The 72,089-nt window shown below is 46.8% G+C and overlaps 1 protein-coding gene across 2 annotated transcripts; it reads right to left on the reverse strand.

Moving 5' to 3' along the window:
* Window positions 1–28,315: 28,315 nt before the first annotated feature.
* LOC138663842 (zinc finger protein 605-like) lies at window positions 28,316–47,921 on the reverse strand. 2 transcript variants are annotated; one of them, XM_069750194.1, is made up of 8 exons: window positions 47,851–47,918; window positions 45,571–45,859; window positions 43,909–44,058; window positions 43,600–43,779; window positions 43,402–43,525; window positions 43,227–43,318; window positions 42,511–42,601; window positions 29,107–30,925 (listed from the first exon to the last, which is right to left on the reverse strand). In XM_069750194.1, the coding sequence occupies exons 2-8, from the start codon at window positions 45,586–45,588 to the stop codon at window positions 29,157–29,159; spliced, it is 2,424 nt and encodes an 807-aa protein (XP_069606295.1). In that variant the 5' UTR covers window positions 45,589–45,859; window positions 47,851–47,918; the 3' UTR covers window positions 29,107–29,156. The 2 variants fall into 2 exon arrangements, with proteins under 2 accessions (XP_069606296.1, XP_069606295.1); XM_069750195.1 differs by lacking the exon at window positions 45,571–45,859 and having other exon boundaries at window positions 28,316–30,925; window positions 47,851–47,921.
* Between the last annotated feature and the right edge of the window lie 24,168 nt (window positions 47,922–72,089).

Raw genomic sequence — 72,089 nt, forward strand, 5'->3', positions numbered from 1 at the left:
CCTACGTCCTTGGCATCTAAGTGCACCATCATTAGCACCTCTACTACCCTGTCCCTTGCGTCAAGCATTACCAATTTTCTAATTGCTAGGTCTCTAGAAACCAATTTTATTTTTGATTTAAAAATAAAAAAATTGTTCACCTGCAGCAGTCAACGTGTTTTTTTTAAGTTTAATATCATTATAATGTAACACAAAGCACGTAAAAATCTATGGATTACAAATTCAATCCAGAAAACGCTTATTTGGAGTGTTATATACCACTGAAATGCAGCACAAAGCAAGTAATATTCTGTGAATAACACTATAGTCTATTTTTTCACCCCCCAATAAAAGAATGTGGTTAACTGTTAGGTGTCGAGTTCCCGCTCAGCGGAGACGTCGGTCCCAGCATCTGGCTCAGCCTGATACTGTGCGAATGGTTACTGCTGCCTTTCCAGGCTCTGCCTCTGTAGCCAGCACTGGTCAGCAGCGAGCAGGCTTTTCTGGGACTAAGGCTGGTTTCACATTTGCGTTTTTTGCCGCTGCGTTTGTACCGCATATAAACGCATGCGTCGTGTTTTCCTATATTTAACATTAAAAACGTTCGATGCTTGCGTCTTGACGCGGAAATGCAACATGTAGTAATTTCTATAGGCGTCTATTTGCCACCAGGAAACGCATGCGTTCGATTGCGCAAGGTTTACGTAAAAAAAAGCATTGCTGTCTATGTAAACGCATGCGTTTTTTAGCACATGCTTTTGGATGCGTTTTTGAACGCATGCGTTTCAATTAAGATAACCATGTCTAGACACTGATAAGCCACCCCCTACCATCAAGGTGATAAAAGGGAGGGTGTGGACAGTTGCAGGTCACTTCTCACCAGACTCTGAAGAAGACGAGACACGGCCAGGCCACATCTTGGAGGACAAGACCCTGAACAATGTGAGTATATCCTAGACAATGCCTTTATTTTCTATTTTCTGTCTCTACATGTCCTAATTTCTGCCATTTCCTTCTTTCTACATGCATCAGAATGTCTTCTTCGGATTCTTCATCTGGTGAGGAGTTTCAGCCACGACAGTCCGAAGTGGAGCATGTCAGTGAGGTGAGTATTTGCCTCGTCAGATTGGTAAGTATTCACTGTCACATCGACACATGTGACAATTTGATTTTTCCTTTTTTTTTAGAGCTCTTCTACTGAGGCACAGACAGGCCAGGAGCAGCGGAGTCAAGGTCCTGTGGAAAGACGGCAGCGGGTACGTATACAAGGCTGACTGTCCTCTGTGTAATATTCTTGAATCTTCCTTTCTTTCCACTCGTATTTCTAAACTTTTTCCTTCTGGAATCCTTTTGTATCTTGACTTTCCTATTCATGCCATTTCTCAGCATCTTTTTTCTTTCTTTTCCTTATGTAATTGAGCAAACTTTAATGACTTTCTTTAATTTTTAGGTTTCACAACGGGACGATAACCTGATAGACAATGACCTATTTATCACCCTGGTCCAGGAGCGAGTCCCGTTGTGGGACACCCGGGATCCACTGCACTCGAACAACACCATGATCCGACGGTTATGGAATGAAGTGGCCCAAGCGATGTGGGATGGCTGGGACAACGCCCCGCCACGGGTCCGAAGTGCATTTGGTAAGTATTGCACTGCAGTGTAAAGCAGCAGAGATCTTGGCCGTGCTCACTCGACTGTGTGTGATGAAAGAAACTCTCCGGAGTTTCTCTCATCACAGTTGTCTGAGCATGGCAAAAAGTCCATTTTCTGACTATAATGGGGTTTTTTAAACAGTGGACAAAGTAAAAACACGTTGGCGTTGGATGAAGGACCGCTTCAACAAGGACCTGCATCAAGAAAGTCGTGTTCCCTGTGGTTCAGGAGCAAGGATCCGAACGTACAAATACCATCGCGTTCAGGCATTTTTAAGACCGGTCCTTGCCCAGAGAACGTAAGTATTTATCACATGCTTTAGATTGTATTGTATTGCCATAGTCTGTATTTTTAAATTCCACAGGATTTTGCATCTGGTAAATTTTTGAAAATAATTTTATTTTTCCTTTTTTCACAGCACATACAGCACGACTGTCGGCCCAGGTTCTGGAGCGGTCCTTCATCCGACAGCCACGGACCCGTCCCAGCCATCCAGCAGCGCAGCAGCAAGTGGGCCTTCCACACTAACTGGAGACCAGGGAGCTGGTCCATCAGGTCTTCCCCTTTTGCAGTCCTCTTCCACTGCCCCCTTTTTTTTGTGCTCATCCCGGCAGCGGTAGAGGGCTTCGGACAGGTCACTCATGCCCGAGTTTTTGCACTTGAGCTCGGTTTTACACGAAGCAATCAAGGCTTTAGGTGACCGAATGGATGTTTCACATAACCTCTTGAATGCACGTATCCAGGAGGTCACCAAAAGCCTTGATCAAGTGAAAGCCGACCTCCAGAAGCCAGCTCATAATTTTTTTAACCAAATTGAGCAGGGCATGTCGGAACACCTTACTCCTGATCTCCAGCTGAGTGTCATGCAGGCCTGCAATGCTGCTTACGTGCAGGCTATGCAGCAGAGTCGATATTTCCAGCAGACAGTGGCGGCATATCCAACTGTGCCTTCACTGTCACGATTAACATCAATGCCGACCTCTGCTGCATACCATTGCACGGCCACCTCAATTCCTTCCACAGGCGGACTCCACTACAGTGCCTGCACCATGACGAGTGCAGTTGGACATCCCACCGCCACCACCGTGACAACCGCTGCTCCTGCTTGGACCTCCTCCACTGACACCATGATGCAGCAGGACCCTGGCATGGCTTTCCGTACCACCCCTACCACGATGCAGCAGGACCCTGGCATGGCTTTCCGTACCTCCCCCACCACGATGCAGCAGGACCCTGGCATGACTTTCCGTACCGCCCCCACCATGATGCAGCAGAACCCTGGCATAGCTTTCCGTACCACCCCCACCACGATGCAGCAGGACCCTGGCATGGCCATCCGCTCGACAAGCGCTATGGACTCTGGCATGGCTGCACGCTCTACGAGCACTATGGACTCTGACACAGTGCAGCCGGACCCTGACAGTTCACCCGCCACCACGCCACGGCATATGAGCCCACAAAGACATCCCCCAACCAGGGAAACCCCCCCAAAAAAACAGAAAAAAAACAGAGGACTCTTAGCATTCCTCCCCCTTCACCTACCAATGTGTCTGTAATGTCAGTTTTGTCTCACCCTTCCAGTGCATCTCAAGCCTCTCATGTGTCAAGCCCCATCCCCGAACTTCCAGACCCTTCTAGTTTCATTGCCCCTTCTCCTGCCTCCTCTGCGTCGTCCACGGTTAGCCAGGCCTCAGTTCTTCACACCCCCCGTTTACATCACTCTACCCCAAGGCGGCGCAGTAAAAAATAATTTTTTGAGTTGTTAACAAAATAAAAAAAGTTTGATTTGCCACAATTATGTTTGGTTTATTGTGTCTATCGCCGCCGGAAACACACACCGTGCGCCAAGAAACGTCGCCACACCCTTACTTTTTGGGCCACATCATATCTCCAGTAGTTAAAAATAAAAAGACTGCAGCTTTGTGTGTCTTTAGTATACAGATATGAGGTGGGACAAAAAATATTACATGTATCTCCATCATCTCCTTTTGTCTATGCCTAGTGTGGCAGTCTGAAGAGAAAATAGTGGAAATACAGTGCAGTCCTCTACTGAACAGGTCAGGTGTCAAAAAACTCATTCGTTATGACACCTGACCTGTTGAGTAGAGAACTGCCTTGTATAACGACCATTTTCTCTTCTTTATACATAATCTATTACACACAAATTGAGGGGACAATGGTGGTCACACGCTACATATCTATGCTCACCTGCACAGGTGTCAGAAATAGTGAATTCATGAGCCTGTATATCTTTATCATGAATTCATTATTTCTAACACCTGACTTGATGACTATAGATAGCGTGACAGTGATTGTCTCTTCAGTTTGTGTCCAATGAATACATGAGAAGACAATCATGACGCAATGACGTCAACAAACTTACCAATAAAGCAACATGGCTGACATTACTAGCAGTATGTGGCCAGTGTTTTATATCAGTATTTGTAAACCAAAACAAGGAGTGGAACAATTAGAGGTAAATTATGATATTAACATAATAACTAGCACCTCTGCCTTTATCACCCACTCCTGGTTTTGGATTACAAAAACTGATATTTAATACAGATCAAATACTGCCAGTTTTAGGACAACCTTGGTTTGGAGAGGAAAAAGATAGGAGAGATGGTCAACACAACCAAAACTAAAGTTTATTAATGAGAAATATTATTATCATTGTAGAAAATTACTGGTACAGATATAATTACAACAGGACAGTTACACAACATTGTCCTGCCAAGACACACGTCCAATATCTGAATAAAAAAAGGCAGCAAATTGGTCCCGCATGTGACCAACGGCTGCAGTTGACCGCAGCGGGTGATGCTGGAAATTGGGCAGTGGGTGTGCAACTGGTTCATCCAGTTCAATGTTGGGTCGCTCCTTAGTCATTATGTAATTGTGAAGAACCACACAGGCTTTGACCACCTCGTCGACTGTTTCCACTTTTAGATTTATGGCTGATGCAAGAATGCGCCATTTAGCGACCAGAATGCCAAAGGTACACTCTACTGTTCTTCGGGCCCTGGTCAGTCTGTAGTTAAAGATCCTTCTAGTGTGGTTCAAGTCCCGACTGGAATATGGCTTCAGTAGGTTTCCACACATCTGGAAGGCCTCATCCCCAACCATAACAAATGGCATCGGTGGACCTTGAGTGTTGGGGAGAGGTTGTGGTGGTGGAAAATTGAAATTGTTGCCATACACACGGTGGCCCATATCAGAGTTCTTGAAACTCTGGGAATCGTTGCCACGGCCAAAAGCTCCAATGTCCACAGCGATGAAGCGACAGTTCGCATCGGCTATTGCCATGAGCACCACAGAAAAATATTTTTTGTAATTGAAGTACTCTGATCCTGTCCTGGCTGGTTTGATAATGCGAATGTGCTTTCCATCCACCGCTCCTTAACAGTTGGGGAAATCACACACATTCCAGAATTTTTCCGCAATTTCAAGCCACATGTCCAAGGTGGGTAGAGGTATAAACTCATCCCGGAGTACATTCCACAAAGCCCAGCAGGTGACTGCAACTATTCCGGACAGGGTGGATATTCCAAGCCGGTATTGGAAGTGGAGGGATGATAAACTCTCTCCGGTGGCCAGAAATCTGGAAGAAAAACAAACACAAAAAAACCCATTACAATCTATTCTTTTTATGGTGTGGTTACGATAAAAAAAGAAAAGGAAAATACACAAAAAATACATGTCAGAAAAACCTAAATTTGGACTGTCATTGGTTTAGATTTTGAACGTACCTTAATGTAACCAGCAGACGTTCCTCGGGTGGAATCGCTCTACGGAGCTGGGTGTCCTGTCGTTGTATGGCTCCTTGGACACGAGAAAGCAAATCCCGGAACGAGACTTGCGACATTCGTGTGTATTCCTGGAATTTCTCCGGGTTGGCATTAAGCTCGGCATAGAGCGTGTGATAGGTTCCACGGCTCTCACGTAGTTCAATAATGGGGTGCGTCCAAAAATGCCTACGTTGTCTCCTTCTCCATCTTTTGCGATTTCTGTCTTGCTCCCAAGCAAAAGCACAGGCAAGAAACAGCTTGAAACTGAAATCCAGGTTGAAATAAAAGCTCTCCATGCGAAGATCCATCATGACACAGGATACAGTAGCAAACTGTTAAAATTTCAGTAGCCCTAGGGTCTATATATAGAGATCCCATCATATACGCCCTCTGTAGTCCCATTGGCAGTGTCTGGTTATCTTGATTTTTCTCTTGTGAAATTTCTCATCATGTGCACCAAAAATGCAAACGCAGGAAAAAACGCATGTAAACGTGTACAAACGCGGCATTTTTTTAACCGCATGCGACAACGCATGCGTCTAAAAAACGCTGCATTTGTACGCGTTTATATGCGTTTTTTCCACCACTTGCGGATGCATTTTAAACTCTGCGGATTTAAACGCAAATGTGAAACCAGCCTAAGTCCTGCTTTTCACACACTGAGCATGCCCACGGGAGGACCTATCATTGGAGGTCGGGGGTCACATGCTCAGGTCCTGTAGCAGCTCCTATTTGTCCACCAGGAAGGTCCTGAAGAGCTGCAACTATAAAAGGTTCACAAGGCTCCACGGCCTTGCGCTAGTATCAATTGTATTTGGCTTATGCCAGTGGATACTATACCACTCTATACATATGTGGTGTAAAGCTGTTAGCTTTGGGGACTGTACACTCAGGCAGGCAGCTAGCGTCAGTGGGGGCATTTAGCCTTGGCTTAGCATCTTGTTCCTTCATGTGTGCGGTTAGCACAGAAGAGTTCCAGAGCAAGCACAACCCTAGTAAGGCCGACGTCACACTCAACATAGGCAAATACGGTCCATTTTTTAAGGCCATAATACGCAGAAATGTCCCAGAAATAGTGTTCCGTAGGTAATCCACTGACAAGGAGTGGTCACGTATTTTGCGCATGTAATGTTGCGTATGTGATCCGTATGTAATCCGTAATGCGTATTTTACACGCAACATCACAAAATGGACAATTAACGGTATTCTGGCCTGCAATTAATTTAAATCATTATCACCAATCCTATTTAAGCCCTCTACAACAGGTGGGACCCTCCCATCTGGCCATTTAGTTGGTGTGCATCTCTTGGGTGTGTTGGTATTACCTTAAAACCATGTCTGACCTACTGTCTTTCACCCCAACTCAGCGGGTTTGTTTCACTGGGTCTTCTCGCGTCGATTTGGGCAGCCATATCCCGTGATTGTTGATCCGCGAAGGAGGAGATGAAGATTGTGACCCAATGCCTCACTAAAGGACATTTTGAGAGGCTCTATACAGCTCTGAGGGCACATCCTGACAAGTTCTATCTGTACTGTCGCATGACCATTAGAACCTTTGATATATTGTTGGCGATATTACGTCCAGGTATCACCTATCAGGACACAAGGATGCGCAAAGCCATATCCGCAGAGGAGCATCTCCTTACCTTACTGTTATGAATGATAATTCAGAACCACAATGGACATAGAGGTCAGCGCACATACAGTGACCTGACAATAACCCAAAAAACGAGAACGAGCTCTGAGACGTGGGAACTCTGTAGACCGCAATCCCTGATCCTAACAAACCACACTAGAGGCAGCCGTGGATTGCGCCTAACGCTGCCTATGCAACTCGGCACGGCCTGAGAAACTAGCTAGCCTGAAGATAGAAAATAAGCCTACCTTGCCTCAGAGAAATACCCCAAAGGAAAAGGCAGCCCCCACATATAATGACTGTGAGTAAAGATGAAGAGACAAACGTAGAGATGAAATAGATTTAGCAAAGTGAGGCCCAACTTTCTGAACAGAGCGAGGATAGGAAAGGTAACTTTGCGGTCAACACAAAACCCTTCAAAAACCACGCAAAGGGGGCAAAAAGACCCTCCGTACCGAACTAACGGCACGGAGGTACACCCTCTGCGTCCCAGAGCTTCCAGCAAGCAGAAAAAAACAAATTGACAAGCTGGACAGAAAAAAACAGCAAACAAATAGCAAAGAGGAACTTAGCTATGCAGAGCAGCAAGCCACAGGAACGATCCAGGAGGAAACAGGTCCAACACTAGAACATTGACTGGAGGCCAGGATCAAAGCACTAGGTGGAGTTAAATAGAGAAGCACCTAACGACTTCACCACATCACCTGAGGAAGGAAACTCAGAAGCCGCAGTACCACTTTCCTCCACCAACGGAAGCTCACAGAGAGAACCAGCCGAAGTACCACTTGTGACCACAGGAGGGAGCTCTGCCACAGAATTCACAACAGTACCCCCCCCTTGAGGAGGGGTCACCGAACCCTCACCAGAGCTCCCAGGACGACCAGGATGAGCCATATGAAAGGCACGAACAAGATCGGGAGCATGGACATCAGAGGCAAAGACCCAGGAATTATCTTCCTGAGCATAACCCTTCCACTTAACCAGATACTGGAGTTTCCGTCTTGAAACACGAGAATCCAAAATCTTCTCCACAATATACTCCAACTCCCCCTCCACCAAAACCGGGGCAGGAGGATCAACAGATGGAACCATAGGTGCCACGTATCTCCGCAACAATGACCTATGGAATACGTTATGGATGGAAAATGAATCTGGAAGGGTCAGACGAAAAGACACAGGATTAAGAACCTCAGAAATCCTATACGGACCAATAAAACGAGGTTTAAACTTAGGAGAGGAAACCTTCATAGGAATATGACGAGAAGATAACCAAACCAAGTCCCCAACCCGAAGTCGGGGACCCACACAGCGTCTGCGATTAGCGAAACGTTGAGCCTTCTCCTGGGACAAAGTCAAATTGTCCACTACATGAGTGCAAATCTGCTGCAACCTGTCCACCACAGTATCCACACCAGGACAGTCCGAAGACTCAACCTGCCCTGAAGAGAAACGAGGATGGAACCCAGAGTTGCAGAAAAACGGTGAAACTAAGGTAGCCGAGCTGGCCCGATTATTAAGGGCGAACTCAGCCAGACCAGCCCGGCCCGGTTGGGCTTGTTTGTTGTTGGTGATTTACTACCTGGTATTTGGTGTATGTGTGTGTTGTTTGTATATTTTTGACATCATCACATTAAGGGACTTATAGGGCATTTAGGGCAAGCCGTCGAGGAGCGGGGGCGCCACATTGCGTTCAAGAGGGTGCCAACCTCCGCGGATAGGTAGGGAAGTAAATGCTAGGGATATATAGGATTTTCTATCCCAGTGTTTTCTCCCTCCATCTTTGCCCTCCCTGCACCAGATCAGGTTTTTATAGACCCACTCCTACTATGAGGAGTTGGGGTGTCGTGCTTGTTTTTAATCCAATGGTTTTGAAATTTAATAAAGTTATGATGTAGATTAGTTTTTTTTGTTTTTTTTCAATTATTGATACTAATTCTGAATTATCAGAAATTGTACTTTCTTCAGATTTTCTTTGTGATTATGGCTGGTTTTTTATCAGGGCCCATCTGTTCTGAAACTTGGGTGAGTGAGGCAGATCGAGTGTTTTCAGTTGACGCAGGCTACACGGGCACGGACTCTAATCCATCCATATATTCGAGTTTTAAGGAGCTCACTGGTTGCTATAAAAAATATTTAAAGTCTCTCTGGGAAACAAAGGCATTAGAGAACTATATTAAGAACAACATTGTACCAAAGGGTCTCCACGAGTGAGTAACCCGTGCCTCCTGAGAGCCTGGCGGGATGAGTCTATAGCCTCATCGGTCAGGTTCATGAAATTATTGCTGGAGGAAGAAAAAAAGATTTTAGACACCACATCGAAACAATTAAACGAACTGATAGAGAAAACGTTGCAGTTTAAATCTAATCCCGACTTTAACAAGAAGGAGAGCACCTTACAAATTTCGGTAGAACGATATCAGAACCAATTGAAAAATCGTAAACACACACAGTTTATGCGAGACTCGGAAGAGTTTAAATCCGATAAAGCGTATAATTTTTCAGGTGGTGTGGATACTGTTTCTGAGATCTCTTCCTCCGAGGCGGAATATTCTGATACAGAAGGGTCAGGGGGTTACTGGAGACAAAGAGGGAGAGGTGGTTCTTCATCATATAGGGGGAAGAAAAAATGGCAGAGACAAAGAGGTTATGTGGGAGGTTATCAAGGTGGCAGAGGCTACAATCAGAACTTTATGGGTCAAACGAATGGAGCCAGTGGCTTCGGGGCACCCATGAGACCTTTAGTCGCATTGCCATCACCCTCTATGTCATCTACCTCTGCATCCTCTTCTACTTCCTCTTTTTTAGAGCAGAGGCCCCCGGGGGGGTACGAGTTGAGGAAGCGAATGCAATAACCCCATATGATGAGAACCAGATTATAAATCTCAGTACCCATGTTCTGTCACCTGGGGAGGTCAGTGTGTTAAAAAAGGGGCTCACGTTTGTTCCTACAACGTGGTTTAGTACCTTTTCATGGGTCAAGGACTTGAATCTTTATTGTCGTAAGTTAAAATGGAAGAAGTTTTTCTCTTTACATAATAAACAGCAATGTTTGGAACTTGGTATATCAGAGGAGGATTTGGAGGGACTTAATGCTCTGACAGACCTCCTAGAGGAGAATGAGAGGGGGAGAGGTTCGGGTCCACAGACTGACCTGAAATTAAAAAGTAGTAGAATGCCCCCCCCCGGGAGATTACACAAATATCGACTTTTTTTGCAAGTGGTCGAGGATGACCTTAAAAGAATCGGTCGGAGAGATGCGGCTGGGCCGCCGAATTTGAGTGATGAGGAATGGGAAGCATTAGGCAAGCTGGAGACAAATGACCAGATTATAGTTAAACCATCTGATAAAGGAGGCAATCTGGTCATCCTCGACCACCAAAGATATGTCGGTATGTGTAAACTAATCCTCAATGATAGGGAGACCTATGGTACACTTGAGAATGACCCCACTGAGAGATTTATTGGGTTGTTGAAAACGATTCTGGATGTTGGGTTAGATGAAAAACTGATTTCCTACAATGAATACAGATTCCTGTTCCCGCGTACCCCGATGATTCCGACCTTTTATGCTCTCCCCAAAGTCCGTAAAGGTCTTTCCCCTTTAAAAGGACTCCCCATAGTCTCGGGTGTTGGCTCACTGAGTCAGAATGTTGGCTTTTATATAGATAACATCTTACGTCCGTTTGTAACATCATTACCCTCATATGTGCGAGACACGTCAGATCTACTCCAGAAGATAGATGGTATTGTGGTGGAACAGGGTACCATTCTGGGCTCAATAGACGTGGAAGCCTTATATAGCAGCATTCCTCACAGTATGGGCCTGAAGGCACTGGAATACTATTTGAGGACTAGGGCCATTTTCTTTGAGAAACATAACAAGTTTGTGGTAAAGTTGATGGAGTTTGTGTTAACCCACAACTATTTCCTGTTTGACGGTAAGTACTTCCACCAGCTCAAGGGGACAGCGATGGGCTGCTCTTGTGCGCCCTCGTATGCTAATCTCCTCCTGGGCTGGTGGGAGGAAACCGTAGTGTTCTCTGGAGTAGAGGAGTGGTGGACCAACAAGATATCAGCTTGGTATTGTTATATAGACGATGTCTTGGTCATATGGAGAGGTACGGAAACGGAGTTCAACAGTTTTGTACAGGGGTTAAACAATAATGGCTTTGGTCTCAGATTCACGTCGGAAAGTGACAGGTGTGAACTGGCTTTTTTGGACGTGAAAATTACCATCAATACCAATGGGATGTTAGATACAAGATTGTTTCGAAAGCCAACAGCCACGAATGCCCTTCTTAGGTGGGAGAGTCATCATCCGGCTCCCCTTAAGAGGGGGATTCCTCGTGGCCAATACCTGCGAACAAGGAGAAACTGCTCCAGCCCTGCTATATTCAGGGCACAGGCGTATGATCTGAGGGAGAGGTTTCGGGATCGGGGCTATCCGGATGAGGTGTTAGATCCGGCTTTTAGAAATGCTCTAGGTAGGGAGAGAAGAACTCTCCTACAGACCAACAAGAAACCAGAGGTCGATAATATCACGAGGATCATTGGAACCTATGACAACCAGTCCAACCGGGTCTTTAGCATCCTCAAAAAACATTGGAGCATTCTACAGCTGGATGAGACTCTGGCAGGCTTCATTCCGGATAGACCGCAGATCACCTTCCGCAGGGGACGATCCCTGAAAGATCGACTTGTACATAGCCACTATAAAAGACCTAAACGCGAAGGTACTTGGCTGGATAGACGCATTAATGGCACGTTTAGATGTGGTAATTGTTCCTTTTGCGACTATGTAGCACCAGGCAAGAGTTTTATTAGTGCATCAAGTGGAAGACTTTTCTTTTGCAGGGACTTTGCCAACTGTAAGACCATTGGTGTGGTCTACATGGCTACATGTACATGTCCGAAAAATTATGTAGGAAAGACGAAAAGGGAATTTAGAAGGAGGATTGGGGAGCACTTAGGGGACATAAAACATGCTAGAGACACCCCAATAGCGCGACATGTATGTGAGACACACCAGGGTGACAGCAGGGTTCTCTCCTTTTGTGTCCTAGAAGTGGTAAAGCAAAATGGAAGGAGAGGTGATTGGGATAGGGTTATCCTTCAAAAGGAAACTCAGTGGATCTTCAGGATGGGGTCGGTGTTCCCTAGAGGATTGAACGAGCGGTTAACCTATGGGTGCTTTGTGTGAACTGTTTACGTCGATTTTGTTTTACGGCTTCCGTTTCTTTCCCTGATACTAATTTTACAGCATTGTAGGCCTATTAGATGGTCTGCAAGTAAATTTGTTTAAATTTTGGGGGGTGCTCTGTTTATCCACCGTTTATGTGCACTCCAAATTATCGCCATATCAGTGATTTAGGATTAGTTGGTTGTGTGTGTGGATATACGCCGTCTGAATCACATACCATTACATATGGATCATATGTTCCCGATTTTATAGGTTGAATTCTGTGATAACTCTGTGTAGAAGCACTTAGCTGGTGATTGCTTCCTGACCACTGTGTTTTTAGCCCTCGAACCTGAATGGACGCGACCGAGCAGCCTCAATGTTAAACTCTATGTTAAAATGCATGGATATATGCAAGTGGGGCTGGAGTCAGTGGCTAGCATAAATGATAAATAAAGCGGCCACTTCTGGAGTGTTGATGGACTCGGTAGTATATGGGCGGCGTAGGGTCACTGGCCGGTGTCAATGGCTCAATCTATATAGGGACTTTCATACATACGGCTCAGTATGGATATTATGGCGTTTCATTAATGTCAGCACTTTAGGAGCAATGAAAGGACCTTTAGGTATGAGGTTCCGTCTCGCAAGTACGGCACCTGCGCAGTCTCCCCTCTGTATAGGGGCGGTACAAAGGAAAACGGCAGCAGGGCGCCTGTGCGGTCTTTCCTCGGTGGAGGTGGTACAGAGGAAAGTGGCAGCCAGGCGCCTGCGCAGTCTCTCCTTGGTGGAAGCGGTCCATAGGAAGATGGTAGCCAGGCGCCTGCGCAGTCTTTCTTTGATGCGAGGCGGTACACAGTAAAATGGAGACCGGATATATGCGCTATCGCGTATCTGGCATTACTACCTCTAGCGCCTGGTAACGGCGCGTGCGCTATGAGAAAACGCCGATGGGCCATACAGCAATGGCGGCTGAGAGTACACATGGATAATGTATGGGGCTCCACATGTTATCACATCTATGGGACAATATGAACAGCGATGCGTATGTATGGACTATAGCCCCTATATTTTGAATCTTGAAGGAGGGGACTATTTAAGGGGGGTGTTTTAGCCGGCGTACTTCTTGCACCTACAACCGGGCACAGCATGCATCTCCGATGTGACCTGAACACACGGAAGTCTAATTTCCCATTTGCCTCCTGAGGAACCATATCATGGGGGGGAAACGCGTAGAGGCAGAACCCGACCGCAGATAAGTGGATTGGGGTTTTTTATTTCATTATTCGGTATTTTCACCAACTATAGACGTGTTATTGGTATATATAGAACATGAGTGTCTTTTGGTATTTGGGATACTAAGTTTTGGCTATACCACTATGGCTAGAAAGTATCTTTCATTTATGTGTATCTCCTCAGATGGTGGGGAAGTTAGGTTTATTAGTAATCCCATGTCAAAGATTCCAGAGTTTTGACAAGATACCCTGTATACTCTATCTGTTGTTATTGGGGATATAACTTTGGTAATACCATTAGAATCACAATATCCTGACTCATGCATATATGCCTAGGAGGTAGAGGTATTATATTCATCTACCATCCTATGTAATAGTCGTCTCTCCAGCAAGATACTTTATATAGTGTTGTTAATATTAGTTTGTGTGTTGTTGTGTGTATTTGTTTATGGTCTGTCCGAAGTTAGAAAGGCTCAGAGCTACGGGTCACCATTTTAGCCCCTTAGGCACCCCCTGTATCTAGGATCCCCCTACGCTTGTAGGGACTCAGTGAGGGTCAACAGGGGCAGCCGTCGAGGAGCGGGGGCGCCGTTTGCGTCCATGAGGGTGCCAACCTCCGCTGATAGGCAGGTACTTTGTGGTTAGGGACTCCTTAGGGCGTATTAGCCTTAGCCATCAACGTAGTACCATAGGTTGTAGGGCTGTGTACGGCCAGACCAGCCCGGTTGGGCTTGTTTGTTGTTGGTGATTTACTACCTGGTATTTGGTGTATGTGTGTGTTGTTTGTATATTTTTGACATCATCACATTAAGGGACTTATAGGGCATTTAGGGCAAGCCGTCGAGGAGCGGGGGCGCCACATTGCGTTCAAGAGGGTGCCAACCTCCGCGGATAGGTAGGGAAGTAAATGCTAGGGATATATAGGATTTTCTATCCCAGTGTTTTCTCCCTCCATCTTTGCCCTCCCTACACCAGATCAGGTTTTTATAGACCCACTCCTACTATGAGGAGTTGGGGTGTCGTGCTTGTTTTTAATCCAATGGTTTTGAAATTTAATAAAGTTATGATGTAGATTAGTTTTTTTTTGTTTTTTCGAACTCAGCCAAAGGCAAAAAGGACACCCATTCATCCTGATCAGCAGAAACAAAGCATCTCAGATATGTTTCCAAGGTCTGATTGGTTCGTTCGGTCTGGCCATTAGTCTGAGGATGGAAAGCCGAGGAAAAAGACAAGTCAATGCCCATCCTACCACAAAAGGCTCGCCAAAACCTCGAAACAAACTGGGAACCTCTGTCAGAAACGATATTCTCTGGAATGCCATGTAAACGAACCACATGCTGGAAAAACAATGGCACCAAATCAGAGGAGGAAGGCAATTTAGACAAGAGTACCAAATGGACCATCTTAGAGAAGCGATCACAGACCACCCAAATGACTGACATCTTTTGAGAGACGGGAAGATCTGAAATAAAATCCATAGAGATATGTGTCCAAGGCCTCTTTGGGACCGGCAAGGGCAAAAGCAACCCACTGGCACGAGAACAGCAGGGCTTAGCCCGAGCACAAATCCCACAGGACTGCACAAAAGTACGCACATCCCGCGACAGAGATGGCCACCAGAAGGATCTAGCCACTAACTCTCTGGTACCAAAGATTCCAGGATGACCAGCCAACACCGAACAATTCAGAGATAACTTTATTCGTCCACCTATCAGGGACAAACAGTTTCTCCGCTGGGCAACGATCAGGTTTATTATCCTGAAATTTTTGCAGCACCCGCCGCAAATCAGGGGAGATGGCAGACACAATTACTCCCTCTTTGAGGATACCCGCCGGCTCAGATACACCCGGAGAGTCGGGCACAAAACTCCTAGACAGAGCATCCGCCTTCACATTTTTAGAGCCCGGAAGGTATGAAATCACAAAGTCAAAACGGGCAAAAAACAACGACCAACGAGCTTGTCTAGGGTTCAAGCGCTTGGCGGACTCGAGATAAGTCAAGTTCTTATGATCAGTCAAGACCACCACGCGATGCTTAGCTCCCTCAAGCCAATGACGCCATTCCTCGAATGCCCACTTCATGGCCAGCAACTCTCGATTGCCCACATCATAATTACGCTCAGCACCCTTCTTGGTCAAATCGGTCAATGGTTTAGCAATACTAGAAAAATTGCAGATGAAGCGACGATAAAAATTAGCAAAGCCCAGGAACTTTTGCAGACTTTTCAGAGATGTCGGCTGAGTCCAATTATGGATGGCTTGGACCTTAACAGGATCCATCTCTATAGTAGAAGGGGAAAAGATGAACCCCAAAAATGAAACCTTCTGAACACCAAAGAGACACTTTGATCCCTTCACAAACAAAGAATTAGCACGCAGGACCTGAAACACCGTTCTGACCTGCTTCACATGAGACTCCCAATCATCCGAGAAGATCAAAATGTCATCTAAGTACACAATCAGGAATTTATCCAGGTACTCTCGGAAGATGTCATGCATAAAGGACTGAAACACTGATGGAGCATTGGCTAGTCCGAATGGCATTACTAGATACTCAAAATGGCCCTCGGGCGTATTAAATGCAGTTTTCCACTCATCGCCTCGCTTAATACGCACAAGATTATACGCACCACGAAGATCTATCTTAGTGAACCAGCTAGCCCCCTTAATCCGAGCAAACAAATCAGATAACAATGGCAAGGGGTACTGAAATTTAACCGTGATCTTATTTAAAAGGCGGTAATCTATACAAGGTCTCAGTGAACCATCCTTCTTGGCTACAAAAAAGAACCCTGCTCCCAATGGCGACGATGACGGGCGAATATGCCCCTTCTCCAAAGACTCCTTCACATAACTCCGCATAGCGGCGTGCTCTGGCACAGATAAATTAAACAGTCGACCTTTAGGGAATTTACTACCAGGAATCAAATCGATAGCACAATCACAATCCCTATGCGGAGGTAGGGCATCGGACTTGGGCTCATCAAATACATCCCGGTAATCAGACAAGAACTCAGGAACCTCAGAAGGGTGGATGAAGAAATAGTCAGAAATGGGACATCACCATGTACCCCCTGACAACCCCAGCTGGACACAGACATGGATTTCCAATCTAAAACTGGATTATGGACTTGTAGCCATGGCAACCCCAACACGACCACATCATGCAGATTATGCAACACCAGAAAGCGAATAACCTCCTGATGTGCAGGAGCCATGCACATGGTCAGCTGGGTCCAGTACTGAGGCTTATTCTTGGCCAAAGGCGTTGCATCAATTCCTCTCCATGGAATAGGACACTGCAAGGGCTCCAAGAAAAACCCACAACGCCTAGCATACTCCAAGTCCATCAAATTCAGGGCAGCGCCTGAATCCACAAATGCCATGACAGAATACGATGACAAAGAGCAGATCAAGGTAACAGACAGAAGAAATTTTGACTGTACCATACCAATGGTGGCAGACCTAGCGAACCGCTTAGTGCGCTTAGGACAATCAGAGATAGCATGAGTGGAATCACCACAGTAGAAACACAGCCCATTCAGACGTCTGTGTTCTTGCCGTTCAACTCTGATCAAAGTCCTATCGCACTGCATAGGCTCAGGTTTAAGCTCAGGTAATACCGCCAAATGGTGCACAGATTTACGCTCGCGCAAGCGTCGACCGATCTGAATGGCCAAAGACAAAGACTCATTCAAACCAGTAGGCATAGGAAATCCCACCATAACATCCTTAAGGGCTTCAGAGAGACCTTTTCTGAAAATAGCTGCGAGCGCACCTTCATTCCACTGAGTAAGTACGGACCACTTTCTAAATTTCTGACAATATACCTCTATTTCATCCTGACCCTGACACAGAGCCAGCAAATTCTTCTCTGCCTGATCCACAGAATTAGGCTCATCGTACAGCAATCCGAGCGCCAGGAAAAATGCATCGATATTACTTAATGCAGGATCCCCTGGCGCAAGGGAAAATGCCCAGTCCTGAGGATCGCCACGCAAAAAAGAAATAACAATCCTAACCTGTTGAACTGGGTCACCAGAGGAGCGAGGTTTCAAAGCCAGAAATAGTTTACAATTATTTTTGAAACTCAGAAATTTAGTTCTATCTCCAAAAAACAAATCAGGAATAGGAATTCTCGGTTCTAACATAGAATTCTGAACCACAAAGTCTTGAATACTTTGTACTCTTGCCGTGAGCTGATCCACACATGAAGACAGATCTTTAATGTCCATTGCTACACCTGTGTCCTGAACCACCCAAATGTCTAGGGGAAAAAAAAAAAAAGCAAAACACAGTGCAAAGGAAAGAAAAAAAAAATGGTCTCAGAACTTCTTTTTTCCCTCTATTGAGAATCATTAGTACATTGGCCTCCAGTACTGTTATGAAAGATAATTCAGAACCACAATGGACATAGAGGTCAGCGCACATACAGTGACCTGACAATAACCCAAAAAACAACACAAAACCCTTCAAAAACCACGCAAAGGGGGCAAAAAGACCCTCCGTACCGAACTAACGGCACGGAGGTACACCCTCTGCGTCCCAGAGCTTCCAGCAAGCAGAAAAAAACAAATTGACAAGCTGGACAGAAAAAAACAGCAAACAAATAGCAAAGAGGAACTTAGCTATGCAGAGCAGCAAGCCACAGGAATGATCCAGGAGGAAACAGGTCCAACACTAGAACATTGACTGGAGGCCAGGATCAAAGCACTGGGTGGAGTTAAATAGGGAAACACCTAACGACCTCACCACATCACCTGAGGAAGGAAACTCAGAAGCCGCAGTACCACTTTCCTCCACCAACGGAAGCTCACAGAGAGAACCAGCCGAAGTACCACTTGTGACCACAGGAGGGAGCTCTGCCACAGAATTCACAACACCTTACGGTATGTATTCAAGATCCTCACATACTGTATGTTGATCTTTTTTTATGTGTTGTGTTCTAGCAGGTTTTTTCAAGTACCGTATATGTGTACATTAGGGCACAAGCAGATCCAAAAAAGTGTGTTTAATGTTATAGTTAAGTACCCTAGGTAAATTTTTCAGTTTACAGCGTTATTCATGTTTTTTAAAATAAACAATCTACTTGTGCTTCTTCATGTTTTGTGTGAACTCTTGTTACCTACCTAATATTACTTTTTTTTCACTTTCAGCTTCCTGTTCACCGGCTTGTCGTATGCAGGACCACACCCGGAGTTTCTGATTGGGTGGTCGACAATTTCGGGCATTGTGCGGTCCACCTGTAGTAAAATATGGGCTAAACTACAGGAACTTGTGATGCCTGAGACAAAACAGGCAGATTGGCTCAAAATAGCCCTTGGTTTCCAGGACACTTGTGACTCCTGCATTGGAGCCGTGGATGGGAAACATATCAGGGTGCGTAAGCCGCCGAACTCGCTCCCAATTCTACAATTATAAGCAGTTTTTCTCTGTAGTTCTTTTAGCTGTAGTTGACAGTAACTACAGGTTTATAATTGTAGACATTGGGGCCTATGGCCGAACTGGAGACTCTAGGGTCTTCAATTCATCCATTATGGTGACAACCAGTTAGACCTCCCACCACCACAATAACTCCCAGGCTTCAATGCGGAAGCAGTGCCTTTTGTTCTTGTTGGAGATGAGGCGTTCCAACTGACAAGGCATATCATGAGGCCTTATCCCCGGCGCAACCTGGGCCACCGGCGTAGGGTCTTTAATTTGCTTGCCAGGGCGTGGAGACTAGTGGAGTGCGCCTTTGGTATTCTGGCGGCCAAATGGCATCTCCTCCAGTCTGCCATTCAGCTCAGTGAGGCTACAGTGAATGAAGTCATAAAAGCCTGTTATTTTGCACAATTTTAATTTTGTACAAACCCAGGTTGGGACCAGCCTCCAGCACTGGGTCTGGACAAGTGTCCATATTGGGAAAGTTGATGGTAGTCTGGCATATGGTACTGAGGTTGCCATGGTGGGTTTTGTGTGGGTAGGGGTTGAGGTGTAGGCTCACGTGGAGGAGGTGCTTCAATTCCCTGTTGAGCATGCACCTGTTGAGATCTTGGCAGCCTCAGGATGTTACGTGATAACAGCTGCCAACTCTCAATAAACTCGGTCAGCTCATATGGGTAATTTGGGGGGGTGCATGCATCAATAAGGATTTGAAAACACCCTCTCACACGTAGCCTCACCTCACGGGCTAGGGGATGTAAGTACCGGGCCAGGCTACTCATATAGGCCTCCTCCCCCTCATCCTCAGTAACCCTTGCCAGATAGTTCAGGACCCAAGCATCCACATTCCTCCTACTTTGGAGGAGCTCTCTCCTTCGGCGAGCACGCCGTGACATCACAGCAGCCTGTGCTGAGGTCTCCAGGGGAACAGTAGGGCTGCTGCTGTTGCCAGGATCATGAGCTTGTGCTGCTGCTGTTGATGGTGTTGCCTCATCTTGGCCAGGTGCGGCTGGAGCTGGATGCCCAGATGACGAGGATCCAGGAGGGATGGAGCATGACAGATCAGTAGATGGGCCAGCCACCTCTTCTCCTTTCCCAACTGGTAAATATATCTCAAGGCACAGTGCGCATAGCAATTGTACATGGGAGGAGAAAATATATATATATCTATAACCACCAATGTGCACCAATGGAAGGTGTATCGGACAAATCGGGAAAACATAGAAAAAACGAAGAAAAAAAACGAAACAAAGTCCAAAAATGCAGTATAAATAATATTTATTAAAATATATATAATATAGTGTAACAGTGGGAAAAAATACCATAAAAAGCACAACACCAGGGACATGTAAATGGCAGCACTAAAAATAAGTTAAATATATAACCAGCGTAAGAACAACATATATGTGCATACCTGTGTCAATAAGCCATAGAATATATAGCAAGCAGATTTACCAAATGAATATTATAAAGTGCATGTGCAAATTTAATTAATTGGTGGCAAAAAGGAAACCGAATAGAGATGCTGATAATAAATATTGGTGCAATCTTATTGGTGCTAAATCCGGTCGGTATATAGTATAATAGTCATAGTGACCAGTGAGCTATAAAGCACCCAGCGGGCAAGCAAACAAAAAAAAAAAAATGCCCAAAAAAACAAAATAAAAATCGGAGTAGAGGTCAAAAAGAAGCCATCTGGTATTACCTGCTGAATGGGATGAACGTCCCTGGGATGTGCCGAACCCCGACGCGCGTTTCGGCGTCTGCCTTCGTCAGGGGGTCTATGACCACCTCAGAATCGGATCCTGTCTCCCTCTCTGTGAGGTTGGACTGTGTTCTGTTATGAAAGTATGTTGGAAAAAAAAATGTCTGACCATTCTAAACATATGTGTATAATGTGTTGTGATGTTTGTACTTACGGTCTGAGATCCATACTGGGATTCAAAAAGGTCAATCTATCAAAATAAATATACTTTTTCTTTTTAGGTGGTGCACCTGACCCACTCCTGTCCTGCTGCTGCCTCTCCCTCCTGTACTGATCGCGGATGCTCCGCCATCTTTTCATTACATCATCCACTGCAACAAAAGAGAGTAAAATAATGTATTACACCATTATGCACAGTGGTCACACAAGGTGTAATTGACTACACAGATTGTAGTGTAGCCTAGGAAGCTGCATTTGTTTAATATAAATTTTGTTTTTTTAACAACAAAAATGGACATCATAGAATGTAAGGCCACAAGGACAGAGTCCTCTCCCCTCTATCCCAGTATGTTTTTTTTCAGTTGTACACTGTAAGGGACATCTATAATAAGCATGTATGCAACCCGTTTCTCATGTACAGCACCATGGAATTAATGTTGTTATAGAAATTAATATATGCAATACTTAAAAATAATGTTAAAATTACTTAAAAGGAGTTAGGTACTGCTGATTCACATAAAGATCAATGTACAAACATGAGTGTACTTACTTATTTGCCTCTGTGCCTCACGTGGCCGTGATCATAATTTGGGAATACGGACCCACATATACTCCTCCATGCTGCCTCTTTTTGGGCCCTGTTGGCATAGTTGGGATCTCTCTGGTCCCAAATTTCGGGCCTTTCCTGGACCAAAACGATGAGCATGTCAACATTTATGATGGTAGCCATGATGATTCAGACTCCGTGGAGGCGTGCGGCAGACTTCCGGGATCTCTGTCTGGCTTTTTTTAGCTAATTAGCATGTCTCAACTTCCTGATTGAGGCCTTGGGACATTTCCTGGCACCTGCCAGAGTCTAGTGTATTTCTCGCAAGTCACACGCATGGTCCGTATGCATTCCGTATTTTGCGCACCCGCATAGACTTGCATTGGCGTATTTTTTGCGCAATACGCTGACAAATACAGCATGCTGTGATATTCTACGGCCGTAGAATACAGTATAATACGGATGCATAATATACGGCAGGTAGGAGCAGCCCCATAGAGAATCATTGGGCCGTGTGCAATGCGTATTTTCTGGACGTATTTTCTGCGCTCATACGTCCGTAAAACTCGCTAGTGTGACGCCAGCCGTAGGGTAATAGTTTTGTGTACAATGCGACTTTGAGGTAACAGAGCTTGCTTCCAGTTCACACGGGGTGAAGCTTAACCCACGTGTGAGCTCAGCGTCTATCCGCCATAACTTTGCAGCAGGTAACTCTGCACGGTGGACCCCGGGCTGCGAACGCACCTTGTAGCTACCTACCTATTACTCAGTGCGTTCCGCTAGCCCTAACAGTATACTATTGCCAGGGTCTGGCTAGTAATGGTGGATGAACAGCGACTGCAGCTGTGGATGTTACCGCAGTAGCTGGTCAGGCTGCTAGCGTGGCTGCAGCAAGTTTGTCCACTGCCACCTCTGTTCCGACTTTATCCCACCTCCCGTTGCAAGAACAATTCTCTGGTGACAGCAAATCATGTAGGGCAGGGGTGTCAAACTGCATTCCTCAAGGGCTGCAAACAGGTCATGTTTGCAGGATTTCCTTGTACTGCACAGGTGATATTTAATCACCTACACACATAATGATTACAGCACCTTGTGCAAAGCTAAGGAAATCTTGAGAACACGCATGGTTTGCGGCCCTCGAGGATAGCAGTTTGACACCCCTGATGTAGGGGATTCGTGAGCCAGTGCGATATACACCTCGAGCTCCTGGCTGCACGTTTTCCCAGAGCGGGCAAAGGTGGGATTCATTATTTCCTTTTTGTCGGACAGGGTGTTGGAGTGGGCTACGCCGCTGTGGGAGCGTGATGATCATGTGGTGCAGAGTGCTTCTCGGTATTTGAGCACTCTAAAACAGGTCTTTTTAGGACCTCGAGTCACCCATGATACAGCGCTCCAACTGCTGGCATTGACTCAGGGTTCGTCCATGGTTAGCCATTTTGCCGTCTACTTCCGGACTTTAGCATCTGAGCTGGAGTGGCTGGATAAAGCCCTCATCCCGTTATTTTGGATGGGGCTGGCAGACCATGTGAAGGACGCTTTGGCCACTAGGGAGATTCCCGCCAAACTGGAGGAGCTCATAGCAGTATCAACTCGCATCGACCTTCGTTTTAACGAGCAAAGGTTGGAGTGAGCCCAGTGTAGGCAGAGATTTCGGCTGGCTCCCACCTTTGCCAAACCTCTGGAATCTCTGGTCCAGGAGTCTGAGTCACATGAGGCCATGGAGGTGTCACGAGCGGGATCTAAGTCCCGGACCGCTCGTACACTCAAGGTCTGTCATGTTTGCCGGCAGTCAGGACATCTTGCCTCCAGGTGTTCTCAGCGGTGGGAAAACGTACAGCGTCTAGTGGTAGTTGGAGGAGGTACACTAGACACGCCGACGTTTTCCTCCAAATAGTTCTTCAAGGGGACAATTACCATAGGCCCATCCACTCTTATGGTAGAGCTTTGCATGAACTCCGAAGCGGAGGGCAATTTTATGTCATCTGCTTTTGCCCAACGATACGCAATACCCCTGGTGATGCTCGCCAAACCTGTGACCGTACGAGTGGTAAATGGGTCGACAACTCTCACAGATTACATACCAAACCATTCCATTCACTCTTTCCATGTCTCCATCTCATCAGGAGATTATCTCCCTACTAGTCATTTCTGAGGGAATTGATGAGGTCCTGTTGGGGACACCATGGCTACGGTACCACTCTCCTCATATAAAGTGGTCCTCAGGGAGAATTCTGGGAAGGAGTAAATCTTGTGAGGGTAGATGTCAGAGGGAGTGCATTCAGGTTGCTATAACTGAGGTACCCGCAGATCTTTCCTCTCTCCCCAAGCACTATTGACCCTATGCGGACGTGTTCTCCAAAAGGGCTGCGGAGACCCTTCCGCCTCACCGCCCCTATGACTGTCCTATTGACCTCTTGCCGGGTGCAGAGCCTCCCCAGGGTCGAGTCTATCCGTTATCTCTTCTAGAGATGGAGGCAATGTCCCAGTACATCCAAGATAATCTGGAAAGAGGATTCATTAGGAAGTCAGTGTCACCTGCAGGGGCTGGGTTCTTCTTCGTGCAGAAGAATGGAGAACTACGTCCATGCATAGATTACAGGGGTCTTAACACCATCACCGTTAAGAATAAGTACCCACTGCCCCTGATATCTGAGCTCTTTGCCAGGCTACGGGGAGCAAGGGTATTTACTAAACTAGATCTGCGGGGTGCTTACAACCTGATTCGCATCCGTTAGGGAGACGAATGGAAGATGGCTTTTAACACCAGGGATGGGCACTATGAATACCTGGTGATGCCCTTCGGGCTCTGTAATGCCCCAGCCATTTCCCAAGACTTTGTGAACAATCTCTTCCGGGATATGCTTACCACCTCGGTCGTAGTCTATTTGGATGATATTCTCATCTACTCTCCAGCTATTGACTCCCACCGGAGAGATGTCTGCAAAGTCTTTGACCTCTTACGGGCAAATTCCCTCTATGCCAAGTTGGAGAAGTGTGTGTTTGAGCAAGAGTCCTTGCCTTTCCTTGGCTATATCATCTCTGCCCAGGGTTTGGCTATGGATCCTGCCAAGCTACAGGCTGTGATGGACTGGCAGGAACCCCATTCTTAAAGCGGTGCAGCGCTTTATGGGGTTCATTAATTACCATCACCAGTTCATTCCTCACTTCTCAACTTTGGTAGCTCCCTTTGTTGCCCTCACCAAGAAGGGAGCAAATCCCAAATTGTGGTCAGAGGTCTCCAAGGCCTTTCTCTCTATTAAGTCACACTTCACTAGCGCTCCCATTCTACATCGCCCCGATGTTGATAAGCCATTTATAATGGAGGTGGATGCCTCAACCGTAGGTGCTGGAGCAGTCCTCTTCCAAAAAATGATGCTCAAGGTTGGAAGCATCCTTGCTTCTTCTTCTCCAAGACCTTCACACCAGCAGAGAAGAATTATTCCATCAGGGACAGGGAGTTGGTAGCCATGAAGTTGGCTTTCTTAGAGTGGAGACATCTCCTGGAGAGGGGTCGCTTTCCCTTCCAAGTTTACACCGACCACAAAAATTTGGTGTATATACAGACTGCCCAGCGGCTAAATTCTCACCAGGCTAGATGGTCCCTGTTCTTCTCCCGATTCCATTTCACCCTCCATTTTCTTTCCGAGAACATTCGTGCCGATGCTCTCTCCCACTCCGTAGTATCATCATCAGAGGAGCCTCGTCTTATTGTCCCTTCTGAGAGCCTGAGAACCGTGGCTCCGGTTTCGCTAGTCTGTGCCCTGGGCAAGACTTTTGTACCATCAAATTTGCAATCGGAGGTTCTCTCTTGAGCTCATTCGTCTAGGGTGGGAGGACATTTTGGGACCAAGAGGACATCTGAGATTCTGGCGAGGACATACTAGTGGCCGCATATGGCCCGTGACATCAGGGATTATATTCGGGCGTGTGTCTCCTGCACCAAGAATCGGTCTCCTTGGCAACAGCCTTCTGGGCTACTTTACCCCTTGCCGGTGGCAGACAGGCCCTGAGAAATGGTCGGGATGGACTTCGTGGTGGGCTTACCTAAGTTTCGTAGCTGCATCGTAATCTGGGTAGTCACTGATCATTTTTCTAAAATGGTGCCGCTTCCACGGTTACCTTCTGCACGGGCCTTGGCGCGTTGTTCATTAAACGTTTTCCGTCTACATGGCACGCCTGACAAAATTGTCAGAGACCGGGGTCCCCAGTTCGCGTCTCGGTTTTGGAGAGCTGTCGTTTACTCAGCATAGAGCTGAATCTCTCTTCTGCATACCATCCCGAGACGAATGGGTTGGTAGAGAGGGCCAACCAGACTCTGGTGACATACCTGTGGCATTTTGTCCCCGCCACGCAGGAGGACTGGGCATCTTTGCTACTTTGGGCGGAATTTGCTTTGAACAACGCCATAGCCGACTCCATTCCTGCTTAATTACGGCCAGCTTCCGCGTGTCCTTGTGCCCATGCCCGTGTCATCCACTGATTCTAGGATGGCAGACTGCGCGGTGGAGGCACGTGACATTTGGGACCGCACACAGGAAGCCATTCGGGCCTACAAGGAGAGAATGAGGGTTTCTGCCGATGCACACCGGCGCCCCGCTCCGACCTTTGCTCCTGTTGACTTAGTGTGGCTCTAAGCCCGTGACATCAGGCTGTGAGTTGAGTCCACTAAGTTTGCGCCTCGCTACATAGGTCCTTTCAAGGTTCTGGAACAGGTTAACCCTGTGGTCTATCGTTTGGCTATTCCTTCGCACCTTGGTATCACCGACATCTTTTATGTTTCCCTCTTAAAACCCGTCTATATGTCCCAGTTTTCCAAGTCATCTGCCGGGACATCAGGTTCATCCACGAATGAGTACCAGGTCAATTCTATCTTGGGGTGCAAGGTGGTACGTGGCAAAAAATACTATCTGGTGGACTGGAAGGGTCACGGCCCAGAGGACAGAACCTGGGAACCTGTGGAGCACATTCGGGCTCCGCTGCTCATTGCAGCCTTTGAGCGTAGCAATGCTCAAGGAGGAGGGGGCCCCTAAAAGGGGGGTAATGTAAGGTGTCGAGTTCCCACCGCTGCACAGGGGGAATCTCAAAGCATGGCTGCTGCGGTCTCCCATTCTCCTCCAGCTGCAGTGGAACCTGCTCAGAAGAGACGTCTGTCCCAGCCTGATACTGTGCAAATGGTTACTGCTGCCTTTCCAGGCTCTGCCTCTGTAGCCAGCACTGGTCAGCAGCGAGCAGGCTTTTCTGGGACTAAGTCCTGTTTTTCACACACTGAGCATGCCCACGGGAGGACCTCTTATTGGGGGTCACACGCTCAGGTCCTGTAGCAGCTCCTATTGGTCTGCCAGGAAGGTCCTGCAACTATAAAAGGTTCGCATGGCCGCACGGCCATGCGCTAGTATCAATTGGGTTTGGCTTATGCCAGTGGATACTATACCACTCTATACATATGTGGTGTGAAACTGTTAGCTTTGGGGACTGTAGACTCAGGCAGGCAGCTAGCGTCAGTGGGGGCAATTAGCCTTGGCTTAGTATCTGGTTCCTTCATGTGTGCGGTTAGCACAGAAGAGTTCCAGAGCAAGCACAACCCTAGTTAGGGTAATAGTTCTGTGTACAGTGCGACTCTGAGGCAACAGAACTCGCTTCCAATTCACACGGGGTGAAGCTTAACCCACGTGTGAGCTCAGCGTCTATCTGCCATTACTTTGCAGCAGGTAACTCTGCACGGTGAACCCCGGGCTGCGAACGCACCTTGTAGCTATCTACCTATTACTCGGTGCGTTCCGCTAGCCCTAACGGTTGCTGCTATATATTTAGCAACGGACAGCAAAGCTCTAAGCCCCTATATTCAGCCAATCACCCTGCTCATGCAACTGTCCCTCACTAGGCTAAATGAAGAATGTATCTGATAAAAACAAAGCACAAGACTAGCCCTTACAATTACTGTTAATTTGATGGTTCAGCTTCAGCACCAGTATCAATACTACAGGACTCTGATTCTTTATACTGTGCATACAGGCCTGTACAACCACTCTCTTCCTCCAATAAGAACTGTCCCTGAGCTGTGCACTTGTGTCAGTGTGCTGAGCGTGGCGGCACCTGTTTCTTTATAGCCCGATTATATAATATGGCCAGCCAATCATAGTAATGCCACTACTGAGATGGCTACGGCATTATAGTGACTGGCAGGCAATCCCCTGCATGTTTATTGGCTGTGTAAGACACCAAACAGGCAGAGTGTGGATTCAAACTTCAAATCTGAGCAGCGGTTAATGCTCACAAAGTATTTCCAAGCACCCAGATTCTCAAGTGATAGAGTATCACTGAACCCGTTCGCTCATCCCTATTAACTGACTGGTATGTTTTTGTACAATTTGTCAATAACATACGTAGTGTCTCCCAGTCTGAGTTATTTTTGATGGTCAACAAAATATGATTTTCGAGGAACACTCTACTGTAGGTATGATAATCGTTTCTGTCTGTGTGAAATTTTTGATGCTTAAAGGGGATGTCCACTACTTGGACAACCCCTTCTCACTGGAAAAGGAAAGATTGATCCAGATTCTAATGTACAAATCCAAGAATGTTTAAACTGATTATATTTTAACTTTGAAAAAATAAAGAATTAGTCATATCAAAAAGTCTTTTTTTCTTTTTTGGTTCAAGCATGTAGGAAAAATGTATTTAAAAATCATAGGGAACATAGAGGAAAGACTAAAAGAATACCAAATGTGTTTCGAAAGTATGTGCGTTCTTAAACTTGGTTCACGGTCTCCCCTTTTGGACAAATCAAACAGTAAGTTTAAGTCAGAGAGAAGCGGTGGCCCTAGTTTCCTGTTGATGTTCATTACATCCGAAGGCAGGAACAGTGAAGCCAGCGCTGATTTTGTATCAACCTCACATAAGCCCCGGGAACGTGAGTGTCAAGACCACTGCAACGACACTTGCACGGAAAGTAAGTATGAATATTTTTATTTGAAATAGGACAAACATTAGTAATCATAAGGGGTTGTCCTAGTAATGGACAGCTCCTTTAGGAAATACATTTTTTGGTTAAAGCATTTCCAACATTCTAAACATGAAAAAGGCTTCACCCCCTTTGTGACTTTTCTGATGTTAAAGAGTTAATTTTAGTGTAAAACATTTCCTATTTTATGAACATGAAAAAGGCTTCTCCCCTGTGTGAATTCTTTGGTGACTAAGAAGATATGATTTCTTTACAAAACATTTGCCACATTCCGAACATGAAAAAGGTCGGTTTTCTGGTGCGTAACCAAAGCCGATTTTTGCTTAAAACATTTCCTACATTCTGAACAGCAAAAAGGCTTCTGCCCTGTGTGGGTTCACTGGTGCATAAACAAAGCCGATTTTTGCTTAAAATATTTCCCACATTCTGAACAGGAAAAAGGCTTCTGCCCTGTGTGGGTTCTCTGGTGTGTACTTAACTCTGATTTCTCCTTAAAGGGACACTGTCACCTGAATTTGGAGGGAACAATCTTCAGCCATGGAGGCGGGGTTTTGGATTCACCCTTTCCTTACCGGCTGGCTGCAATATTGGATTGAAGTTCATTCTCTGTCCTCCGTAGTACATGCCTGCACAAGGCAATCTTGCCTTGTGCAAGCGTGTACTATGGAGGACAGAGAATGAACTTCAATCCAATATTGCAGCCAGCATGCAGCCAGCGGGTAAGGAAAGGGTGAATCAAAAACCCAAAAACCCCGCCTCCATGGCTGAAGATTGTTCCCTCCAAATTCAGGTGACAGTGTCCCTTTAAAACATTTCCCACTTTCTGAACATTAAAAAGCCTTCTCCCCTGTGTGAGTTCTTTGGTGTATAACAAGATTCAATTTCTTGTTAAAACATTTCCCACATTCTGAACATGGAAAAGGCTTCTGCCCTGTGTGGGTTCTCTGGTGAGTAACCAAATCTGATTTTTGCTTAAAACTTTTCCCACATTCTGAACAGGAAAAAGGCTTGTCCCCTGTGTGGGTTCTCTGGTGCGTACTCAAATCTGATTTCTCCTTAAAACATTTCCCACATTCTGAACATGAAAAAGCCTTCTCCCCTGTGTGTGTTCTTTGGTGTATAACAAGATTCCATTTCTTCTTAAAACATCTGCCACATTCTGAACATGAAAATGGATTCTCCCCTGTGTGGGTTCTCTGGTGAGTAACCAAAGCCGATTTCTGATTAAAACATTTCCCACATTCTGAACATGGAAAAGGCTTCTCCCCTGTGTGGGTTCTCTGGTGAGTAACCAAATATGATTTCTGATTAAAACATTTCATACATTCTGAACATGAAAATTGCTTCTCCCCTGTGTGGGATCTCTGGTGCGTAACCAAAGCTGATTTCTGATAAAAACATTTCCCACATTCTGAACATGAAAACGGCTTTTCCCCTGTGTGGGTTCTCTGGTGCTTAGCCAAATCTGATTTCTGTGTAAAACATTTCCCACATTCTAAACAGCAAAAAGGCTTCTGCCCTGTGTGAATTCTCTGATGCCTAACCAAAGCAGGTTTTTGCTTAAAACATTTCCCACATTCTGAACAGCAAAAAGGCTTCTGCCCAGTGTGGGTTCTCTGGTGCGTAACCAAACCAGATTTTTCCTTAAAACATTTCCCACATTCCGAACAGGAAAAAGGCTTCTCCCCTGTGTGGGTTCTCTGGTGGATAACCAAAGTCGATTTCAGATTAAAACATTTTGCACATTCTGAACAGGAAAAAGGCTTCTCCCCTGTGTGGGTTCTCTGGTGCGCACTCAAATCTGCTTTCTCCTTAAAACATTTCCCACATTCTGAACATGAAAAAGCCTTCTCCCCTGTGTGGGTTTTTTGGTGTATAACAAGATTCCATTTCTGGTTAAAACATTTCCCACATTCTGAACATGAAAACGGCTTCTCCCCTGTGTGGGTTCTCTGGTGCGTAGCCAAAGCGTATTTCTGATTAAAAGATTTCATACATTCTGAACATGGAAAAGGCTTCTCCCCTGTGTGGGTTCTCTGGTGCCTATCCAAATCTGATTTCTGATTAAAACATTTCATACATTCTGAACATGGAAAAGGCTTCTCCCCTGCGTGGGTTCTCTGGTGGCAATAAAGACTACCTTTCCGGTTAAAACATTTCCCATATTCTGAACATGAAAAAGGCTTATCCCCTATGTGGGTCCTTTGGTGTCTAACAAGATGTGATTTGTGCTTAAAACATTTAACACACATGGAACAAGAAAAACTTTTCTCCACTGTGTGAATTTTTGAATGTTTAAGAAAAGACTTTTGGATGGGAAAACTGTTTCCATATTCTGAACATAAAAATGGCTTCTTTGATTTAGGAGAATTTCCATGTTCAATGCTTATTTTGTGACTCTGATTTTCCTTAGTTGTCGCTAATGAATCAGAAGACAGGACTTGTTTCAAAATATCAGATGAGAGATCTTTGCTGTGAAGGGATGATGGTATATTTGGAGTAACGGCATTCACTTCATTTGTATCCACTGGGATCTCAAAATCATCTGATTTAAAGATTAAAGATGTCAGCTGTTCCTCTGATCTCTTGGGACAGTTATCTGCCAAGATATAAACCAATTATTATTTTTGAATAAAATATCTTTGAATGTCATTTCACATTTCTACTTAATCTGACATTTTTATAGACAGTTTATGTAAAAATACTGAATTCTTCACTAAGACAATGACAGTTCACAGTCTAATAGAAAATCTCATAGGATGAACCAGTAGAGTGTGATGTTGAACCGTTTGTTCATTCTGCCTCCCAAATATGAAATGAAAAGCCACAAAGAAACATTATGTTGACGAACATAATACCGATAAAAAATTCTATTCTTCTCACAAAAAAACAAAGTCCCCACTCAGGTCAATCATCTGTTAGTGGAAAAACAGAGGTGTCCACATTATTAGTTGCTTAAAGGCTCTTGAAAAGTAACATAATAATAATAACAATAATTTTATTTCTATAGCACCGACATATTCCACAGCACTTTATATTTTAGAGGGGACTTGTACAGACAATGGACATTAAGCATAACAAAGACAAAGATCAAAACAGATACCTAGAGAAATGAGGTTCCTTCTCACAAGCTTACAATCTATAAGGAAAAGAGGAGACACGAAAGGTGGATGGTAACGATTGCTTTCGTTGTTCGGAACAGCCAAAGTGTAAGAATCGGGTGTTCATGTAATGCTGCATGAGCCGGTTATCAGCCTAAGTATGTAACAGTACAGACACAGAGAGCTATTAAATGCATAAAGCATGCGAGAACATGATGCGAGGAACCTGGTTATGGTAAAAAATTTTGAATGGGCAACACAGGGATAGTTAGGTTAATGCGTTGAGATGGTAGGCCAGTCTGAACAAATGTGTTTTTAGGGCACGCTTAAAACTTTGGGAATTGGCGATTAATCGTATTAACATGGGTAGTGCGTTCCAAAGAATTGGCGCAGCACGTGAAAAGTCTTGGAGACAAGAGTGGGAGGTTCTGATTATTGAGGATGCTAACCCCAGGTCATAAGCAGAACGGAGGGCACGGGTAGGGTGGTAGACTGAGACGAGGGAGGAGATGTTGGGTGGTGGTGAGCCATGGAGGGCTTTGTGGGTGAGGGTAATAAGTTTGTCCTGGATTCTGCAATAGATGGGTAACCAGTGTAATGACTGGCACAAGGTAGAGGCATTGGTGTAACGATTGGTGAGGAATATGATCGTGGCTGCAGCATTCAAAACAGATTGGAGAGGGGAGAGTTTGGTAAGAGGGAGACCGATTAGTAGAGAGTTACAACAGTCCAGACGACAATGAATAAGAGAAACACTGTGAGGTTTTGCAGAGTTTGAAAATAAGAAAGTGTTGAATTCTAGAAATGTTTTTGAGGTGCAGATACATGGCTTCCATTAACCAATCCATCAATAACCACTCTCTCAAAGTCAAATATCCTTCTCGCTTCTGAGTCTTTCAAAGTGCCCAAACCACATTTAGCATACATGTATTTGGCATTACTATAGTGAGAAGAACCCACTTAATTTATGGTGTGTGTGTGTGTGTGTGTGTCTCCTGGAGCACAATCTGGGCACTATGTGTTGGGTAATAAAATGGCATATTGGCAATTTTTTTTCTCCCACATCCACTGCGTGCTAATTTCCGGAAAGTGCCTGTGGAATCAAAAGGTCATTATTTCAATAGATTAATTATCTGAGTGTTAAAATTTCTAAAACGGAGTCACTTTATGGAGACTATTTTCTACTTCTCTGGTTTTCTGATTTTTTTTTTCATATTAGGGCTTCTGCAGATGGTGTCACATCTCTTCTGAGATCTGCTCCTACGATGTCTGCTTTTGTCACCAGGCGTTTCCTTATTCACATGGCAGGCGGGGCTGGTAATGGGGTAAATGTTGGAACCTGAAGCTGTGGATGATGTAGGCTCAGTTCAGCCACTAACATTAGGGTGCCTGGCGCAAGTAGTGCAATCCAGTCTGGAAGTATGGGTGTATGTGCTGTCCAGCTAAAGTAATCTGCTCACTGATTCGGCCAATTGCATAGCACCATATTCTACAAAAGCTTGAAGCATATTGAAAGAAGCTGCTAGATACAGCCTTGTTCTCCTTTGGTTCAGTTCTCTATGCTCAGCTCCTGGCTTGTGTATTTGTATCCTGTTGTGATCATGGCCTGTTTGCGGACTACTATTGCCTCTTCTCATTTTGTAATTTCTCAGCCTTACTGGTTCTGAACCGGCTACCTAACTATTGTTCTTTCCATTTTACACCACCAAACAGCAGGCAACACTATAGTCCAAGCCTGGAGGGTCTCTATGTAAGTCCAGATCCATGTAGAGGTGTTAATTCGGTGATGAGTAAAGGTACCGTCACGCATAACGATATCGTTAACGATATCGTTGCTTTTTGTGACGTAGCAACGATATCGTTAAGGAAATCGTTATGTGTGACAGAGACCAACGATCAGGCCCCTGCTGGGAGATCGTTGGTCGCTGAGGAAAGTCCAGAACTTTATTTTGTCGCTGGATCTCCCGCTGACATCGCTGGATCGGCGTGTGTGACGCCGATCCAGCGATGTCTTCACTGGTAACCAGGGTAAACATCGGGTTACTAAGCGCAGGGCCGTGCTTAGTAACCCGATGTTTACCCTGGTTACCAGCGTAAACGTTAAAAAAACAAACACTACATACTTACCTTCAGCTGTCTGTCCCCGGCGCTGTGCTTCTCTGCACTCCTCCTGCATCCTGTGTCAGCGCCGGCCAGCCGGAAAGCACGGTGGTGACGTCACCGCTCTGCTTTCCGGCTGACCGGCGCTGACAGTGCAGAGGAAAGCAGAGCGCCGGAAGACAGACAGCGGAAGGTAAGTATGTAGTGTTTGTTTTTTTAACGTTTACGCTGGTAACCAGGGTAAACATCGGGTTACTAAGCACGGCCCTGCGCTTAGTAACCCGATGTTTACCCTGGTTACCGGGGACCTCGGGATCGTTGGTCGCTGGAGAGCTGTCTGTGTGACAGCTCTCCAGCGACCAAACAGCGACGCGGCAGCGATCGGCATCGTTGTCGGTATCGCTGCAGCGTCGCTCAGTGTGAAGGTACCTTAAGATAATCTTTGGGATTAGGACAATGGAGTAGATAGCGCCAAGCCTGTTCATCATGGCCATCATTTGAGCTGCCAGGTGGTCACAAACACTGCTCCCTATACATTGTGTCTGCAAACTATTCCAGTAAGATATGGATTCAAATAGCTAAATGGCGCTCCATCCCTTCTCAACCCTGAAATGAGCCCAGATGGTAGTGCACAACCGTATATAGGGTATTGTCGGATTCAAGAGAAGTTGTAAAATAATTTGTGAGGCCCATCTGTATGCTATTCCACTTTGTGAAAGTGAAAAAAATTGGGGCTTATATTTTGTGAAGAATTCTAAAATTATCACCAAATAAGTACACGTACACGTACAGTACACGTGTCCAACCTGAGTATCAGTACCTGAGTACTGGGTTACCTGGTTCTTAGTGCATGGAGGGTTTACCGGGACGGGTGTGACCGCCGGTGTGCAAGTCCTGCGACACGTGACCGTAGAGGAAAGGTCATGGGTGGAGCCAACTGGCGAGCTCCCGGAAAAGATATCTGAGAGCGGCGGGGACCGGCAGGGCCGAGGGGAAGTTAAGGGAATCGAGGTCAGTGCCGGGAGATCAGCGGGGAATCAGAACAAGAGACAAGAGAATGGTCAGGTCAAAGCCGAGAGTCAGATACCGAGAGGTACCAGGAGAACAGGCAAAACGGACAGTCACAAGACGAAGCAGGAGTCAATAGCAGGCAAACAACAAATGGTACAGAATCAGCAGACAAGAACAAAATGGGAACAGACCAGGTCAGAAACAGGGGGCTCACACGAAAGCATGCACAAGACACAAGCACTCAATGGTCAACTAACTCAGCCGAGGGCAGGAGTATCACTGACAAATGTACAGCCCAAGAGAGGCTATTTAAAGCCCTCCCAAAGCCAGAGAGAGGCCAAAGCTATGCCAATACATCTCCTGCAGGCGTGAATAAATGTATGTTACAGCCACCAGTCACGCACAGCTTAGAAATATATCATGGCACAGGTGTAATGTATTTTATGTAGTCTATCGTGATCCTGTTTGACGTTAGTTGGTTTTAAAAGAATTTTACTGATACACAAAGTCACATTGGCGCTTAAACTGAATAAAATGCTATTGGAAAGGCGCTGGCACCTTGGCAGGTGGCATATGCAGCCCTGCCTAAAGAGCAATCAACCCCGTTTGTGTCCGTCAGTACGGGCAGGTGACATCACTGCTAAACCACGCCCCCGCTCGCTACGCCACTACACGGCGGCGCCATTCGGCTGAGGCTCACCGCCGGACAACGCAGGTACAAGTGTGAGGGGGGATTCTTTTGCTAACGGGAGGATGCTCCCTTATTCTGGACTGTATGCACAAATAACTTATGAATAACATTGGTGTGATGGTGCAATATCTTATGTGGGTATCATTTTGTGTATATTTATATTTTACTGATTATCATGGTGTTCTCTTGTAGGATGAGTTGTTATTGGCCATCTGATATCAGCCCCCACAGTCCTGTACTGTTATCTCTCCACAAGGTCAGTGACTAATGTTGTTTGCTAATATGCTAATGACATATTGAACTAGCTTGTTGAAACAATGAGCCCCTGTGACACCCCCCCTAACCTGTGAATGAGGAGTGAGACTTAGGGTACCGTCACACAGTGGCATTTTGATCGCTACGACGGCACGATTTGTGACGTTCCAGCGATATATCCGTGACGTTCCAGCGATCTCGCTGTGTCTGACACGCTCCTGCGATCAGGGACCCCGCTGAGAATCGTACGTTGTAGCAGATCGTTTGAAACTTTCTTTTGTCGTCTAGTGTCCCGCTGTGGTGGCATGATCGCATGGTGTAACAAAGGTGTGCACGATATTGTATACGATGTGCGCATAGTAACCAACGACTTCTACATCGCCCATACGTCATGAAATTATCGCTCCAGCGTCGTACATTGCAAAGTGTGACAGCAGTCTACGACGCTGGAGCGATATTGTTACAATGCTGGAGCGTCACGGATCGTGCCGTCGTAGCGATCAAAATGCCACTGTGTGACGGTACCCTTAAAAAATCAGGGAGGTGAGACACAGATCAGTCTTGTGTGGAAAGATGATGTGAACACAGCACATGAGAGAGAAGGGGAAGCATAGGGACCATTTTTTATCCTCTGTCTGCTGGATTATTGGACTCATCTCCTTGGACATTTATCCAGTTACTGAACTGCATTCGGCTTCTGGACTATCCTATCCTTTGTGTGGTGGATCGTATATGGACCTTTCGTGTTTTTGCCTAAATAAAGCTTTTGGAATTGTTCACTATTCTCTTGCTCTGTTGATTGTGTGGTATTGGAGAAGGACTGCGTGACAATTGGTTATCCTTAAATTAATTTATCTAGAGCATAGTATAAGGCAAATGCCACACCAATGTGGTAGTTGGACTAAATATGCACAAATCATCAACTTACATAAGCAGAGAGGGGAAAAATACAATCAAACAGTCCAAAGTATATAGGAAAAAAACTAACAACTTTATTGTACAAAATATATTAGGAAATATTGCAACAACAGTGAAACACATACATGAATATGAAATACTAATGACAGGCAAGATCCATTAGGACCATGGGTAAGTAATAAGAATGTTTAAAGGTATGTATAGAAACACATAGTAAATACTATTTTAATAAAGGTATGATGTCAGAATAGCATTGTAACATATCATATCATTTATCAAAGAGGTTTGTGTCTATCAGATTGTCTGATGGCTACCATTTAGTTCAAGTAAAAGCCCACTCAAGATTAAATTAGTTATATGGCAGCATATAAATAGTGCCTATATCCCAAGGCAGTAAAGTGCAATAGTGCAAGTAATGGACCATATACTGTATATAAGGTGAGGGCTACTCATATAGACCTATTAAATACCATACCTAATGGACATCACCAGTAAGGACCTAGGGGATCCGCCTGTCCGCCCCTAAACTCATTTCAGATGGTACCTTCTTCAGGGGGTGCAGTGTATTAAGACATGCCGGACTATATAGATACGCGAGCGTCCCGGAAGTAGCGTTGCCGCAGACCGGAAGTGACGCATCGGTCACCTCGGCAACCGCGACCCCAGCTGGCGCCCGTGTCGTGCAGCAGGAGGCTTCAGGAACACGCAATGCCCCATGTGGCCTGATGCCCAGGGCTGCATAGAGACATGGGAAGTCGGCGGGGATGGCGGAGGCAAGGCGCACATGCGTACTGCCCGCAGCAGCGCTATCGATTTGTGACAGATGGACAGAAATATACCATAGAACAGTGCCACAACAATGTCACTGATTTAACGTGGGGATCTTTTAGATGTATCTATCTCTCTCCATATCTCACTCCTGAGCCACACCATGTATTAGATGTAACAATCATCAGAGTGGGAAACAATAATAGACAGTAACATCATACAAAATCCCAGTGTAACAACCCTGCCGGCATCACTGCATGGCCTTCCATTCCCCACCTGCCTGTTACATCAACTCACTCACCCAGTGCCATGCTGTGAGAGCTGTCTGCTGCCGGCTCCATGCCATGTGCTTCATGGCGGCTTGCTCTGTGTACACTTCCTGGCTGTGTGCATAGGGGGCGGCGCCAGCCACTCCGGATTCTTATTGAGACTGTGTGCACCTCCCTTGGGTGTTCCTGGCCAATAGCCTTGAGGCCTCTGATACTTAAGGCATCCTCACCCATTGGAGGATGCCTGAGCAAACTATTCCCCTCAGTTAGCACTTGCTACTGAGCTGCCAGGTCATGTGTTTCCTGTCTCAGAGGGCTGCAATACTGCAGGCATTCATCTGTGTTTTGTTTGTGTATCCGTATCCGTTCCTGTCTGAACTCTGGTCTATGTCCGTTCCTGTTTCTCCTTTGTCATTTCCCACTCTGCTGTGTGTACCTCCGCCTTATCCTCCTGCTCTGCTTGCAACTTTCTGTGGCTCTGCATCTTTGCTCTGTTCTGCCACAACCGGTGGTTCTGTGCCTCTCTGCTTTCCTCGCCACAACCTGTGGTTCTGCACTCTTTCACTCTTGGTGTTACCTCCTGCGGTTCTGGCTCTTGGCTCCGCCTCCAGCGTCTCTGCTCTTGGCTCCGCCTCCAGCGTCTCCGCTCTTGGCTCCGCCTCCAGCGTCTCCGCTCTTGGCTCTGCCTTCTCCTTCTCTGCTCATAGCTCCGCCTTCTCCTCTTCTCTTAGCTCCACCTCCTACTCTTACTCCGCCTCCTGTGATTCTGCTTTGCTTCCATTTTTGCTCTATCTTTATTCTGCAACTTGCCATACAGGTCTCTACCTGTTTCTTTATATTCTCCAGTCTGAACAGGCTGTTACCTGTTTCCATACATCCATCTGAATACCAGTTCCTACCAGAGTATCAGTCCTGTCTGCCAGTACCAGCCGTGTCAGCCTGAGTGCCAGCCGCGCCCGTCTGCCTGCATCTCCGTCAAGCCAGTCCGCCCGTCAGGGTCTCTGTCATACCCGTCTGTCAGCCAGTGTCACAGCCATGCCTGCCTGCCCGTGTCTTGTCCCCGGTGGGATCAGCATCCACAGTCTGACTCCACCCTGGAGTGGTACCTGGTAGCTTCCTATTGCACAAGTCTGACCTCACCATCAGAGGCTCCAGCGAACACCTAGGCAGCTACTTAGTTACGCCCCTTCCAGGGAAGTTTGGTCTGTGGTCCAGTGGGGCCACACCCCTAGGCGCCCGTGCCAACCAGTCTCGGTGCGAGCGTTACACCTAGACATATCACGATAGCCGCAGTTACATATCATTATGATGGCATTATAGCAAAATTATCAAATAGTATATAATTCCACATATGTCCAGAGCAAGAGAAACAACATGGTGTTGCAACAACTTCACCCATATGGAGTTGATGTCATGCATATTGAGAGTCCATATATTGTCCCAAATGGTGGCACATTTGCATGGATGGTAGAGAATGTCAACATTCTGTCACATGATACAAAATGCATATCCGACATAGTTAATAGACAAACCGTAATGACCTATAATCAAAAACAGGCGTCGATGGACCTCATCCTCTCTTGGACGTGGTACATTGATGACATTCTCTTGATCTGGCAGGGTACCCCTGTGGAGTTACATTAATTTTTGACTGGTCTGAATAGCAATGATCTCAACATCCATCTCACACATACATCCGACATGACGTGGGCGCTGGCTGGAGTCGCGGTTGCCGAGGTGACGGATGCGTCACTTCCGGTACGCGGCAGTGCTACTTACGGGATGCTCGCATATTATATACCGCATATACTCAAGTATAAGCCGAGATTTTCAACCCATTTCTTTAGGCTGAAAGTACCCCTCTCGGCTTATACTCGAGTCATTGTCGGCGAGGGAGGGGGAGCGGCAGCTGTCACATACTCACCTGCTCCTGGCACGGTCCTTGCATCTCCGATGGTCTCCGGGCAGTTCTTCCTGTGTTCAGCGGTCACGTGGTACAGCTCATTAAAGTAATGAATATGGACGCATATTCAATACTTTAATGAGCGGTACATGGCCGCTGAACGTAGAAAGACGCTGCCAGCTCCCGGAGACCATCTGACAGCGAGAAGCTGCCAGGGACCTCACCAGGAGCAGCTGAGAATAACAGGGGAGGGTGAGCATTCCGATATTCACCTGACCCCGTTCCACCGACGGGCGCCGCTCCGTCTTCCGCCTGTGACTTCAGGTCAGGTAGCTATTGTGCGCCCTCTGCCTGAACAGTCAGAGCTGGAAGACAGAGCGGCGCGCGGCGGAACGGGGAAGGTGACTATCGCAAGTGCCGGGGGCCTGAGCGACGAGAGGAGAGTATGTGATTTTTTTTTAATTTTAATCTCAGCAACAGCATATGGGGCATAATGTCTGGAGCATCTTATGGGGCACAATGTATAGAGCATTTTATGGGAATAATGTATGGAGCATCTTATGGGGCATAACGTATGGATAGAAAAACAATATTAATATTTCAAAGTTACAAAAAAACTACAAAAATAGCAGGGGATTTTGGAGGGTTTAATCCGATGCTAGATTAAGAAGTCCAACTACACACACAGTATGTGTCCGTAAAAGACAAAAATAGTCAGACTTTTGATATTACACTATGCAAGGAAAATGGACTAGGGAGGATAGATAGTGCCTTCACCTTATAAAATCCTTTCCTTGCAGCGGAGGTTGGCACCCTGGGGAAAGATATGGCGCCCCCGCTTAAAGCAGACTAGCCCTAGGAGACCCTACCAAGGTATCCCTACCAAAGCCACCAGCAAACAGGGCAGACAAAGTACGCCTGCGCAGGAGCCGCAGCGTGAAGACCAGAAGAGGACGTCATTTGATGAAGATGGGAGGCGCCGGACCCGGACCAACAGTGGGAACGCCCCTGGGTGAGTATAATCTAAGTCTTTTTCTCCTCTTTCAGGTTACATCGGGGGCTTATCTACAGCATTCCAGAATGCTGTAGATAAGCCCCTGATGCCGGTGGGCTTACCTCACCCGCGATTTTCGGGGTGACAGGTTCCCTTTAACCTACTGATGTCTCAATGAATTTTACTTTTATTCGTATCTCTTTTTATTTTAGAAATTTTCCAGTAGCTGTTGCATTTTCCACCCTAGGCTTATACTCAAGTCATTAAGTTTTCCCAGTTATTTGTGGCAAAATTAGGGGTCTCGGCTTATAATCGAGTATATACGGTATATATGCTATTTGATATTTATATTATAATTCTGCCATAATGATTTGCAACTGTGGGGTATTTGTGATATATGTCTAGGACTTTGTATGATGCTACTATTACTCTCTCCAAAGGATGTTACGTATATCTACCGTAATACATGGTGTGGCACAAGAGTGAGATACGGAGAGAGAGAGATAAATCTAAAAGATCCCCATGTTAAATCAATGACATTGTTGTGGCACTGTTATATGGTATGTATTTCTGTCCATCTGTCACACATCGATAGCGCTGCCGTGGGCAGTATGCATGCGCGCCTTGTCTCCGCTATCCCCGCCGACTTCCCGTGTCTCAATGCAGCCGGGGGCATCAGGTCACGTGGGGCATGTCGTGTTCCTGATGCCTCCTGCTGTATGACGCGGGCGCCAGCTGGCTACGCGGTTGCCGAGGTGACGGATGTGTCACTTCCGGTCCGCGGCAACGCTACTTCCGGGACGCTCGTATATGTACAGTATAGTCTGGCATGTTTTAAATACACTGCACCCCCGGAAGAAGGTGCCATCCGAAACGCGCGTAGGGGCGGACAGGTGGATCCCCTTGATCCTTACTGGTGTTATCCATTAGGTATGGTATTTAATAGGTCTATCTGAGTAGCCCTCACCTTATACACAGTATATATTCCATTACTTGCACTATTGCACTTTACTGCCTTGGGATATAGCCACTATTTATATGCTGCCATATAACTAATTTATATAATTTTGAGTGGACTTTTACTTGCACTAAATGGTAGCCATCAGACAATCTGATAGACACAAGCCTCTTTGATAAATGATATGATATGTTACAAGGCTATTCTGACATCATACCTTTATTAAAATAGTATTTACTATGAGTTTTTATACATACCTTTAAACATACTTATTACTTACCCATGATCCTAATGGATCTTGCCTGTCATTAGTATTTTAGATTCATGTATGTGTTTCACTGTTGTTGCAGTATTTCCTACTATATTTTGTACAATAAAGTTGTTAGTTTTTTTTCCTATATACTTTGGACTGTTTGATTGTATTTTTCCCCTCTGCTTATGTAAGTTGATGATATATGCAGAAGATCTACCTCACTAGCATGGATTGAACTATTGGAAAACAACAACTTCAGGCACGCAACAGTAAGTGACTTTTTTTTTAATTTTTACTAGCCACATTGCACGGAGGCAGATCTTGCAGCACCTGTCTCAATTTGCTTTCTAGCACGGCACCTTAATTTATTTTCATTTTTTGTTTTAAAAGAAATTGAAATGTCAGGATAAAGGGAAACTCTGCTGTTATTGTACAGAAATTCACACTTGGCCTCACTGCACATTTACTGTTGTCGATCATAAAAGTTAAGTTCGGCCAGAAAGACTGGACCTGGTCTTCTAGAGGCCATATGAGCACATTCAGTAGCACAAAAGGGAGAGAAGGTAGATTTATCCAATAAGATATCAGAGTTCTAGGAAGGTAATAGCATCATTACTCTCCGCTTTCTCTTACAGGCCATCATAATATTTTTCTTCAAATGATTTAACTTGTCAGTACATTCTACTTTTGAGGTTATTTGTCTTTGCAGTTTACAAATATGGGCAGGTTACGGTCAGCATCTTCTAATTTCAGGGGGTAGGTGGATCTTCCAGGCTATATGTTCTACAGAAAAGGGTTTTTAATGCCCAAAGTCATTTGAACAGTTTTGGAGAATGTTGTGGTCTAGAGACAAAATGGTGATGACATGATTGTGATATGGCTGGACTACACCACCGATAAAGCAGCCACAGCGGTGACTGATAAGAATCTGTGACTTCTCTGCATTTAGTGGTTACTACTCACCTGGGTAGTCATATGTAGGAATCTCCTCTTTACACCGCTCATCACCCCTCACATATGTCTCTATAGTATTAATATGGGTCAGATCTTCACCCTGAAACAAATATTGTGAAAGTCACCGTCAGATGGATAAGTCACATCTATGATCAGCTCTAATCCTGCCATCTCCACCGTTCTCATTACACAAGTATAACACATATAATAGGCAGGGAGGATGGACAGGGAGTCTCCACATGGGTAGCTTCCAGCTGGAATTCAAGCGACTTTGCTAAAATGTGTCTGGTGGGTGCCAAACCTGCTGGTGCATTCCGCAAACGTTTCCAGCACACCGACCAGATACAATGAAAAAAGTTTATTTGGACATGATTAAAAATAAAATAAAAACAACCTGACGTGTTTCTGGCGCAAAGATGCGCCCTTAGTCAGGTTGGTTTTATTATTTTTTGTTCAATCGTTTATATTGAATTTTCTCACATACCAAACAAACATTTTACAAGAAACATAAGAATCCCGGCCATGCAGGGTTCTAACAAAGGCATTGTTTATTTTTAATCATATCCAAATAAACTTTTTAATTTTAGCTGGTCAGTGTGCTGGAAACACATCCTTTCCTTTTCCAAAACATATAATACTGTTGGATAAAACCAGACTGAGCACAAGACCTTCACAGCCGTCTACACATCATAGGGGAGATCTCATGACACCTTCTCTCCATCTACCTGATGATCCTGAGGAACATTGGGATCTTGTTTACAGTCCTGTGGAAGAGGACGGGGACATCTCTCTGGTGTCGTCCTCTTATTGGATAGATCTGGAAGAAACACATACAGGGACTGAATTCATTCTTTACATACAGATAATTATAGACTGTTTGTATTTAGTCCTGTCTATTACCTGGTGATGTGAGGGGCTGGGGAACCTCCATCATGATGTCCTTGTACAGATCTTTGTGTCCTTCTAAATACTTCCACTCCTCCATGGAGAAATAGACGGAGACATCCTGACACCTTACAGGAACCTGACACATACAATGATACTGTCATCACCCCGATCCCTTCATAGCGTTATTGTATAATGTCCCAGCAGTGTCACCTCTCCAGTCAGCAGCTCAATGATCTTGTAGGTGAGTTCTAGGATCTTCTGGTCATTGATGTCCTCATGTATCAGGGGGTGAGGTGGAGGCCCTCTGATTGGGCTAAGGGGTCTTCCCCATCCCTCAGACACAGGGATCTGACAGTGCTCACTAGTGGTCTTCTTCATTACTATATAATCCTGGTTATAGAGAGACACATTAATAAATCTCACTACAGACATTTCCAGAGTCTTCACTTCTCAAGTTCTGCAAATCTGTTATTTCCATAGATAAGAATGATGTAATGTGGCATCCTCAGAATCGCTCACCTCTCCAGTAAGACTGAAGAGGATCTCTAGGGTGAGGTGTAATATCCTCTCCACCATCTTGTCCCTGTCCATAGCCATTCTTGATGGGTAAATCAGGAAAATTTTCTTATATGGAAGATCTTCACTGACAGGATCTGATATTGTAGAGTCCTGAATGAGAAGAAGATGAGCCAATGTAACACCATAAAAATCCTATGTAATAATACAATTACTGGAGATAATAAGGAGAAACATCTCAGAAGATAGAACATGTAGGTGTTGTATTTTGTAATCTTGTGTGGACTGGAACATAAGTTGAATTTCTGACTAAGACATTTTCTCCATGCTCCCAATCAGTGGCTGATTCAGCTTCTTTCCAAACAAAAGGGAACTCTGGTAAGGAAGGGATGTCAGAGACTTTTTTGATGCAGAATCCGCTTTCCATTCTCTGAGCCATAAGGCCCTTCTGATTGTGATGGCATTTGCCGCTGACAGAGCAGCACAGCTAACCGCATCCAAAGATGAGTGTACCAGGTAATCTCCTGCCCGAGAAATCTGGCTGGCCAGATGCACTGCCTCCGGAGGAAGATTACCGCTCTGAATGGAATGAGCCATGGTCTCCGACCAGGAGACCATGGCTTTAGCTTCCCACGCTGCAGCGAAAGATGGATAGAGAGCCGAGCCTGATGCTTCGAAGATAGAGCGAGCCAAATTTTCTATCTGACAGTCCGTGGTATTTTTAATGGATGATCCATCTGGCAGCGATTGAAGGGTTTTGGATGCCAAGCGAGACACTGGCGGGTCTACTACAGGAGATTGGGCTGAATCTTTCCTTAGATCAGTTGAAAAAGGATACTTCGCCTCAAGAGGTTTTTGTCCTGTGAAACGTTTATCCAGTCACTCCCTGTGCTGATTAACTATAGCCCGAAACTCCGGGTGAATGGCAAATGCTCTATGAGGACGTTTATTCCTCTTGAAGGACACAGCGTGACCTGACACGGATCTGGAGTCTTCATCAACCTTTAGAGTCTGGTTGACAGCCTCAATCAGTAAATCCCCCATTTTCTGAAAATCTGGTGAATTCGGATCCAAGGAGACGTCCGATTCATACTCAGAATCAAGTTCGCTACAAACCTCTGGAAAGGGAGAGCGAGAAACGGAGCTCACGGACGCCAAAGCACTTGACTGCTCAGGGGAGGTACTAAGGATCCGTTTTCTAGAAGCCTGTACGTTTCTAGAGTGCTTGCTGCTAGCCAATGGCTCCCTTGTAGGGGAGGATCCATCTACGTCAGTCATGTGAATGCCATGATCCACAGAAGGAACAAGAAAGGATTCTATCGCTTTGGCCAGAGAAGCCATGGATTGCAACATTGACCAATCCCACTCATGGGGACTAAGTACACTGGGCTCGGTGGCAGCGGGGGGGGGGGGGGGGGGGGGGGGGGGGGGGGCTCCTGAATGTATTTGGGGTCACAGGCTTTGCAGAGTATCGAACTCTCAGCTTTAGGAAATGCAGACTGGCAGGAATTACATGAAGAGAAAAAGACTGTAATAGTCTTATCAGTTTTCTTTGGTGCCTTAGGCAGGGACATGATGTACCCCTTTATGTGCCCCAGTAAATGGATTCCTACAGAGTATGGGATACAGCAGAGGTGCAGGAGTGATAGTGCAGCGCTCCCTTACCCAGATCCTGTGTCCCATCTCTTATTTGCAGTGTGGCACTCCTGATGTGGTTAGCGCTGTCTTCAGCGCTGATGCCTCCAGATCCTTGTGCCAGGAAGCCGCTTCCGGATGCCAGCGTGTGTCCGGAGGAGGCAGGGGAAGGAGAAAGATGGCCATTGATTTCTGCAGAGTGGGCGGGGCCGCAAGAGTCTCCGGCTGCGGCCTGCACAAGGCCAAAGCTGGGGGCTAAATTTTTTAGGCTTTATACGCAGTTTGGAGCCTCCTGGTGGCTGGGCGTAAACCTGCAATCCTGTGTCACAAAAATATTATTAATGAGGAAAGGTGCTCTATATACAAAACACCCCCCCCCTCCCACATGCAGCCCAAAGAGAGTGACATTACACATTATCCTGTACTACTGCAACATGTAACATCACCTCCTTCCCCAAACAGCCCCACGCACAAAACACCCCCTTCCTCACATCAACCCTCCAGCAAGCAGCAACACCCCCCACCTTCCCCACGCAGACTCCAAGCACGCAGCCACATGCAAGTGACAGGTCCCCTTCTTTCCCCATGCAGCCCCCCCCAGCATGCAGACCAACAGGACCCCCTCCTTCCCCAGCAGACCCCCAGCATGCAGCCCCATTCAAGTAACAGGACCCTCTCCTTCCCACGCAGACCCTTATCACATGCAGAAAAGATTCAGGACCTCCTCCTTCTCCACGCAGACCACAGCATGCAGCCCCACACAAGTAACAGCCGCCCTTCCTTCCCACCCAGATCCCACGCCCTATGCAAGTGACAGGAACCCATCGTTCCCCATGCAGACCTGCAGGACGCAGCCACACGCAAGTAACAGGACCCCAACTTTCCCAAGCCTACAGCCACACGCAACAGGACCCCCTCTTCCCCCAGTCTCCCAGCACACAGCCACACGCAAGTAACAGGACCTCCTCTTTCCCCACACAGACCCCCAGCACACATATGCACAAAAGTTTCAGGACCTCCTCCTTCTCCACGCAGACCACAGCATGCAGCCCCACACAAGTAACAGCAGCCCTTCCTTCCCACCCAGATCCCACGCCCTATGCAAGTGACAGGAACCCATCGTTCCCCATGCAGACCTGCAGGACGCAGCCACACGCAAGTAACAGGACCCCAACTTTCCCAAGCCCACAGCCACACGCAACAGGACCCCCTCTTTCCCCAGTCTCCCAGCACACAGCCACACGCAAGTAACAGGACCTCCTCTTTCCCCACACAGACCCCCAGCACACATATGCACAAAAGTTTCAGGACCTCCTCCTTCTCCACGCAGACCACAGCATGCAGCCCCACACAAGTAACAGCAGCCCTTCCTTCCCACCCAGATCCCACGCCCTATGCAAGTGACAGGAACCCATCGTTCCCCATGCAGACCTGCAGGACGCAGCCACACACAAGTAACAGGACCCCAACTTTCCCAAGCCCACAGCCACACGCAACAGGACCCCCTCTTTCCCCAGTCTCCCAGCACACAGCCACACGCAAGTAACAGGACCTCCTCTTTCCCCACACAGACCCCCAACACACATATGCACAAAAGTTTCAGGACCTCCTCCTTCTCCACGCAGACCACAGCATGCAGCCCCACACAAGTAACAGCAGCCCTTCCTTCCCACCCAGATCCCACGCCCTATGCAAGTGACAGGAACCCATCGTTCCCCATGCAGACCTGCAGGACGCAGCCACACGCAAGTAACAGGACCCCAACTTTCCCAAGCCCACAGCCACACGCAACAGGACCCCCTCTTTCCCCAGTCTCCCAGCACACAGCCACACGCAAGTAACAGGACCTCCTCTTTCCCCACACAGACCCCCAGCAAACATGCACAAAAGTTTCAGGACCTCCTCCTGCTCCATGCAGACCACTGCATGCAGCCCCACACAAGTAACAGAAGTCCTTCCTTCCCACGCAGATCCCAAGCCCTATGTAAGTGACAGGAACCCATCGTTCCCCACGCAGACCCGCAGGACGCAGCCACACGCAAGTAACAGGACACCTCCTTAAACATGCAGACTCCCAGCCCCACTCAAGTAACAGGACTCCCTCCTTCCTCACATAGACCTTCAGCCCCATGCAAGTAACAGGACCCCTCCTTCCCCACCCAGACCCCCAGCCACACACAAGTAACAGGACCCTTTCATCACCACGCAGACCCCAATCCAAGAAATACAAAGTCTCCCTGTTCCCTGTGCGCCCCTCAAACATGCAGCCCCCCTTGCAGGAATATCCACTTGTCTGTGCCCCCAAATCACCTCAGTGTAATCTCTGCAGCCTCCGCACAATGCGGCTTCCTGGTGTCAGGTTTGCAATGGAGGAAGAGGCTCCGCCCCTCCTGTGACATCATCTCCTCACATGGTCACATGGTCCTGACGTCAGCAGAAGTCCTTCACCAGTTTGGATTTAGCCTTGTCCTCATCTAGTGGGGGCTCTGCGAGTTGAGACAGGCTGGACTGGGGATGAAATTCAGCCCTGGCATTTGGAGTTACACAGGCCCACTTGTCGCATGGTGTATATATAATATATTTGTGCACCTGTATGTCACAAGATGTGAGGTGCGTGTAACAAGACTATATAACATAGTTACGGTTAGCACTGCACCCTTGCAGCGCTGGAGTCCTGGGTTCATATCCCACCCAGGACAACATCTGCAAGGAGTTTGTATGTTCTCCCCGTGTTTGCGTGGGTTTCCTCCGGGTACTCCGGTTTCCTCCCACATTTGAGAGACATACTGATAGGGAATTTAGATTGTGAGCCCCATCAGGGACAGTGATAATAATGTGTGCAAACTGTAAAGCGCTGCGGAATATGTTAGCGCTATATAAATAAAGAGATTATCATTATACAGTCACAGACGGCCCAGTATTACAGCTCAGTCTTATTTATTGCTCTGAGGCCGGGGTCACGCGAGCGTATAACACGGCTGAGCGCTATGTGATAAAACATCGTATAGAACTCAGACCAGTGTTATTCTATGGAGCAGCTCAGATCTGCGATTATTTTCTCATGTCCATTCAGCATGAGAGAGCAATCGCTGCCTCCTGCGAATGGCACCGAGACTTGGCTCACTCACACAAGTCTATGGATGCATGTGAAACATCGGACTATCATCCCAGAGCAGCCCGACATACGCCGAGACACAGGGCCGGATTAAAGAGGTGGGCGGCCCGGGGACCATTTTGGTGGGAGGCCCATTTTTCAAGGTGTTGCAATATACTGTATAATGCAAAAACGCAATATATATATATATATATATATATATTAGGGCTGCTGCTGGGCTGTATATATCAGAGGCTGTTTACCTGGCTGTACATACCAGAGGCTGTTGCTGTGCTGGCTGTATACAGAATAGAGGCTGAGGGGCTGTATAAAGTATATACACAGCACTATACTGTAAACAGGTCCACACTGTGTACATACAGTATCAGCGTCGGACTGGAGTACCTTGGGGCCCACCAGAGAAAAGTCATTGTTGGGACCCACCATGCAGTTATATAGAAATAATATATACTACACACGGGACACATCCTCTATATGCTACACCACACGGGACACATCCTCTATATACTACACCACACGGGACACATCCTCTATATACTACACCACACGGGACAACTCCTCTATATACTACACCACACGGGACACATCCTCTATATACTACACACGGGACACATCTTCTATATACTACACCACACGGGACAACTCCTCTATATACTACACACGGGACACATCTTCTATATACTACACCACACGGGACACATCCTCTATATACTGCACCACACGGGACACATCCTCTATATACTACACCACATGGGACACATCCTCTATATACTGCACCACACGGGACACATCCTCTATATACTGCACCACACGGGACACATCCTCTATATACTACACACGGGACACATCTTCTATATACTACACCACACGGGACAACTCCTCTATATACTGCACCACACGGGACACATCCTCTATATACTACACCACACGGGACACATCCTCTATATACTGCACCACACGGGACACATCTTCTATATACTACACCACACGGGACACATCCTCTATATACTACACCACACGGGACACATCCTCTATATACTACACCACACGGGACACATCCTCTATATACTACACCACACGGGACACATCCTCTATATACTGCACCACACGGGACACATCCTCTATATACTACACCACACGGGACACATCCTCTATATACTGCACCACACGGGACACATCCTCTATATACTACACACGGGACACATCTTCTATATACTACACCACACGGGACAACTCCTCTATATACTACACACGGGACACATCTTCTATATACTACACCACACGGGACACATCCTCTATATACTGCACCACACGGGACACATCTTCTATATACTACACCACACGGGACACATCCTCTATATACTACACCAAACGGGACACATCCTCTATATACTACACCACACGGGACACATCCTCTATATACTACACCACACGGGACACATCCTCTATATACTGCACCACACGGGACACATCCTCTATATACTACACACGGGACACATCTTATATATACTACACCACACGGGACAACTCCTCTATTTACTACACCACACGGGACACATCCTCTATATGCTACACCACACGGGACACATCCTCTATATACTACACCACACGGGACACATCCTCTATATACTGCACCACACGGGACACATCCTCTATATACTACACACGGGACACATCTTCTATATACTACACCACACGGGACAACTCCTCTATTTACTACACCACACGGGACACATCCTCTATATGCTACACCACACGGGACACATCCTCTATATGCTACACCACACGGGACAACTCCTCTATTTACTACACCACACGGGACACATCCTCTATATGCTACACCACACGGGACACATCCTCTATATACTACACCACACGGGACAACTCCTCTATATGCTACACCACACGGGACACATCCTCTATATGCTACACCACACGGGACACATCCTCTATATACTACACCACACGGGACACATCCTCTATATACTACACCACACGGGACACATCCTCTATATACTGCACCACACGGGACACATCCTCTATATACTACACCACACGGGACACATCCTCTATATACTACACCACACGGGACACATCCTCTATATACTGCACCACACGGGACACATCCTCTATATACTACACCACACGGGACACATCCTCTATATACTACACCACACGGGACACATCCTCTATATACACCACACGGGACACATCCTCTATATACTACACCACACGGGACACATCCTCTATATACTACACCACACGGGACACATCCTCTATATACTGCACCACACGGGACACATCCTCTATATACTGCACCACACGGGACACATCCTCTATATACTACACCACACGGGACACATCCTCTATATACTACACCACACGGGACACATCCTCTATATGCTACACCACACGGGACACATCCTCTATATACTACACCACACGGGACAACTCCTCTATATACTACACCACACGGGACACATCCTCTATATACTACACCACACGGGACACATCCTCTATACAGGTCCTTCTCAAAAAATTAGCATATAGTGTTAAATTTCATTATTTACCATAATGTAATGATTACAATTAAACTTTCATATATTATAGATTCATTATCCACCAACTGAAATTTGTCAGGTCTTTTATTGTTTTAATACTGATGATTTTGGCATACAACTCCTGATAACCCAAAAAACCTGTCTCAATAAATTAGCATATTTCACCCATCCAATCAAATAAAAGTGTTTTTTAATAACAAACAAAAAAACCATCAAATAATAATGTTCAGTTATGCACTCAATACTTGGTCGGGAATCCTTTGGCAGAAATGACTGCTTCAATGCGGCGTGGCATGGAGGCAATCAGCCTGTGACACTGCTAAGATGTTATGGAGGCCCAGGATGCTTCAATAGCGGCCTTAAGCTCATCCAGAGTGTTGGGTCTTGCGTCTCTCAACTTTCTCTTCACAATATCCCACAGATTCTCTATGGGGTTCAGGTCAGGAGAGTTGGCAGGCCAATTGAGCACAGTAATACCATGGTCAGTAAACCATTTACCAGTGGTTTTGGCACTGTGAGCAGGTGCCAGGTCGTGCTGAAAAATGAAATCTTCATCTCCATAAAGCATTTCAGCCGATGGAAGCATGAAGTGCTCCAAAATCTCCTGATAGCTAGCTGCATTGACCCTGCCCTTGATGAAACACAGTGGACCAACACCAGCAGCTGACATGGCACCCCACACCATCACTGACTGTGGGTACTTGACACTGGACTTCAGGCATTTTGGCATTTCCTTCTCCCCAGTCTTCCTCCAGACTCTGGCACCTTGATTTCCGAATGACATGCAAAATTTGCTTTCATCAGAAAAAAGTACTTGGGACCACTTAGCAACAGTCCAGTGCTGCTTCTCTGTAGCTCAAAAGTGGCTTTACCTGGGGAATGCGGCACCTGTAGCCCATTTCCTGCACACGCCTGTGCACGGTGGCTCTGGATGTTTCCACACCAGACTCAGTCCACTGCTTCCTCAGGTTCCCCAAGGTCTGGAATCGGTCCTTCTCCACAATCTTCCTCAGGGTCCGGTCTCCTCTTCTCGTTGTACAGCGTTTTCTGCCACATTGTTTCCTTCCAACAGACTTACCATTGAGGTGCCTTGATACAGCACTCTGGGAACAGCCTATTTGTTGAGAAATTTCTTTCTGGGTCTTACCCTCTTGCTTGAGGGTGTCAATGATGGCCTTCTTGACATCTGTCAGGTCGCTAGTCTTACCCATGATGGGGGTTTTGAGTAATGAACCAGGCAGGGAGTTTATAAAAGCCTCAGGTATCTTTTGCATGTGTTTAGAGTTAATTAGTTGATTCAGAAGATTAGGGTAATAGGTCGTTTAGAGAACCTTTTCTTGATATGCTAATTTATTGAGACAGGTTTTTTGGGTTATCAGGAGTTGTATGCCAAAATCATCAGTATTAAAACAATAAAAGACCTGACAAATTTCAGTTGGTGGATAATGAATCTATAATATATGAAAGTTTAATTGTAATCATTACATTATGGTAAATAATGAAATTTAACACTATATGCTAATTTTTTGAGAAGGACCTGTATACTACACCACACGGGACAACTCCTCTATTTACTACACCACACGGGACACATCCTCTATATACTACACCACACGGGACACATCCTCTATATACTACACCACACGGGACACATCCTCTATATACTACACCACACGGGACACATCCTCTATATACTACACCACACGGGACAACTCCTCTATTTACTACACCACACGGGACACATCCTCTATATACTACACCACACGGGACACATCCTCTATATACTACACCACACGGGACACATCCTCTATATACTACACCACACGGGACACATCCTCTATATACTGCACCACACGGGACACATCCTCTATATACTACACCACACGGGACACATCCTCTATATACTGCACCACACGGGACACATCCTCTATATACTGCACCACACGGGACACATCCTCTATATACTGCACCACACGGGACACATCCTCTATATACTACACCACACGGGACAACTCCTCTATATACTACACCACACGGGACACATCCTCTATATACTACACCACACGGGACACATCCTCTATATACTACACCACACGGGACACATCCTCTATATACTACACCACACGGGACACATCCTCTATATACTGCACCACACGGGACACATCCTCTATATACTGCACCACACGGGACACATCCTCTATATACTGCACCACACGGGACACATCCTCTATATACTGCACCACACGGGACACATCCTCTATATACTGCACCACACGGGACACATCCTCTATATACTGCACCACACGGGACACATCCTCTATATACTACACCACACGGGACAACTCCTCTATATACTACACCACACGGGACACATCCTCTATATACTACACCACACGGGACACATCCTCTATATACTACACCACACGGGACACATCCTCTATATACTACACCACACGGGACACATCCTCTATATACTGCACCACACGGGACACATCCTCTATATACTGCACCACACGGGACACATCCTCTATATACTACACCACACGGGACACATCCTCTATATACTACACCACACGGGACACATCCTCTATATGCTACACCACACGGGACACATCCTCTATATACTACACCACACGGGACAACTCCTCTATATACTACACCACACGGGACACATCCTCTATATACTACACCACACGGGACACATCCTCTATATACTACACCACACGGGACACATCCTCTATATACTACACCACACGGGACACATCCTCTATATACTACACCACACGGGACAACTCCTCTATTTACTACACCACACGGGACACATCCTCTATATACTACACCACACGGGACACATCCTCTATATACTGCACCACACGGGACACATCCTCTATATACTACACCACACGGGACACATCCTCTATATACTACACCACACGGGACACATCCTCTATATACTACACCACACGGGACACATCCTCTATATACTGCACCACACGGGACACATCCTCTATATACTACACCACACGGGACACATCCTCTATATACTACACACGGGACACATCCTCTATATACTGCACCACACGGGACACATCCTCTATATACTGCACCACACGGGACACATCCTCTATATACTACACCACACGGGACACATCCTCTATATACTGCACCACACGGGACACATCCTCTATATACTACTACAAAGATTGATAGTAGCAATTAACATGCACCATACATATAAAGCAGATGTCATGAAGGAGTCTAATACCTGAGGGCCCCTTCCCCACTGTGTCACCTAATTTCCTGAAGGTCCCCTTCCCCAGAAGAGGGGGCCACAGGAATTTCTGTGATTGGGTGGGGGCCCACAGGAATTTAGGTGATACAGTGGGGGAGGGGGCCCACAGGAAGTTAGAATTTTACTGTGTGACCCCCACACTCTGTCACCTTTAGACTGCATGGGGGCCCCCTCCCATAACTGCCTCAGTGGCTGGGAAACTAGTCATGCTGCTGCAGGCATTATATATTTTACTTAGTCACACCACTGCAGTCATAAATGTTCCTCTCTCTGTTTCTCCATAGGACACTGCTGCTTGAGCAGGACAGCCAACCAATCACAGCTCCTTGCCTGAGTTGTCCTGTGAGGTCACAAGAAGAAAACTAATGCTGATTCGCTGAATTTCAGCCAATCAGCATTAGACCACCTCTGTACTTGGTTTTGAGGATGAAGAGCAAGAGACACAGCACAGAAAGGAACAGGTGACTGCAGTGTGTGTGCTTGTGTGTCTCCTCAGACTCACACAGGGAACAGTCAGCTGTTCTTCTGACTGTGCTGGCTGAAGTGAGGTGGGCACTCCACACACACGCACGCGCACGCAGGCTGCGCACTCCTATTAGAAGGTGAAGTGAAGGAGCTTCTGTGCGGCTGCACTTCACATCATGTGCACAGCCTGCTCACCGGTGCTGGGTCACTAAGCGTGCACCACTCAGTGCACACTGTTAGCGTGCAGAGCAGGGACTATTGAAGGAGGCAGGGGCTGGGGGCAGGCCCTGGCCCACCGAAGGATCATTCACCAGTGTTCAGGTCTCCCGGTGCCCCAGTCCGACCCTGTACAGTATACATAGACACACTGTAATGCAGGATATAGTGTGGACCTGTATATACAGTATGGTACTGTGTAGGACAGGAGCTGCAAGAAAGATGCACAAACCGATAGACACACAGACAGACACACACAGAGAGATCATGCTCACCCACCGTGACACTGTGAAAACTGAACCACTTCACTCTGGATCTTCAGTGACTGAAGATCCAGAGTGAAGTCCTGCCGCGCTCCGCGGTGGAGAATCCTTTTCTCGTACCGACATCATGGCTTCGCCTCCTTCCTCGAAGGTAGCTGAACAAACTCTCATCTGATCTAATCCGAGGGAGCGATCATATAGCTGAATAGGTAGCGCCTAGAAGCTTCTGTTGGGATCGGAGAAGGCTGCCGCATGCCATAAGCTAAGCATTAGGTACAGGTACTAAGGAAGTTTGGCTAGCCAGGCCAGTGGATGCTGACGCAGGTGCCATAACTCTGCTGTTCTGTGCCAGCCCCTGAGATGTAGGACCGTAGCCAGGTCCCTACACTTTCAATAGTTTCTCTTTTGTTAAATGTTCCTTATCATTAGAAACAGTTCACAGCAAAGAGAGATGTGTATTTTACATGTTTTGAGATATTTATCCCTATATTGGTGGGAGGCCCCTGCTTGGTGGGTGGCCCAGGCCCCTGCTTGGTGGGTGGCCCAGGCCCCTTGGGCCCACCCCTAGATCCGGGCCTGTCGAGACAGGTAATGGAGGAGATGGAAAAATTACTTTCTCCGTCTCCTCCACAGCTGTGCTCTGATTCTCCCATGTGAGAGGATCGGAGCAGAGCACTGAAACTCAGATCACGCTCGCAGCAGAGCTGGAGCCGAGGGTCATTGGCATCTCGCATCTGATGTTATACACTAGTGTGATTCCAGCCTTAGTTGCAGTACCAAGAAAAGTTACTACTTTACATACAGAGCGGGGTCTTGTAGACAATGAAGATGAAGCTGCGCACTCCATAGTGCTATGCTCTGGTCCAAAGTGGCCACATTAGCTATATTTTCCTTCTATGGGGAAAATGTGCCCAGAAAATGTAGCTGATAATAAAACATATTCTCCAGACACAAAGTTGAGTGCCAGGTTTTTTTGTACATGGTTATGGTGTTGGAACCTACCTGAGCACCACCAAGAATAGAGGCAGTGCACAAGTTTGTAAATCAAGCCAGAAAATGTAGCATATCTGCAAGAAAAATGGACATGTTGCGAATTTGAAGCACAAACAAGCAGGTCAGTTTACAGTGCATAAAAAAGCCGAGTGGGCAGGAGATTTTATACGGTAAATCCCATCCACATTGATGAACTGTAAGACGCTGTGTTTTTGATGCAACAAAAATATGTCTCTTAAAAAGCGCACCAAAATCTCATTATGGACACAAAGGCTAAGGCTGGAATCATACTAGTGTGTCCAGGGGCTGACTGGCAAATTTTAGCCTGGGGGCAAACACAAAGCACTGGCCCAGGAGTGGTGGGCCATCTTTATGTTAAGGAGTCTAAAGGTATCGTCACACTGAACGATATCGCTAGCGATCCGTGACGTTGCAGCGTCCTAGCTAGCGATATCGTTGAGTTTGACAGGCAGCAGCGATCTGAATCCTGCTGTGACATCGTTGGTCGGAGCAGAAAGTCCAGAACTTTATTTCGTCGCTGGACCTCCTGCAGACATCGCTGAATCAGCGTGTGTGACGCTGATTCAACGATGTCTTCACTGGTAACCAGGGTAAACATCGGGTTACTAAGCGCAGGGCCGTGCTTAGTAACCCGATGTTTACCCTGGATACCAGCGTAAACGTAAAAAAAACCAAACACTACATACTTACATTCCGGTGTCTGTCCTCCGGCGCTGTGCTTCTCTGCACTATGAGCGCCGGCCAGCCGGAAAGCAGAGCACAGCGGTGACGTCACCGCTGTGCTTTCCGGCTGGCGCTCACAGTCAGTGCAGGAAGCAGAGCGCCGGGGGACAGACACCGGAAGGTAAGTATGTAGTGTTTTTTTTTTTTTTACGTTTACGCTGGTAACCAGGGTAAACATCAGGTTACTAAGCGTGGCCCTGCGCTTAGTAACCCGATGTTTACCCTGGTTACCAGGGGACCGGCATCGTTGGTCGCTGGAGAGCCGTCTGTGTGACAGCTCTCCAGCGACCAAACAGCGATGCTGCAGCGATCGGGATTGTTGTCTGGATCGCTGCAGCGTCGCTAAATGTGACGGTACCTTAAGGTCTCACATACCATTCAGCGTGAGTAGTGCGCATCCGAGGTGCAACTGATAAGAAGCCATTTCATACATACTAAACTTAAATGGCCTTCTTAGTAGAGTTGAGCGAATTTTTCAAAATTCGGTTCCGATTATGATCAGCGGCAAATATATATTTGCAATATTCTCCGACTGTCATTGGAGCCAATGGGCGTAGAAATAACCGAATATGTTGGTACCAGTATGCAGGGCCGGCCCTGAGCAGGCAGGGGGCCCATTCGCCATCGGGGACACTGGCGCGCTATAGTGCCGGCCCCCGCGAGTGGACCCCCCGCCTGCTCCGGGCCCCGACACTTGTGATACTTACCTCTCCCGGCTGCAGCTTCTTCCATCCTCTGACTGTGATGTTCAGGTTCAGAGGGCGCGATGATGTCACTAGTGCGCGCCCTCTGCCTGAGCAGGAAGACGCTGACGCCGAGTCCAGAGCTGAGCAGCGACAAGCAACGAGAGGTGAGTATTTCATTTTTTTAATATTTGGAGCAATATATGGGGACCATCAGAAGGGGCCCATATATGGAGCATTATATGGGGCTAATTCTATATGGAGTATCTTATGGGGCCAATAATATAGGGAGCATCTTATGAACACAATTCTATAGGGAGCATTATATGGGGCTAATTTAATATGGAGCATCTTATGGGGCCAATTCAATATGGAGCAGTATATGGGGCCAATTACATATGGAGCAGTATATGGGGCCAATAAAATATGAAGCATCTTATGGGACTAATTATATATGGAGCATTTTATATGGCCAATTATATATGGAGCATTATATGGTGCCAATTATTTTTGGAGTATTATATGGGCCCCATTCTGTATGGAGTATTATATGGGCCCATTCTGTATGGAGCAATACATGGGACTCAGTATACTGTATGGGGCCGATCATATACTGTATGGAGCATTATATGAGGCCCATTATATATGGAGCAATAGATGGGGCCCATCATATACTGTATGGAGAATTATATGTGGCTCACTATACTGTGATTATATGGGGGTCAATTCCATATGGAGCAATATATGCGGCTCATTGTGTATGGAGCACTCTGTGGTGCCCATTATACTGTATGGATCATTATATGGGGCTCATTATTCTGTATAGAGGACTATGTGGTGCCAATTAGGGTTGAGCGAAACGGGTCGGCCATTTTCAGAAGTCGCCGACTTTTGGCAAAGTCGGGTTTCATGAAACCCGACCCGACCCCTTTTTGGGGTCGGCCATGAGGTCGGCGATCTTCTGAATCTGGTATCGGAATTCCGATACAGAGTTCCGATATGTTTGCAATATCGGAAATCGGTATCGGAATCCATATTTAAGTGTAAAATAAAGAATTAAAATAAAAAATATTGCTATACTCACCCTCTGACGCGCCCTGGTACTAACCGGCAGCCTTCCTTCCTTAGAATCAGCGCGTGAAAGACCTTAGATGACGTCGCGGCTTGTGATTGGTCGCGCGACCGCCCATGTGACCGCTCACGCGACCAATCACAAGCCGCGACGTCACCGAAGGACCTTCAAGCGCTGATTCTTAGGAAGCAGGGGGCGTCTGAGGGTGAGTATATTCCTATTAGGTATATACTCACCCTCGGACGCGCCCTGCTTCTTTCCGGCAGCCTTCCTTCCTAAGAATCAGCGCTTGAAGGACCTTCGGTGACGTCGCGGCTTGTGATTGGTCGCGTGAGCGGTCACATGGGCGGTCGCATGACCAATCACAAGCCGCGACGTCATCTAAGGTCTTTCACGCGCTGATTCTAAGGAAGGAAGGCTGCCGGTTAGTACCAGGGCGCGTCAGAGGGTGAGTATAGCAATATTTTTTATTTTAATTCTTTATTTTACACTTAAATATGGATCCCAGGGCCTGAAGGAGAGTTTCCTCTCCTTCAGACCCTGGGAACCATTAGAAACCCAATGCACTGCATTGGGTTTCGTGTTTCGGCCGACCCCGACTTTTCTATAGGATCGGCCGATTTCACTCGACCCGACTTTTGAGAAAGTCGGGTTTCGTGAAACCCTACCCGATCCTATAAAAGTAAAAGTCGCTCAACCCTAGTGCCAATTATACTGTATGGAGCACTATATGGGCCATTTTACAGTATGGGGCAATACATGGGGCTCATTATTCTGTATAGAGGACTATACTGTCCGGTTTCTGAGCTAATGTAGATTGTACAATAGATATCACTCATGTAATGTAAGAAGTAAGTGAAATCTTTGGCATTGTACTATACCTATATTTCCCTGCCATATCGGTGCATTACGAATTGCGGTATGTGTTAAAGGGGCCCCCTGGGACTCTTTCGCCCAGGGCCCATGAAAACCTGGAGCCAGCCCTGCCAGTATGGCATGAATATGGCAAATTCAGATTTGGTGATCGATTCCGAACATATTCACTCAACTCTACTTATTAGCAGCCGTACAGTAAAGTGTTCCACACAACAAATGTTACCTGAGATGCCAGCCTAAACCTGTTATGTCTATAATCACATGCCTCCTTGCAGGAACACTCCAGTGTGCACAGCGACATAATGTAAGATTGATATACAGACATGACAAATGCCTAAGGCTACTTTCACACTAGCGTCGGGCTCGGCCCGTCGCAGTGCGTCGGGCCGAGGTTACCGACGCTAGCGTTGTTTGCGCCGCACAACGGGTGCAGCGAATGCAGATTTTCATCGCATCCGGTGCCCCATTGTGAGGTGCGGGGAGGTGCGGTCCGTCGGCAGCAAAAAACGTTACATGTAGCGACGTGTGGCAATCCGTCGCAATGCGTCGTCAATACAAGTCTATGGGGAAAAAACGCATCCTGCAAGCACTTTTGCAGGATGCGTTTTTTCTGCAAAAAGCCCCATTGTGACGGATTGTAGTTAACGCTAGTGTGAAAGTAGCCTAAGACACTTTAGTTTTATTTGTGCACTGAATCCGCTAATTCACAATTCATCAACGTATTTTTTGTAGAATTCTGGCATAATACAGTCAGAAAATTTGTGCACATCTCAAACTTATTAAAAAAACGTTGTGGCTTTTGCCATTTTCACCCAGTGTTAGGGCTCATACTCAACTGCGAGAAACTCGGATGAGTCTTTCATGTTAATACCCGGCGCAGCTGCCGGAACTCAGATCGGAGCGTGCGTCCGCATAGGAATACATGCAGCCGCACGCTCCGCTCCTCGCAGGTGAGTATGAGCCCTTAGCCAGATACACCAAAGCAGGAAGAACATGGGAGGCAAGTCGTATGCCGAAGCCCGTCAGCCAAATTTTTCAAAAGTTACAACACTTTTGATGAGAGAGCAAGGTATCTTGGGCGTGCTCATAGATTATGTTTGTGTCCCCGTAGCTGCATGATTTGCGGCTGTTAGACAACCTGAAGACATGCAGAGGTTTCCTGTTTGTTAGGGAATCCCCACATGTATTCAGGCTGTCTAGCAGCTGCAAAAAATGCAGCTACGTGGACACAAACATAATCTACAAGCACGCCCAAGATACTCAGAGACCACCCGAGCATGTTCGCTCATCACTACTCTCTACCTATCAAATCTCTAAGGGTATGTTTCCACTGTCAGGATTTCATTTTTTTGCTGCGGATTGGACGCTGCGTACAGCAGCAGCAGCGTCCAATCCGCAGTGTCCAGATATTACAGCATAGTGGAGGGGATTTTATGAAATCCCATCTCCACTATGCGTGCAGGGCTGCATCTGGCGACCCTGCATAACCGGACATGCGGCGCGTCTTTATAGACCGCAGCATGTCTATTTAAAGATAAATAACACAGTCTATGAATACGATGAGGTGATTCTGCATGTATTCAAGGAACACATTCGGAATCACCGTGCGTACAACAGGGGGCGGCGCTTTGGGTGGAGTGGGGTCCCCGCTGCATCCAAAGGGCATGGATTCCTGACTGTGCAAACATAGCCTGACTGCAGAAAAACACTCTTAACCTACAGCTATGGGAATTATCTGCATATTAACAGTGTTACTTATCTGCCCAGTGCCCGCACTTAGGCTACTTTCACACATACGCTTTTTGCCGTCAGGCAAAATCCGGTGAATTTTGAAAAAAAAACGGATCCGGCAAAAATTTCCACCGGATCTGTTTTTTTCTCATAGACTTGTATTAGCGATGGATTGCGAGGGATGGCTTGGGATTCCGGATCACCTAGTAGGATCCGGCGAAAAAACCCAGAAGCTCATCAAGAGAATGCCAAGAGTGTGCAAAGCAGTCATCAAAGCAAAAGGTGGCTACTTTGAAGAACCTAGAATATAAGACATATTTTCAGTTGTTTCACACTTTTTTGGTAAGTATATAATTCCACATGTGTTAATTCATAGTTTTGATGCCTTCAGTCTGAATGTACAATTTTCATAGTCATGAAAATACAGAAAAATCTTTAAATGAGAAGGTGTGTCCAAACTTTTCGTCTGTACTGTACACGTATACACACATACACACTTCACCAAGAACACGCATGTACACATACACATGTCACCACGTACACAAACATACACAGGAATACACTGAATTGTGGAGTTGAGACGGCATTTAATCACACAGAATGAGACATACAGAAAATTCCACTCCTGTTTCTGCCTGCCCCACAGATACAGTATGTACCCCAATAGCTTCCCTCGAGCTGAGCTTCAACCATGCATCCCCCAAACAACTAAGAAGCAAAGAGACACCTTACCACAAGCCTCCTTGATTGCCTGCAGCTACTCACACTTCTGCAGGAAGGTTTTTACACATGGTGTGTGGGGCAACCTCCTCAGCAGTGCTGCACTGTCTGCTTCCTGCTCTCTGATTGGTTTGGCTACGTTCACATTAGCGTTGCGCGCCGCTGCGTCGGCGACGCAACGCACGACGCACAAAAAAACGCGCGCAAACGCACGCAAAAACGCTGCGTTTTGCGACGCGTACGTCGTTTTTTGACGAAAATCGGACGCACAAAAAATGCAACTTGTTGCATTTTCTTGCGTCCGACGCTAGTCCACGTGTCGAAAAACGCAACAAAAAAAACGCACGCGTCCCCCATGTTAAACATAGGGGCGCATCGCCGCTGCGTCGCCGACGCAACAGCGACGCACATTAGCGGAACGCTAATGTGAACGTAGCCTAAGGGAGCACACTGTAGTGATGTGTCCTTTGTGAACCATCCCATACAAAGAGTCGGCTCCCAGCTGTGAATGAAAGGAGGGAGCTCTGCAGTGTGAGTGAGCTGAGTCTTTTTTTTTTTTTTTCCCTTTCTTGGCTGCAGCTTATCAGATTCAGGTTAATGAAGTGTGACTGTGACTCATGTGGGAGGAGCAGGGTAGTAGATGTGTTAGGCTACGTTCACATTAGCGTTCCGCTAATGTGCGTCGCTGTTGCGTCGGCGACGCAGCGGCGACGCGCCCCTATGTTTAACATAGGGGACGCGTGCGTTTTTTGGGTGGCGTTTTTCGACACGTGCGTCGTTTCCGACGCTAGCGTCGGACGCAAGAAAATGCAACAAGTTGCATTTTTCGTGCGTCCGATTTTCGTAAAAAAAAACGTTTTTTGTGCGTCGTGCGTTGCGACGCCGACGCACCGGCGCGCAACGCTAATGTGAACGTAGCCTTAAAGGGAACCTGTCACCCCGTTTTTTCAGTATGAGATAAAAATACTGTTAAAAAGGGCCTGAGCTGTGCGTTACTATAGTGTATTTTGTGTACCCTGATTCCACCCCTAAGCTGCCGAAATACCTTACCAAAGTTTTCGCCTGTCAATCAGGCTGGTCTGGTCATATGGGCGTGGTGACATCGCGGTTTCTTCCCCCAGATCTTGCATAGCTTTCCGTTGGTGATGTAGTGGTTTGCGCATGCCCAACTGCTGAATCCACTGCGCAGGTGAAGAAAAAACGCATGATCGGCGCTATTTCCCTGGATATCGGTGGGGGCGGCCATCTTCCCGAGGCCGCGCGTGCGCAGATGGAGTCCTCTGCTGCCCGGGGCTTCAGGAAAATGGCCGCAGGATGCCGCGTGTGCGCAGATGGAGATCGCGGCGGCCATTTTCCTGAAGCCGAGTTCGCATTTCGTGTGACAATGGCTGCACACGGATCCATTTTCGTCTCCACTGACTTTCAGTGATGACAGATGGGACTTGCGTGTGCATTCATTTGTCACCGTCTTCCCTCGGATCCGTTTATCTGCATATTTTACCAGACGCACAAAAACGCAACTTTTTGCAGTTTTGTGTCGTCTGAAAAACACGCAGGCACAGGGACACGCATGGACCCGAGACTACACGTCTGGAATTACCATGGAGCATGGATCCAGGACAACATGGATCCGTATGCTTCTGTGTGCAGGGATCCGTTATGCAGAACTGAGCATGCTCGGAAGCAAGGGATGTGCTGTATGGGAAAGTGATGAAACTGTATGAGAAAAGGATGCAGACATAATGTAGACTATGTAATCCAAAGAAGGTAGAAGAAACGCAATAGCACTCACCGATCTGTGGCAGTTTAAACGTCCTTTATTAGAACATGCAGCAAGCAATTTTCACGGCTCAAGGGAGTGAAAGGAGGAGTGCGACAGGCAAGACGACGACGGCCGTTTCGCGCTAACACCAAGCACTTCCACGGGTTATAGTGTGTTAATAAAATGCATTGGGAGCATGTATATAACATGGGGGCACCTGGTTAGGGGCCGCACGGGTGGGTCTGCTTTCACACTAGCGCTTTGGTACAGTGTGATGTGTAGCAATCCTGATGCCTCCCAATTGCATCCCTACACTTAACATAGGGACGCATGGAGCTGCATTTGCATCAGGATTTTCCATGTGCTCCCAAAACGCAGCTTGTTGTGAATTTTGGGTGTATCTGCAGACATCCTGGTACATGGCAGCGCATCCAAAAAGCATATGATGGTCAATGTAGACGCACCAGAATCAGGATGACTGCGTCCAATCTGCATGTGGATGTCATACTGCACATGCTCGGAGCCCCATCTTTTTTTTCCTTTCACTTTTACCAGTCTCTCCCTTCTCCTCTCTGCCCCAGAAGTCAGAATTTCACATTTACAAGCAAATCCTGATCAGAATGCAGTTCCGTGCGTTTGCAGAAAAAATACGTATGCAGATAAATCTTATCCAAAAGGGAATGACTACAGCAATGTGCAAAAAATGCCACATATTAGAAAGTAATACTTTAAAGGCCCCGTCTCACTTAGCGACGCTAAAGCGATCCCGACAACGATACGGCCTGTCAGGGATCGTTGCTGCGTTGCTATGTGGTCGCTGGTGAGATGTCAAACAGTGAGATCTTCCCAACGATGCAGCAGCGATGCGGCGACCTGTAGCGACCTGTACAACGATGTCATTGGTCGTTGTGACCCTGTCATATGGCAGCTATTATGACAATTCAGACCTCGATGAGGGACGTCTTGTGTGACGTTGTAGTCACACAGGCATGCATTTGTGTTGCCTTTTCCGTGCCCATTCAGTTCCGATTGGTGGTCGCTACTGCGTTCTGATTGGCGGCCTTGCCTTATGAGGCGACACAATAGCCCTTCGGTGGGAACGCATATGAGACCCCAAATGATACCTACCGTGCACAAAAGGTGTCAGAAGAACCGTTGAAGAATAGATAAATCGAAGACGAGTCGCAGGCCGGAGAACTCTACAACGATCTGCAAACCACCACGCGGTCAGGAACAAAGAATGGAAGCGCTACTATGTCGCCTTCTGTTGAAGGCATGACCGCCAATCAGAACGCAGAAGCGACCACCAATCGGAACTGAATGGGCACGGAAAAGGCAACGCAAATGCACGCCTATGTGTCGGTGTCTGAGTCGTCAACGAGGTCGTTGGTAAGGTGTCAAACACAGCGATGTGTGCTACCCAGCGGGACCTCAACGATCAAGAAAAGGTCCAGGCCATTCCGACATGACCAGCGATCTCACAGCAGGGGCCTGGTCGCTGCTACGTGTCAAACATAGCGAGATCGCTACTGAGGTCGCTGTTGCGTCACAAAACTTGTGACTCAGCAGCGATCTCGCTAGCGACCTCGCTCAGTGTGAAGTACCCCTAAAGGTACCTTCACACATAACGATATTGTTAACGATATCGTTGCTTTTTGTGACGTAGCAACGATATCGTTAATGAAATCGTTCTGTGTGACAGCGACCAACGATCAGGCCCCTGCTGGGAGATCGTTGGTCGCTGAATAAAGTCCAGAACTTTATTTCGTCGCTGGACTCCTGCTGACATCGCTGGATCGGCGGGTGTGACACCGATCCAGCGATGTGTTCACTGGTAACCAGGGTAAACATCGGGTAACTAAGCGCAGGGCCGCGCTTAGTAACCCGATGTTTACCCTGGTTACCATCCTAAAAGTAAAAAAAAACAAACACTACATACTTACCTACAGCCGTCTGTCCCCGGCGCTGTGCTCTGCACTCCTCCTGTACTGGCTGTGAGCGTCGGTCAGCCGGAAAGCAGAGCGGTGACGTCACCGCTCTGCTTTCCGGCCGCTGTGCTCACTGCCAGTGCAGGAGGAGAGCAGAGCACAGCGCTGGAGGACAGACGGCTGTAGGTAAGTATGTAGTGTTTGTTTTTTTTTACTTTTAGGATGGTAACCAGGGTAAACATCGGGTTACTAAGCGCGGCCCTGCGCTTAGTTACCCGATGTTTACCCTGGTTACCGGCATCGTTGGTCGCTGGAGAGCTGTCTGTGTGACATCTCTCCAGCGACCAAACAGCGACGCTGCAGCGATCCGGATCGTTGTCGGTATCGCTGCAGCGTCGCTTAATGTGAAGGTACCTTAAGACTACAGCCGAGTAATGATGTGTCCTTCGTGAACGAGCTGACAGAAAGAGCCGGCTCCCTGCTGTGAACGAAAGGAGTCAGCTCTACAGGGTGAGTGAGCCGAGTCTTTTTTTTTCTATCTTTCTTGTCTGGAGCCTGCAGCTTATCAGATTCAGCTAGTGAAGTGACTGATGTGGGAGGAGCAGTCAGGAAAGAGGTAGATGTGAATAAATGCATGTGAGTTACCATGTGACCCATATAGAGATACACTATTACACTGGCTTCCTCCTTGGTATGTGACTACAGTCATGGCCAAAAGTATTGACACCACTGCAATTCTGTCAGATAATACTCAGTTTCTTCCTGAAAATGATTGCAAACATAAATTCTTTGGTATTATTATCTTCATTTAATTTGTCTTAAATGAAAAAACACAAAAGAGAATGAAGCAAAAAGCAAAACATTGATCATTTCACACAAAACTGCAAAAATGGGCCAGACAAAAGTATTGGCACCCTCAGCCTAATACTTGGTTGCACAACCTTTAGCCAAAATAACTGCGACCAACCGCTTCCAGTAACCATCAATGAGTTTCTTACAATGGTCTGCTGGAATTTTAGACCATTCTTCTTTGGCAAACTGCTCCAGGTCCCTGATATTTGATGGGTGCCTTCTCCAAACTGCCATTTTTAGATCTCTCCACAGGTGTTATATGGGATTCAGGTCTGGACTCATTGCTGGCCACCTTAGAAGTCTCCAGTGCTTTCTCTCAAACCATTTTCTAGTGCTTTTTGAAGTGTGTTTTGGGTCATTGTCCTGCTGGAAGACCCATGACCTCTGAGGGAGACCCAGCTTTCTCACACTGGGCCCTACATTATGCTGCAAAATTTGTTGGTAGTCTACAGACTTCATAATGTCATGCACACGGCCAAACAGTCCAGTGCCAGATGCAGCAAAGCAACCCCAAAACATCAGGGAACCTCCGCCATGTTTGACTGTAGGGACCATGTTCTTTTCTTTGAATGCCTCTTTTTTTCTCCTGTAAACTGTATGTTGATGCCTTTGCCCAAAAAGCTATACTTTTGTCTCATCTGACCAGAGAACATACTTCCAAAACGTTTTAGGCTTTTTCAGGTAAGTTTTGGCCTGGCTTTTTTTATGTCTCGGGGTAAGAAGTGGGGTCTTCCTGGGTATCCTACCATACAGTCCCTTTTCATTCAGACGCCGACGGATAGTACGGGTTGACACTGCTGTACCCTCGGACTGCAGGGCAGCTTGAACTTGTTTGGATGTTAGTCGAGGTTCTTTATCCAACATCCACCCAATCTTGTGTTGAAATCTCTTGTCAATTTTTCTTTTCCGTCCACATCTAGGGAGGTTAGCCACAGTGCCATGGGCTTTAAACTTCTTGATGACTCTGCGCACGGTAGACACAGGAACATTCAGGTCTTTGGAGATGGCCTTGTAGCCTTGAGATTGCTCATGCTTCCTCACAATTTGGTTTCTCAAGTCCTCAGACAGTTCTTTGGTCTTCTTTCTTTTCTCCATGCTCAATGTGGCACACACAAGGACACAGGACAGAGGTTGAGTCAACTTTAATCCATGTCAACTGGCTGCAAGTGTGATTTAGTTATTGCCAACACCTGTTAGGTGCCACAGGGAAGTTACAGGTGCTGTTAATTACACAAATTAGAGAAGCATCACATGATTTTTTGAACAGTGCCAATACTTTTGTCCACCCCTTTTTTAATGTTTCGTGTGGAATTATATCCAATTTGGCTTTAGGACAATTCTTTTTGTGTTTTTTTTCATTTAAGATAAATTAAATGAAGATAATAATAACAAAGAATTTGTGATTGCAATCATTTTCAGGAAGAAACTGAGTATTATCTGACAGAATTGCATGGGCGTCAATACTTTTGGCCATGACTGTATGTGTGGGAGGAATGGCTCAGCAAATTGTATGTTTATCATCAGTGCATGTCTTCAGGATTTCCTTAGTATTGCACAGGGGTTGGAATCATCACCAGTGCAGGTGATTATATTATCACCTGTGCAATACTAAGAAAATCCTGAAAAAGGCACTGTTGGCGGCCCTCGGGGCCTGGGGTTCCCCACACCTGCTTTAGGTGATCAACGTGTGATCACGGGAGGGCGTCACCTGGCACCCCCGATGATCAGCCATTCTCAATGTCGGCCAGAGTTGCTGAGTTATGAAGGTGCTCCATCTTCTATGTAGTGACTGCGGCTCGGTACTGCACATCTGCTCTCCAGGGATCACACATTGATCACCTATAGTAAGGCGAGGACATCAATGTTAGTCATGGACAATCTCTTTAAACTTGTTCTATGTGTAATACTACCTCAATTATATTTACTGTAAGTTAACTGTTAATAAACTTGATATCTAACTAGGGTTGCATTGCCATATTCTGCTTGACTTGCTGGGATTTGTAGTGCTGTGCACCGCCAGCAGCAGAAGTTGATACCATGGTATAGTAGCATTTATACATTTCTGTTCCAGGTTGTGTTGAAATAAACTGAGTTTACTATTCCGTATGCTTTGCTTACATATTTTTGTGTGTGTACAGTGTGTGCATGTTTGTACAGTGTGTGTGTATACAGTGTATGTGTGTGTGTAGTGTGTATACAGCATACCTCCCAACTTTTGAGGAAGGGAAAGAGGGACAAAGTCAGCGGCGCGCTTAGCGCGCCGCGGCAAATTTTAGGCCACACCTCTGACCACACCCATTTCACAACTAGCCACGCCCCAACCACACCCATTTAGCACTTCTGATCACAATGTTTCGTAAACAATAATTATAAACAAAAAAATATGGCCACACACGACGCTCCATACTATACAATGGCCCCACGCGACGCTCCATACTGTACAATTGCCACACACAACGCTCCATACTGTACAATGGCCACACACGACGCTCCATACTGTACAATGACCTCACACGACGCTCCATACTGTACAATGGCCACACACGACGCTCCATACTGTACAATGGCCACACACGATGCTCCATACTATACAATGACCTCACATGATGCTCCATACTGTACAATGGCCACACACGACGCTCCATACTGTACAATGGCCACACACGATGCTCCATACTGTATAATGGCCCCACACGATGCTCCATACTGGACAATGGCCACACACGATGCTCCATACTATACAATGACCTCACATGATGCTCCATACTGGACAATGGCCACACACGACGCTCCATAGTGTACAATGGCCACACACGACGCTCCATACTGGACAATGGCCACACACGACGCTCCATACTATACAATGGCCACACACTATGCTCCATACTAAACAATGGCCACACACGATGCTCCATACTGGACAATGGCCACACACGATGCTCCATACTGGACAATGGCCACACACGATGCTCCATACTATACAATGGCCATACACGATGCTCCATACTGTACAATGGCCACACACGACGCTCCATAGTGTACAATGGCCATACACGATGCTCCATACTATACAATGGCCACACACGATGCTCCATACTATACAATGGCCACACACGATGCTCCATACTATACAATGGCCACACACGATGCTCCATACTATACAATGGCCACACACGACGCTCCATACTGTACAATAGCCACACACGACGCTCCATACTGGACAATGGCCACACACGACGCTCCATACTGTACAATGGCCCCACACGACGCTCCATACTATACAATGGCCACACACGACGCTCCATACTGTACAATGGCCACACATGACGCTCCATACTGTAGAATGGCCCCACACGATGCTCCATACTGGACAATGGCCACACACGATGCTCCATACTATACAATGGCCACACACGATGCTCCATACTGTACAATGGATACACACGATGCTCCATACTGGACAATGGCCACACACGACGCTCCATACTGTACAATGGCCCCACTCGACGCTCAATACTGTACAATGGCCCCACACGACGCTCCATACTATACAATGGCCACACACGACGCTCCATACTGTACAATGGCCACACACGACGCTCCATACTGTACAATGGCCCCACACGATGCTCCATACTGTACAATGGCCCCACACGATGCTCCATACTGGACAATGGCCACACACGATGCGCCATACTATACAATGGCCACACACGACGCTCCATACTGTACAATGGCCACACATGATGCTCCATACTGTACAATGGCTACACACGATGCTCCATACTGGACAATGGCCACACACGACGCTCCATACTGTACAATGGCCCCACTCGACGCTCCATACTGTACAATGGCCCCACACGACGCTCCATAGTGTACAATGGCCACACACGACGCTCCATAGTGTACAATGGCCACACACGACGCTCCATAGTGTACAATGGCCACACACGACGCTCCATACTGTATAATGGCCACACACGACGCTCCATACTGTACAATGGCCATTGGCCACATTATGCTCCATACTGTATAACGGCCCCACATGATGCTGCGTACAGCATACTTGCCCCACGTGATGGTCCATACAGTATTATGGCGCCACATTATGCTTTGTACAGTATAATGGCCCCACACGATGCTGGGTATAGAATAATGGCCACACATAATGCTGGGTACAGTATACTGGCCACACATGGTTACCCACCCCCATCATTGCCTTCTCCATCACTACACACAGACACCTTTCACCGCGCTCCCTCGCAGCAGCCGGCAGCTTCCACACCCACGGCGCTGAATGGTGTCATCCAGCTGCGCCGCTGACTGCTCACGTCGCTGCAGCTGTGATATGCCACTGATAAAGACCTCCGTGTCTCCTGTGCCAGTCCGTGTCAGAGCGAGGAGCAATATCTGCTCCGATCTGACACAGCCAGCGTCCGCTCCGCACACATGCGACTCCGCTCCATATACCTCGTACACACACGACTCTGCTCCATACACCTTGCACATGCGGCTCCGCTCCATACACACACAGCTCCGCTCCGTACACCTCATACATACGGCTCCTCCCCATACACCTTGTACACACACGGCTCCACTCCATACACCTCATACATACGGCTCCTCCCCATACACCTTGTACACACACGGCTCCGCTCCGTACACCTCATACATACGGCTCCTCCCCATACACCTTGTACACACACGGCTCCACTCCATACACCTCATACATACGGCTCCTCCCCATACACCTTGTACACACACGGCTCCGCTCCGTACACCTCATACATACGGCTCCTCCCCATACACCTTGTACACACATGGCTCCACTCCATACACCTTATACACACACAGCTCTGCTCCGTACACCTCATACACACGGCTCCTCTCCATACATCTCGTACACACATGGCTCCGCTCAATACACCATGCACATGCGGCTCTGCTCCGTACACCTCGTACACACATGACTGCGCTCCATTCACCTTGCACAAGCGGCTCCGCTCCATACACCTCGTACACACACGGCTCCGCTCCATACACCTCGTACACACACGGCTCCGCTCCATACACCTCATACACACACGGCTCCACTCCGTACACCTCGTACACACACGGCTCCGCTCCGTCCACATTGCACACGCTGCTCCGCTCAGTATACCTTGCACACACATGGTTCCACTCCGTACACCTCATACACATACGGCTCCTCTCCATACACCTCGTACACACACGGCACTACTCCGTACACCTCATACACATGCGGCTCTGCT

This window comes from Ranitomeya imitator, chromosome 2 (assembly GCF_032444005.1).
Source record: "Ranitomeya imitator isolate aRanImi1 chromosome 2, aRanImi1.pri, whole genome shotgun sequence".
Taxonomy (NCBI): domain Eukaryota; kingdom Metazoa; phylum Chordata; class Amphibia; order Anura; family Dendrobatidae; genus Ranitomeya; species Ranitomeya imitator.

Bases quoted from the DNA above. Each gene is read 5' to 3' on its own strand.
- LOC138663842 (XM_069750194.1), bottom strand. The intron at 43,780-43,908 runs GTGAGCGATTCT...CTCTATAACCAG, and splicing joins TCTTCAGTCTTACTGGAGAG to GATTATATAGTAATGAAGAA. The intron at 30,926-42,510 runs GTGAGTAGTAAC...ATATCTTGGCAG, and splicing joins TCCTACATATGACTACCCAG to ATAACTGTCCCAAGAGATCA.